At 53.3% G+C, this 66,969-nt stretch overlaps 7 protein-coding genes across 8 annotated transcripts; all 7 read left to right on the top strand.

Annotated features, from left to right (window-relative positions):
• The first annotated feature begins 680 nt into the window (after positions 1 to 680).
• On the top strand, positions 681 to 4,056 carry Hoxd13 (homeobox D13). The gene is made up of 2 exons (XM_021650448.2): positions 681 to 1,536; positions 2,341 to 4,056. Exons 1-2 carry the CDS (start codon positions 765 to 767, stop codon positions 2,589 to 2,591), a joined length of 1,023 nt encoding a protein of 340 aa, XP_021506123.1. The 5' UTR covers positions 681 to 764; the 3' UTR covers positions 2,592 to 4,056.
• Positions 4,057 to 7,339: 3,283 nt separating this feature from the next.
• Hoxd12 (homeobox D12) lies at positions 7,340 to 8,298 on the top strand. Its single transcript, XM_021650438.2, has 2 exons — positions 7,340 to 7,907; positions 8,060 to 8,298. The coding sequence occupies exons 1-2, from the start codon at positions 7,340 to 7,342 to the stop codon at positions 8,296 to 8,298; spliced, it is 807 nt and encodes a 268-aa protein (XP_021506113.1).
• A 6,206-nt stretch (positions 8,299 to 14,504) lies between these two features.
• On the top strand, positions 14,505 to 26,235 carry Hoxd11 (homeobox D11). The gene is made up of 3 exons (XM_021650443.2): positions 14,505 to 15,412; positions 16,220 to 16,673; positions 26,103 to 26,235. Exons 1-2 carry the CDS (start codon positions 14,608 to 14,610, stop codon positions 16,453 to 16,455), a joined length of 1,041 nt encoding a protein of 346 aa, XP_021506118.2. The 5' UTR covers positions 14,505 to 14,607; the 3' UTR covers positions 16,456 to 16,673; positions 26,103 to 26,235.
• Hoxd10 (homeobox D10) lies at positions 23,813 to 27,108 on the top strand. Its single transcript, XM_021650442.2, has 2 exons — positions 23,813 to 24,778; positions 26,103 to 27,108. The coding sequence occupies exons 1-2, from the start codon at positions 23,824 to 23,826 to the stop codon at positions 26,378 to 26,380; spliced, it is 1,233 nt and encodes a 410-aa protein (XP_021506117.2). The 5' UTR covers positions 23,813 to 23,823; the 3' UTR covers positions 26,381 to 27,108.
• Positions 27,109 to 29,467: 2,359 nt separating this feature from the next.
• Hoxd9 (homeobox D9) lies at positions 29,468 to 32,198 on the top strand. The gene is made up of 2 exons (XM_021650441.2): positions 29,468 to 30,826; positions 31,181 to 32,198. The coding sequence occupies exons 1-2, from the start codon at positions 30,040 to 30,042 to the stop codon at positions 31,420 to 31,422; spliced, it is 1,029 nt and encodes a 342-aa protein (XP_021506116.1). The 5' UTR covers positions 29,468 to 30,039; the 3' UTR covers positions 31,423 to 32,198.
• Positions 32,199 to 37,200: 5,002 nt separating this feature from the next.
• On the top strand, positions 37,201 to 39,587 carry Hoxd8 (homeobox D8). Of its 2 annotated transcripts, none has more exons than XM_060390433.1 (2): positions 37,201 to 37,772; positions 38,160 to 39,587. In XM_060390433.1, exons 1-2 carry the CDS (start codon positions 37,208 to 37,210, stop codon positions 38,462 to 38,464), a joined length of 870 nt encoding a protein of 289 aa, XP_060246416.1. In that variant the 5' UTR covers positions 37,201 to 37,207; the 3' UTR covers positions 38,465 to 39,587. The 2 variants fall into 2 exon arrangements, with proteins under 2 accessions (XP_060246416.1, XP_021506120.2); XM_021650445.2 differs by having other exon boundaries at positions 38,157 to 39,587.
• A 16,717-nt stretch (positions 39,588 to 56,304) lies between these two features.
• Positions 56,305 to 59,543, top strand: Hoxd4 (homeobox D4). The gene is made up of 2 exons (XM_021650444.2): positions 56,305 to 58,656; positions 59,212 to 59,543. Exons 1-2 carry the CDS (start codon positions 58,230 to 58,232, stop codon positions 59,541 to 59,543), a joined length of 759 nt encoding a protein of 252 aa, XP_021506119.2. The 5' UTR covers positions 56,305 to 58,229.
• The last annotated feature ends 7,426 nt before the right edge of the window (positions 59,544 to 66,969 follow it).

Genomic DNA, 66,969 nt, shown 5'->3' with positions numbered 1-66,969 from the left:
CTGCTCTCCTGCTGCTTTTGGACCCGTTAGGTATGTTCAAGGTAGGAAAAGGGAGCTGTCTCGAGCTTGGGGTGGAGAGGCAGGCTGAGGAATGATTAAGCAACAGGTTTTAAAAAGAAAACAGGATCGCTCTGCCCCCCTGCCACTCTGACCATCTCTGCCCTTCGTCCTCGTCTGGGTGTGCAGCCGGCGGAGCCGAGGAGAGGTGGCAAAAACAGCAGTCAGGGAGAGGAGGCGCAGGCCTCGGCGCCCGCCTCGCAGACAGGGCCGAGACGGGCCCGTCGCGCACTCAACACGAAGGGGGTGGCTGCCGAGCGAGCGAGCGGACTCCGGGGTCTGGGGGAGGGCGGGCACGGGGGGTGGGCCTCCCGAAGGGCCGAGGAGGGGTGGGGGCCGGGTGGGTGGGTCCAGCCGGACTCGGGCCGGCAGCCAGGCTCTCCCGCGCCCCCACCCCCACGTGTCCCGGCGCAGCCAATGGCACGGTCCCCAGCCGGCGCCCTCGGGGCGGGAGGCGGCCCCCCGGCCGTCCCAGGCCCCCTCCCAACCTGCACTTCGTTTTTATAAACGTCCCGCGATGAGCTAACCTGTTGGAGGGCGGGCGGGCGGGCGGGCAGGAGGCGGGAGGCTCGCGGAGGGAGAGAGGACGGGAGGGAGAGGGCGGGAGCGAGCGCGGCGCGGAGCACAGCGAGGAGGGAGGAGGCGCGGCGCGCCATGGTGTCGTGCGCGGGGCCGGGGCCGGGGCCCGGGCCGGGCCGGGCCGGGCCATGAGCCGCCCGGGGAGCTGGGACATGGACGGGCTGCGGGCGGACGGCGCGGCCGCCGGGGCGGCGCCGGCCTCGTCCTCGTCCTCCGCGGCGGCGGCGGCCGGCCAGTGCCGCGGCTTCCTGTCGGCGCCGGTGTTCGCGGGGCCACATTCCGGGCGCGCGGCGGCGGCGGCGGCCGCGGCGGCCGCGGCGGCGGCGGCAGCCTCGGGCTTCGCCTACCCGGGGACCTCCGAGCGCACGGGCTCGTCGTCATCGTCGCCCTCCTCGGCGGTGATCGCCGCTCGCCCCGAGGCCCCGGGGGCCAAGGAGTGTCCCGCGCCGGCCGCCGCGGCCACCGCCGCCGCCCCGCCGGGCGCCCCCGCGCTGGGCTACGGCTACCACTTCGGCAACGGCTACTACAGCTGCCGCATGTCGCACGGCGTGGGCCTGCAGCAGAACGCCCTCAAGTCGTCGCCGCACGCCTCCCTCGGAGGCTTCCCGGTGGAGAAGTACATGGACGTATCCGGCCTGGCGAGCGGCAGCGTCCCGGCCAACGAGGTCCCCGCGCGGGCCAAGGAAGTGTCCTTCTACCAGGGCTACACGAGCCCCTACCAGCACGTGCCTGGCTACATCGACATGGTGTCCACCTTTGGGTCGGGGGAACCTCGGCACGAGGCGTACATCTCCATGGAGGGCTACCAGTCCTGGACGCTAGCCAACGGGTGGAACGGCCAGGTGTACTGTGCCAAGGACCAGCCGCAGGGCTCCCATTTTTGGAAATCATCCTTTCCAGGTAGGAGTCCAGCTAGAAAGAGGGAGAAGGCGCGGGAGGGGGAGAAGAGACGAGAAGCCCCTGCTTGGGAGTGGAACTCACGCTCCAGGCCTGGCCGAGTCTAACCACTAGAAAAATCTGTCCAGTTCCTGCAATCTGTAATTTTCCCAACAAGAATCTCCTCCGTGATCTTTTCCTTCCCCGTGCAGCACAGGTGCTTTTCTCCACTAAAGTTCAAGATCTTTAGCTTCCTGCGTCTCTCTCTCTCTCTCCTTCCCTCTCACTCCCTCTCCCCTGGCCCTCTCTGCTTCTCATTCTTCTGACTACAGAGGCTCCTTTCCTGAGAGGTGTCAGAGTTAGCCCTTCATTTTCAAATGGGATTCCAATGACCACTAAAGCTTCTTAGACCCATAAACTCCCAAACACAGTAAACAGAAGTTAAAGCTTAAGTAAAAGACCTGTGTGTGTGTGTGTGTGTGTGTGTGTGTTTGAGTGTATGCAACTGGCAATTGCAGAAACTATTGGAGCTTCCCCCAATAACCAGACCATAAAATCACAGGCTTGTTAAAATGCCGGTTTGAAAAACCGTGATGATCCATCAAATTAGCCTTTGTCTCCAAGTGCAAATAGTCTTTCTTTAATAATGTGTAAATAATATGTTTGAGCAAATAATAATAAAGTATAAACAATCTCATTTTCTTTATTCTCTACCCTTCACCCACTACGAATGCATGCACAGACGCATTCACACAGATGCATTCACAGTTTAAAGCTTAGATGTTCCCAGTGCCTGGTCTAACTTTCCCGTGCTGTTGTCCTTGCTAGGGGATGTGGCTTTAAACCAACCGGACATGTGTGTCTACCGACGGGGAAGGAAGAAAAGGGTGCCTTACACCAAACTGCAGCTCAAAGAACTGGAGAACGAGTACGCCATTAACAAGTTCATTAACAAGGACAAGAGGCGGCGGATCTCGGCTGCCACGAACCTCTCGGAGAGACAAGTAACCATTTGGTTTCAGAATCGAAGAGTGAAGGACAAGAAAATCGTCTCCAAGCTCAAAGATACTGTCTCCTGATGTGGGCCAGCTTGGCCACAGACAGTTTAAATGCTTTCAGTTGTCTCCAAAAATACCTTTGGAAAGACTTGAAAATGTATTTAATTTCCCCCCTTCCCTGCCTAGGATGGCAAGCATTGTGAATCGGTTTCTCCCTCTCTTTCTCTCTCTCTCTCTCTTGACCTTTATCTGGCTCTAAAACTTTTTGCTGCCCAATCTGACCTTGTAATTCTGTTTCTTACTTGCTTATTATTGTTTTGTTCTTGTCTAGATTTGTTTTTTTATATATATAATTTTTAAACATTGTTTCTCCCTCCAGGCCAGTATAAAAAAAACAAAAAAACAAAAACAAAAACTTGAAGTATTTTTTTCAATAATCCCCCAAACTGTATTTCAGAAGTGCCCGTTGGATTTAGAGGTTTATTTTTTAGCAGGATTTTATATGTGTTCCCAGCACTGATTATGCTTATAATCCATTAGGCCAGAATCACTTCAGCCATTTTGTACCCTATGATTGTGTAATTAAATCATTAACTCTCAGAAGTTTCCCCAAGGCAAGTGGAAACAGCTCTGGGCACTCAGTGACTTAGAATCATTGGGAAAGTCTGAAACTTGGAGGTTGAGGGCACTGTAAAATGGCTTTAAAAGCAGCTACCTTACTAAGAGTGAAGTGAAGACAATCTCCCCTATCTTTGGCAAGCTCCTTTGCTGTTTGTGTGGTTTTAGCATGCCTCGTAGCTGTAATCTTTTAATCTGAAAACAGTTTTCCTCATGAATGCCTTCATTTCTCCAACTCTAGATGAAGCTATTTAAATACCTACACTTGGCAGAGTGACGCCTACATGGCATAAACTTTCCTTGGATCTGTGGGAATGGAGCTGAGGCCATCTCCACAGTCCTTGGAAAGAGACTGAGCCAGTGTGGCCGTGGGTGGGAACTTCTCTCCAGAACCCAGTGAAAAAGTTAATTGTCTGAACGCATGGGCCTCTCAGAGCTTTAAAACATCCAACACGTTTTTAAAATATGGAGCTCTAAGGAGCAAGAGGGAAAAAGACACTTCTGAAAGTGATGCTGAACTACTTTCAAAAAAAATGTTGCATATTTATGCGACGGAGAGGTTATTTTTGTAGATGTTGTGAGCATTTAAAACTCACTCTTTACTCCTAGGGAGATATAAATAAACAGAACTCTCTTGTTCCACTGACTCTTCAGAGATCTGTGTTTCTCAAGCTTGTGCTGCCCGTAGAGACAGTTCTTATTTATTATAAAGTTTTGCTCTCCTCGGCATCTGTACATGAAGGGAAGCAGTTCTGGTCTCTGAAACCTCCATTTTTTGTTCTCCATTTCTGTCCACCCCCCCACACACAAACAGTGATGCTTTCCAATGAAGAGATCAACTGTGATGTCTAAAATGATCGGGTTTTTTTTTTCTTAACCAGAGCAATTCATTAAAAGTCAATAAATTTATTTCTTTCAATAGTATCAATTTATTTAACAATTTTCTTTATTTTTAAAGTTAATGCAAATGTAGGTGCCTGGGCAGAGGAAAACTCATTGGGACATTTGGGGCCTAGAGGGGATCCATTATAAATGTCTTCGCTATGAAGTTCTTGAAATTGGAGAAAGCCATATCCATATTTGGCAATCAATAAACGCTCCAGACATCCCATATCGCATACAGCTATATTGACTATTGAAACTACTGTCATACATCTTAGCAGCTAGACATAAGTTTGGGGGACCGGGAAGTTTTCTTTCTTTTTCTTTTTCTCTTTCTTTCTTTCTTTCTTTCTTTCCTGGGAAATGGCGGTCAGGAAAAAAAAAAACGGGGCTCCTTGTAGCTCCTGCTACAATCTAGCGTGAGCTGACGTTCTGACGTGCAAGTTAGTTAAACAGATTTCTAAAAGCTCACGCAGTACGTGAACTACTCCTTCAGGGCTGTGGGAGAGAACACAGGGGCGTAAAGTTGGGGGTTGCTTTCGTTTTCTCCGGTCCAGCTTGACTTGCTTCCCATCTAACTGCCAGCTGCAGAGGAGGAGGCACGGGCAGAGATAGAGAAATGCAGATACAGACGGAGGTTCGAGCTAAGAAGGATAACCCCCTGAAAAGGTGGGCCACGTCATCCTGGACGTCACTCTTGGGGAAGGATCGCTTAATGCTTTGCTATTTTGTTCACGAGATGTGTTTCATCAAAACAAAACAAAAAAGGGCCTTAGTGTTCTTTCAACCACCATTCTCCCTGTCCCCTCATTTCTTTCTTGGAGGTTCTAGTCTTCCAGGCCTCACTTCATCTCCCAGGTCCATTTCTCAAGTTTCCTGTATTGGGTAGAAGGAATGGCCTGGAGCGTTTCCTTTCATCTGCGGGCCGCACGTCAGTTTCGCTGAGCCTAAGAGAAACGGGGTTTGCCGAAGATTAAAATTGCGCTCAAATGCTCTCTGGTGGTATTTGGATTGATGGCTAAATGAGGACCAGATGAAGGCTTTGTTATTTATATGTGTGCCTTTTATATTCGGGGTTGCGGGAGGAGGAGAGCTGAGGCCCTGGAAGCTAGGCCCGCGGGGAGCCCGGAAGGCCAAGGGAGTTTGGAGAAAGGCTTTTCTTTCAGTTGGAGGCTGAGAGCTGCTCAGAAACTTGGCACCTTATTAGCGATCGGGGTAGGGAGTAAGATGGGCAGATCCGATTCGTGATTCGGAGAGGTGAAAAGGGTGTTGGGAGAGAGGCGCAGGGTCAAACCAAAACGCCGCCACAGGCCTCCTCGCGTCAGGTTCCTTGGCTCCGCTGTCTGGGTCAGCTGCCACAACCCCGGGCTCTCGGAGACCGTCCGCGCAGCGCCTTGGCAGCGGGCCGTGACCGCAAGCGCCGGCGACCCCGAGCCCGCCCCACCGCCCTTCACTGTTGATCTTGACCGTGCGGCGGCGCCGCGCCAGGCGTGGAGCACGCTCGCCATCTCCTGGGCGTTCGGCGACATTGGCAGAGCTTGCCACTCTCCGCCAGATGCTCTCCTCTCCCTGCATTCCCAGTCAAGCCTCCTTCCCCCACCCCCACCCCCGCCCCCTCCCCTCACGGTCTCCAGCCTTCAGCCTCAGCCTCCAGCATCTCGAAAACGACTTTGCCTACCAGATCTTGAAAGTTTTAAACTCGGGGAAATGAAGTGGCTCGATTAGGCCAAAACAACAAAACAAAACCAAACCCCAACGGGAGAACACTCTAAACGGTTCCCGTCTTTTCCGGTTCACCTTTGGTCCCTGTACGCATTTAGTCTCGAGGAGCAAACAGAACTGTGTGGCACCCGCACCCCCACCCCCACCCCCAGGCCCGTACCGACCTAGGAATAGCTCTGCATGAAGCAGGGCCGCTGAGAGTGCTGGCACCCCTAAAACGGAAAACCCAGGCCAGGGGCCGCTCCAGCAGAGAAGGGACAGCTCTCCGAAACGAACGCTCTGGGGCACCTAAGGCCCGGGTTCCCCTAGGCCTCTAAACACGGAGGTGATACTTGGGCCTTCTCCCACCTCTCGGGAGGGAACAGAGGGTTCGGAGGCCTGAGCTGGAGGAAACTCCAGCAATGCCCCCAGGAGCCCTAGGCTCCCCCCGCCCCCACCCTCCTCCCGCCCCAGAACAGGAGGAAGAGGCTGATCGCGTCCTGAGAGAGCCGCCCAATTGGTCGCCATAACTCACACAATAAAGTCCCAGCGAGGTGGTCAGCCTTGCCCTCCGGCGGCGCCTGTGTGGTCTCCCTTGCCAGAGCTGGGGGCCTAACCAATTCCAGCTTGGCTCGGGGGCTGCAGGTCCTGCTGCAGGCTAGGGCGGGCGCCCGTAACAAGGTCTCTGGCGGAGAGGAGCCTTATTCCCTCTGGACTGCCCAGAAGGGCCCACCAAGGAACAGCTCCGCGCCAGGGACAGCTACTTCTCCTGCCTCCCTGTTGGCCCAGCCAGTGAACCCGCAGCCGCCCCCCGTGCCCGCCCGGAGGCACGACCCAAGGAATGCAGCTAGCTGGTTGTCTCCGCGTCCTGCTCTTCCCCCGGCCAGGTGGCTCTGGTTTTTCTGGCTCCTCCACGCTCAGGGGGACACCTAGGGGTTCTGGCTCACAGGGACTAGTCACCGAGTTGACTCCGGAGGAGATAAATGGCTTCTCTTGCTTTTGCACGAGACTGGTTCCGCGACTGCGGAATCACCTGAGGGGTCAGGAAAACAACGCCACAGAGAGCGGTTCCTGGGGACAGACTCCTGACGGGTGTGAAGAGTCCTTAGGTGCCACGCTAGAGAGCGCTTTGCGACGCCTTTCCTCTTGCATCGGCTGTGGTAGGGATGGGTCGCGGGAGCGGCGTTGCTCAGACCCAAGGGCACGGTCAAGCCCAGAGGTACCCTTACTGGAAAATGTGTGAACTGCAGCTTAAAGCCGGGCGAGGTCAGCCAGGCCCAGGCAGCCTGGGGGCGGGCGAAACCAACCCAGACCAGGGAAACTCCCAAGAGACACCCTCATCTCAGTGTCACCGGCTCCTGAGACAGGCCTGGAAGCCCTCCAAGGCCTTCTCCGCCTTCCCTCCACATGCTCTGGCTCTGCTGGCAGCCTCGTCCGTCGAACATCGCCGGTGTTATCATAATACCCTGAGGGGGGGGGGGGGACGGGTCGGGGGATGTAGGCGGTGCTGAAATGGCCGGCTTTGAAGAACCTGCAGGCAAAGTTTCGTCCAATCCTCTGAGCCGGTCCTCTTATTCCGGGTTGTAACTAAATACTGTTGCAGGCACGGCCGAGGCCCTTTGTTGGCGATGGGTGAGCGCAGTCTCTACAGGGCTGGCTACGTGGGCTCGCTTCTGAACCTGCAGTCACCGGACTCCTTCTACTTTTCCAACCTGCGGCCCAATGGCAGCCAGCTGGCCGCGCTTCCCCCCATCTCCTACCCTCGCAGCGCGCTGCCCTGGGCCGCGCCTCCCGCTTCCTGCACCCCCGCGCAGCCTGCCACCGCCTCTGCCTTTGGGGGCTTCTCTCAGCCTTACTTGACCGGCTCTGGGCCTCTCGGCCTGCAGTCTCCGGGCGCCAAGGACGGACCCGAAGAACAGGTCAAGTTTTACACGCCTGATGCGGCCACCGCGTCTGAGGAGAGGAGCCGGACTAGGCCGCCCTTCGCCCCCGAGTCTAGCCTGGCTCCCTCGGCTCTCAAAGGTACCAAGTACGACTACGCAGGCGTGGGCCGGGTCGCTCCAGGCTCTGCGACCCTGCTCCAGGGGCCGCCTTGCGCCTCCAGCTTCAAGGAAGACACCAAAGGCCCGCTCAACTTGAACGTGACTGTGCAAGTGGCCGGGGTGGCCTCTTGCCTGAGATCTTCGCTGCCCGACGGTAAACGGTGCCCGTGCTCCCCAAGCCTGTTCGGGCAGGGACGGGAGGCGGGGTGCCAGGGACAGCTGTACAGAGTCGCCAGCAATGGTGACCCTCTGTGGGGCGGGCAGGTGACGTGAGGGGGGCTGACGCGGGTCGGGGCTCTGTTTCAGGCCTGGCGTGGGGAGCGACCCCGGGGAGGGCCCGCAAGAAGAGGAAACCGTACACAAAGCAGCAGATTGCGGAGCTGGAGAACGAATTCCTGCTCAGCGAATTCATCAACCGGCAGAAGCGTAAGGAATTGTCCAACAGGCTGAACCTCAGCGACCAGCAGGTCAAAATCTGGTTCCAGAACCGGCGCATGAAGAAAAAGCGCGTGGTGCAGCGCGAGCAGGCACCGGCTCTCTATTAGCTGCCCACGGGGGCGGGCGGGCCTTGCCAAGCCTGCCCTTTTGGACCTTGGCCTGGCTGTGGAGGAGGTGCCGGGGCTGGGTTTTTTTTCCCTCCTCCTCCTCCTCCTCCTCTTCCTCCTCCTCCGGTCCTGGGCGTCCCCGGCTCAGTCTGCAGCCCAGGAGCCAGGAGGAGGTTTGGAGAGGAGGGCACTGGCGCCCCTCCGCTTTCAGCTCTCTCAGAGCCTCTTCTAAGAGGTGTTTGCGAATTGCAATCTAACCCTGGCTTTAAGCTGGGGTCACCTGCCCTTGTTGCCTGTGGTGTTTACGTCCAGGGCTTCACTGTTGGATCATTGTTTCTGGGTTGTGCCGTTTCCAGCCTGTTCGTTTTCTTTTTTCTTTCTCTATCCGGCTCCTTCTGCCTTTAACAGCAGCCTAGCTAGAGCTCCGAGTCCAAGCGCGTGTAGAAAGGCCTTGAGAGCCCGCTGCAGGAGAAAGGGCCGAGGGTAACACTGGCCTCTTTGCAGCAGAAGCCTTTTATGACAAAGCCAGACTCTCCCTTCTGGAGAAAAGAAAGAATCTGATTCCATCACAACCCCATTTGTCCTAAGTGACTGGGAGGACAAAAACGACCCTAGACCTTCAGACCTAGGGGGAAAGGAAGGATACCTTGGGATCTCAGCTCTATAAACTCCTGCTGGAAGGTTCCCTTCTCAGAGGTGGCAAGAAACTAAGACCACAGAACAAATTATAGTCTCCAGCCTGGCAGAATTCCTCCATTCCAACCTCACCTACCCTAGGAGCCAAGGCCATGCACTCTGTAACTGGATCCTTAGAGCTGAGCTGTGGTGAGGAAGCTGCTGGCCTGGGTCGAGGCTTAGCTGCTCAGGGAAGAAAGAGGAGTAAGCAAGGGAGGAGGCTCTACACTCTCGCTGTAGCCATGACTTCTCCCTCGGGTGGATGACGGTGCCCACGCGCCTCTCTTTCTTGAATTACCTTAATGGGTCTCCACAAGGGGGGAAAAAGCTGCCTGAGGAGCCCGGGGTGGGAAGAGACCTCTCAGATTCTCAGCCTGGAGTCACTGCTCTCAGAGGGCAGACGGATTCAGAGCCTCTCCCCCCACTGCTCCACTAATGCTTAGCCATTGTGCCCTTTCCTGGAGACAGACCCTGTGGAAAGCCTATAATGCCCTGAGCCCTGCCAGGTTTACCTTGAGGAGCCTGGGTTTTCTGAATGGTGGGTGGAGTTGTTCTGTTGCAGAATCCAACCAGCCTGATTCTCAGTGAATACAAGCCATGACACACACACACACACACACACACACACACATCTTTGCCTCATCTTTTGAGCTTTAAGCCCCACCCCCAATCCCTAGCAACATCCCGAAGGCTCATGACTCCTTCCCCAAACCCAATGGCTTTTCTTTAGTGAAGGTCTCCAGGAGCTGGACCCTAAATGCCATCTCACACGGGCCCTTGAGCTTCACCCCAACTGACCTTGGTTGGTGTTTTAAAAATGTAAGTTTCTGTGCTGACAGCTGCCATGCATATTTTGTTTTGATTTTGTAAAATAACATTTCTTTGTATATATTAGTTGCATAGTGAAAATAAATATCCAGGTCCCAGCCAAGTTGTTAGAGGGCTGATGTTCATTCTTAAAGATGCTTTAAATTCTTTTGTAATCTTTTTCAGGCCATCAGCTTCGTCTTTTTTGTTTTTCTCTGCTTGTGTCTTTGCCTCTGGTCTTTGCTGTTCATTAAATGAGAAAATGGCTTCTGAGGCAGTCAGGAAGCAGTTACAAAAAACACCATGGAGAGAATATCTGTGAAATATCCAAAGGGAAACTATTCAAAGTCTTTAGAGTGATGTGAGTGTATCTCAGACGCAAAGCTAACACTGAGTTTGTAGATTGAGAAATCTCCATTTTTTCTAAATCCTCAAACTTTAAATCTCGCTATTGTTGGCTGGGGAAGGGAGAGACAAGAGTTGAGAGTCCTCAGATTTCAAAACAAAACATCTCTCTGCCAAGTTCTGGTCAGCCTTCTCAGGACAAAGTCCTAGGAAGATTTTCTAGGCACTAGGAGTTCAGCAGGCTCCATTGGGAATTCCACCCTATTGCCTTTAGAGCCTATAGCTCAGTCAAATAAAGCCAGGGCCTGCTTGATATTAAACTCCTTTGAAAATCCTGACTCCTAACTCATGGAGGTGGAAAGTAGCTCCTCACTAGAGAAAGAAGAAGCAAGACCAACGCATTTCTAATAAAGAATATTCAATGTTCCAATTCCCTTCCTGGGAAACAAATTTGATTTATACATAACATTGTTTTGTCAATTAAAAAAATGGCCTACAACAATTGGATGGTAAGAAGGAAGAATTCGCGAAGGTCCTGTGGTTAGAATGTCCCCATCTGACTGGGCGGGGAGGAAGTGGTGCTGAGCCAGGTTTCTGGAGTCGGGGTCTGTATTGAGATGTTTTTCTCCTCAAAAACAACTGAACAAAGGCTTATCAAAGGCAGAAGCCATACCGAGACCTTGGGTTCAGAGGACTGAGAAAGGAAGAAGAAACCAGACTTCCTCAGACCCCAGACCCGAAAACAAAAAACATGCAGGCCAGTTTCCTAGACAGATATGATACTAAACCATCATGTTTCTTTTCTTTAGTCTGGGATGGGGGTGGGGGGAACAGTCCTAGAGGCCAGTCCCAGAAGAAAATTAACCTAAGTATAAAATCTTATCTGTCAGTCCGGCGGCGTTTTCCAAATGCATCCTTTTTACTGATCCACACAAATTCAGAGACCACGGTGTCCCCTTCCCTAACAGAAGTCCTGGCAGAAATTTGGAACCAGGATGAGAAATAAACGCCAAAGAGAAATGATACTGCAATCTGATTGCTCAACCTTCCCTCGTAGAAAGAGAAACGCTTCTTCTGAAACGCTGCAGTCCACGCGGCCTCTTGACTAAGAAAGAGGAATTAAAATGAAAAAATGAACTGTTTACCCCGCTGTTCAATCCGTTGATAGCTCTGGAGGCCGAAGGAGGAAAGCTTTAAAGGCCCGGGGGTTCTCCCCTTGGGAGGGCAGGCTAGGGGAGGCTTCCTGGATGCTAGCTAGTGGAGGAGAAATCCAGAATCGTTGTAAATATTCATGTCTGGTGGTGGGGGAGGGAGGTGTGCCCCCTTCACTGGCCTCTCTCAGCTGCATCCACTCCCCTCAGAGGTGGTGGGGGGCACAGCGCCTGTCCGTCCAGCAGTCCTTGGACAAAGGTGATCTCCCCACATTTTGTTCTGTTTTGTTTTGGTTTGTTTTTCAGTCTCCGCTTAAGGAGTCTTTTCCGTAAGGCTCTGCAGGGAAGAGACTGGTTCTGGGAGTTTCCTCCCCCCCACCTCCCCCCACCGCCCTGCTTTTCTCTTCTTTCGTTTCCTAAAAGAGCATAAATAATTAAAGTTTGGCAGGGAGGAAAAGCTTTCTCGCTGAACTGTAGTGGTAATAAATGAAATGACTCAGAATCCCTTCCCCAGTCGGCTTTTACGAGAGCTGCCAGACAGTGTCTGTTCACGTTCTCCAGATACCAGGGGCGCGCTGACAAAGTTAAGGTCAAGTTAGTGTCTTATCTTGGGTGGCTCAAAATTACCGCATCGCGTCTACGCGCTGCTGCGCAGAGAGCGGCTGGCCGAGCCCCGGAAGGCCGGGTGTGTTCCCGGTGTTTCCAGTAGGACCGAGGAAGCCAGGACAAGGACACAACGCCCGGGTCTTCACGGTAGGTTCCTCCAGCAGAACTCGCTGGTGCAGAGGCTAGTTTTTCGGGGTGAGGACCAAAGCAGAGAGCTGGGGCTACAGAGCAGAGGCGGGCTGGGCGGGGAATGAATGCTCTGGGTGCTGTGCGGGGGCGGCCGTGCTGGAGGAGGAGTGGGGGGGGGGGCATCGCCCCTTCCCCTGGGCGCGAGCGGGCTGCTGCGGCCGGCGCACCCTCCCCCGCAGAAGCGCGGCTCCCGCCACAGCTGCCGTCGCCATGTCGTTGAACTTGAATGATTCCTCCTTTCCATTTCCCTTTTCGGCAGCCAGCAGACCTCACTTTAGGGGCGACGGTCTGTCTTACCACCCATTCGGTGGGGTGAGCAGGGGGAAGGTGCATAAATGTTTTGCGTCTCAAGATGTGCAAGGATTGGAGGGTGGGGGGCCTCCGCCGCCTTAGGTTCTGAGCGACCCCGGGAATGCTGTGCAGTGTCTGGGGAGCCATTTTAGGAGACAGATCCAGGGGCGTCGACCAGGATTCGGAAAGAGATACGCTTGTGGACTGGGATGGAGATGGGGAAGCGGATGAAAATACGGTGTCGGGGCTCTGGGCTAGGAGAGCGGCGCCAGCAGGGATCTGGGTGGGGGTGGGAGTTTCAAGGAGGGGTCGCAGAGGATGGACAGCTAGGAGAGAGAGAGAGAGAGAGAGAGAGAGAGAGAGAGAGAGAGAACGCCTGGTGAGCTCTGGTCACCACTGCTACAGACCTATGTGCGCAGTGTTGTGGGGGAGGGAAGCGGACGTGGGAGGGGGCGGAGGAAAGAGAGGAATGGAGAAAGAAGAGGGTAGGAAAAGTGGAAGGGGCGACATCAGCTAGAAAAGAGATATTAACCCGGACCACGCGCCTTTTCTCTGTTAAGCGGCTCGGTGGGCAAAGGGCTCAGGACCCAAACTGCAGCGGCCTGGAGAGAGGGAGGGAGCCAGCGCACAGCCAGAGCTGCCTACCCAGGCCTCAAGGCTGAAGCCCAGGCCTCTGGGCTGGCTTTTCTGGGCAGGGAAATACTGCAGAGGGAGGCAGGCTGCCGCCTTTGGCTCTGGGGTTTGGATCCGGGGAGAGACTAAGGGTTTGCTATGCTGGAGGTGGGAGCCCAGGCCTGGGAGGATTGGTGCAGCCAGAAGAAAGTAAGGCCTTGGCGCGAGCTGTGGGGGGGAGCCTGAAAGTCTACCTCGGCAGAGCCAGGTGACGCAGACAGACCCCAGCGGTCAGGCGGATGTTACCGAGAATCCTTGGAGAACCAAAGGATCTCCTTGGCAGTTGTTATGACCATCAAACCCAAGGGCTCCAGAGGAGTCTTGGGGATGCGGCTGAGGGGATTGCTGAGGCCTCGATGGGGCTCCAATACACCGAAAGCTCTGAGGGACCTGAACACAGAGGAGGATGAGGAGGGCCAGAACACCAGGGGTTTGTCTGTGGGTGGTGAGTAGGGCCCTTGTGTGGTGAGGGTTAGGACTTCAGGTCCTTTTGTTCATCAGACCCCCGAGCTTTGAGGTAATCCAGGAAACCAGGACCTCTGAGACACACAGAGAGAGAGACAGAGAGAGAAAGAGAGAGAGAGAGAGAGAGAGAGAGAGAGAGAGGAGAAAATGCTGAAGGTACTTAGAAAGACGGGAAGGGAGCGAAAGCCAGACGAAGGAGAAGAGGAAGGCAGGAGAGAGAAAGGAGAGGAGTGAAGAGCAAGCAAAGGAAGGAGGGATGGGAACAGAGCGAAAAAACCCTGGAAGGGAAAGGGCCGAGTGGGCGCCGAGGCCCACGCCGAGCCTCGCGCCCGGGAGTCGTTTTTCCAGGGTCTGCGCTCTCGTCTCTGGTGTCAGAACCCGAGAGAGCCAAATCGCTCCCAGCCGGAACGCGCTCCGCAGAGAAATATGTAAATCAGGGCTCCCGGCGCCCCGGAGGGTGTCGCAATTCCGCCCCTTGAACAAGAAGCAACAAGCTCCCGAGCCGGTGAGCTGCGGAGGGCGGCGGGCGGCGGGGGAGGGAGCGGCTGCGGGCAAGGTGGGGGTGGGAAGCTCACACCCTCACACCTAGTCCCCCCGCGCCGGGGCCGGGGCTCCCCCCGCCGCCCTCCGCGCCTCTCCCTTCCCCCTTCCTCCCCCTCCTCCCGCCCGCCTCCTCCCCTCCGGCCTAGGTCCGGGTACTTAAAGCGGCGCGGGCGGGCTAGGGCGGGCGGGCGGCCCAGTCCGGTGGCGGCAGATGCGCCCAGCGGTGGCGGCCGCCGGCGGCGCGCAGGTGACCGGCCAGGGAGCGCCCCGGGAGGGCTGGCGGGGGCCCGAGGCCCAGGCGCCCCCGGCGCGCGCGCGTCCCGGCGCCGGGAGCCGTCCCGGGGCGTGTTGGAGGAGCGCCTGCTAGAGATATAAGGACATTTCTCCTCTTCATGGCGTCACGTGACACAATTACCACCCGAATCAATCAAGATGAATTGCACGTCAGCGCCCGGTGGGGATTTTTGCTTAGTTGATCCTGGCCCAAGCGTCTTGTGCAATCGATGGCTCAGGTCGGAGGCGCGGGGAGCGGCCCGGGGCTGGCGGGCGCGCACGGCGCGCAGCCATGAGCGACTTTGACGAGTGCGGCCCGAGCGCAGCCAGCATGTACCTGCCGGGCTGCGCCTACTACGTGGCCCCGTCGGACTTCGCGGGGAAGCCGTCGTTCCTGTCGCAGCCGCCCTCCTGCCAGATGGCTTTCCCCTACTCGTCCAACCTGGCACCGCACGTCCAGCCCGTGCGCGAGGTGGCCTTCCGCGACTACGGCCTGGAGCGCGCCAAGTGGCCGTACCGCGGCGGCGGCGGCGGCGGCGGGGGCGCGGGGGGCGGCGGCGGGGGCGGCCCGGGCGGGGGCGGCGGCGGCGGCGGCGGCGGCTCGGGGGGCTACGCTCCCTACTACGCGGCGGCGGCGGCTGCGGCGGCGGCGGCGGCGGCGGCGGCCGAGGAGGCGGCCATGCAGCGGGAGCTGCTCCCGCCCGCGGGCCGCCGGCCGGACGTGCTCTTCAAGGCCCCCGAGCCGGTGTGCGGCGCCCCGGGGCCTCCGCACGGCCCGGCGGCCGCCGCCTCCAACTTCTACAGCGCGGTGGGGCGCAACGGCATCCTGCCCCAGGGCTTCGACCAGTTCTACGAGGCGTCGCCCGGGCCCCCCTTCGCCGGCCCGCAGCCCGCGCCCCCGCCGCCGCCGCCGCCGCCGCCGCCGCCGCAGCCCGAGGGCGCCGCCGACAAGGGCGACCCCAAGGCCGGGGCCGCCGCCGGCGGGGCCAGCCCCTGCGCCAAGGCGACTCCCGGCGCGGAGCCCAAGGGGGCGGCCGGAGGCGAGGGCGAGGGCCCCCCGGGGGAGGCGGGGGCCGAGAAGAGCGGCGGCGGCGCAGGTAGGCGCGGGGCGCGGGCCCGGGGGCTGGCCCGGGGCGCTGGGGGAGGGGGGCGCGGCGGGGACCTCCCTCGGCTCGCGCCGTTTTATGTGCGACTTTATAAGCGTTCGAGGGGGTTTATACATCCTATAAGATTTCCCGGGTCGTTGTAAAGTGTGTTTATGATAGGAAACCAATTTAGGTGGGCTTAAGGTAGACCTCGAGGAGGGCGCTGAGCGCCGCGGAGGGCTGGCCCTCTGTTTGGGTGGGGGTGGGGGAGTTGAGGAGGGAAAGAGGTTGGGAGCCAGTTAGTGAGTGGGGACCGGGTGGGGCCCCCCTGCCTTTTAGGGGGGTGGGCGATCTTCGCACTGGACTTAAGCCGAGCCCCTGGCTGACCCTCCGCCCGGGAGCTGAGCAGAAGCCCCGGTGGGCGCGCTCTGGTCTCTCTGTCCCCTTCCAGTTCAGAGCCTGCCTTGCCCTCCTTGTTTCCTATCTCAGTGCCAGGCTGGAGGGTGTGTGTGTGTGTGTGTGTGTGTGTGTGTGTGCAGTGAGTATGTGTGCGAACTGTGTGTGTGTGTGGTGAGTATGTGTGTGGAGTGTGTGGAGTGTGTGTGTGTGTGTGGTGTGTGTGTCCGGGCGTGAACACATGTCCACGCCCGCACTCTCCTGTGCCCGCCCATATGTCATCCCCCACGACGCAGGCAGAGCCTTTCAACGGGCAGCAAGGGACGTCCCCAACCGGGCTAAGGCCTGGCCCTCGCTCGGCGGCCGGAGACGGTGGGGGCCAGCTCAGCCTCTCTCACCCCTGCTCTCCTCTTTGCCTTGCAGCGGCCCCCCAGAGGTCCCGGAAAAAGCGCTGTCCCTACACCAAGTACCAGATCCGCGAACTGGAACGCGAGTTTTTCTTTAATGTGTACATAAACAAAGAGAAAAGACTCCAGCTCTCTCGGATGCTCAACCTCACTGACCGGCAAGTCAAAATCTGGTTCCAGAATCGCAGGATGAAAGAAAAGAAACTGAACAGGGACCGTCTGCAGTATTTCACTGGAAACCCCTTATTCTGAGAGCTCCAGACGCGCCCCCTCCCCAGAGCCCCCCTCACCCGCCCTCCTCCCCACCAGCCTGCCCTCCGCAGGCCCAATGTCCTTGGCTTCAATGACGCCTCTTCTCTGTGGAACTTCACGATTCCTTCTCGCGGTCAACTCGGGACCTCCCAGCGACTTCTGCAGCCTGAGGAAGAGGCCGGGGACTTGGCCCAGCGGATCCTAATAAGGGGAAAATGGTAAATGCAAACGTCCCTTTACAATTTTACCGCCAATGTGCTGTTGTTCCTTCTCTCCCTCTCCCAGTCCTCGTGGACAAGGCGGGATCTGTAGGCAGTTAGGCCATGGGGCTAGAAGGAGCCGGTGTTTTGTTTCGAGTTTAAGAAATCCCTTTCTTCCCCCTCAGTGAACACAGATTATTTAAACTCTGGGAAATGTACCTTTGGGCATGAGTCACTGTCTTTTTGTGTGTGAATAAATGGTTTCTAGCAAAATGGAGATACAGCTTCAATACACTGCATGATTTCGCTGTTTGAAGAAGGTTAGTGGCTGATCAGGCTGTCTTAGTGGCCAGAACCCTGTCCCCACGCACCTGAAAGCCCCCTGGAGCACTTTTAACCTCTCTGTAATAGGAACTGGTCCTTCACACCCCCTCTAGGCTACACTGGTTTTTAAAATCACGTTAGCTTTACACTAACTGTGAATTGGCGATGTGATCCAGCAGAGCTGGCTGCCTTTTCCCCCCCTCCAGGCAACGAGGTTGAAGCAGTAGATTAAGGAGCAAATTCTTAGCCCAGCCCTAGTCTAATGAACTTGGAATTTTTGGAAAGACAAAACAAATTTTAAAAAGTAATTACAAGATTCAAATGATCTCTTAACAAGGGGACAAGGAGCCAGAGTTCCTTAAGAAGGAAAAGAAGAAAAAAGTCTTCCACGTGAGGCGGGGAAGTTTGTTAAAAGGAAGTTAATAGGTGCAGGGAGCTGGGGTCCTTGTGTCATAGAGAGCACGAGGCAGGGAATGTGCCCCCCCACTAGACTAAGGCCAGGGGCTGCAGAACTGCTTCTCGCCACGTTTATCCCTTTAAGTTAAAGAATGTGGTGAGGGGGTGCACTGTGCTTTATGCCACAGGACCAAGCCAGGCTGTTTACAAAACCTTGAACTGTCTAGACAACACCATAAAAGCCAAAGTTCTAAACAGCTTAATTGGGTTATATTATACACCTTCTGGTGGGCCCAAAAGAGATTTCCGCAGTGTGCAATAAACCAGGGGAGTGAGAAAGCTTCTCTTGATCTGAAAAGAGTGAAGTGGATCTTATGACTCTTAAGCTCTCAGGAGCCCAAAGTCAAAATATAAATCCATAAGCTGCACAGCACTTCAGGCCTCTTCTTAGGAAGTATGCTTTTTGAAATATAATTTTTTTAATTGTTGAAGCTTTTGGGGGGTAAAGAAAAAACATAAGTGCATAAGCGTATGCCTTTGAACTTCCAAAATGTCAAGGTCATCACCTTTAACCTCTCTGAATAATTAGGCGCCTTAAAGTTCTTCTGTGATTTCCAACCACCACCCACTCTCATAATACAGGCTCACACACCCCAACCCACACACACATTTATGACCATACAGAATCATTCTGGGGGTTCACCATAAATCTAAGAAAATTCCTAATTTCAGGATCAATAACCTTAATTTCCCTCCAAACATTTGAGTACCTTAATAGCAATTGACTTCTTAGAAAAATAAAATAAAATAAAAACACTTGTTAGATCAAAATGCCTATTAACTATTACTAGAGCCAGGGTGGGCTGAGAATTTGAGAGGGTCTTAGAAAGAGCTTCTCCCCGGTGTAATGGAGAACTGCAGTTTTATAAAAAGACATTTGAGAGAGAGTAAGTTCTGACCATGGTTACTGCTGCCCCTAGCATTTGAAAGCCGTTTGCCACCCGGCTAAATAGACTCTGACACTTTCTAAGATCTAGAACAAGATAAAATATATTTATTTTGTTTTCAAACCCTTTCCTCAATCTTGAGTAGAGGCTACAATAGGAGCAGAGCAGACAATCAAATTATTTCGCTCAGAAGGAGACTATTTTGTTTGGAACTCTGGGCATTGCCTTACATGTAAATGCCACAGTGGTATGATCTTTTGAGGAGATTAAAACCGGTTTGTTCTTTCTCTCTTTATCTTTCCTCTTTTCCTTCTAACTGCGTTTAAATATACAAGCTGTGTGCCAGCCAGCATACTCCAGGCGATAGCTGGACATAGCAGTTTCCGTTTGCAAGAACCTCTACAGCCACACGAGGGCGCGCTCACGTTCCAGAAGCCTCACTTGCCAAGAGGCTGCGGAACCTTATTTTTCCCAATCCTAGATTCTAGTAAGGGATCTTGGCCCGCCCGTTAGAAACAGGCAGCAGTTAAGGTGTTTGCTGTTGGCTTGTTCTAAGCAGCCGTGAATTGTGAGAGGTTGTGGGGAGGCAGAGAAAAAGAAGCAATCAGTATTCTGAAACAGGAGCGTCCCCAGTCGTTGTTTCCCTAAAGATAAAGCCGCTGCAGAGAATACCTTGGTATATGTACGACCTGGTGGTTTTGAGAAGATGTTTCTAAAAGACAAATATCTGTGGTTTGAAGCACGGCATAGCCACCGCGAGTTGGTTACCCTGGGGGGGAGGGAATCTATGTTCGTGTTGGAGTGTGAAGAGTGACGACAAAGATAAAGTCCTTCCCCAAAACCGCACGCGTCTTGGAGCTTTCGGAGGGCTGGGGTGATTACAGGGCTTTTGTTTAAGACAGATTGGGGCGTTGGCAACCTGGCCGAGCGCGTCCTTAGGAAAAGGAAAGAGAACGAGGGAAGAAGGGAGCTCCACGAGGAGCGTGGACGGCGTCCTGGGCCGGGGGCTCCGGCCCGCGCGTGGCTGGGCCACCCCAGGGGCAGGGAGGGCTGGGAGCCGGGGTGCCGGGGGCCCCCGGGCCGGCGCGGCTCCCGGGAGGAGCGGCCTCTTGGCGAGGACGGTGCTGTTTCGGAGTGTTGTGGACGGAAGGGCGTTCGAGGTAGCCGGGCCTTGTACTTGACGGGAGCCGGGCCGCCTTTCCTGGCCGCGCGCTGACCTTGAGGTGCGCCGTTTGCCTGCCTGGACACGGGCTCTCGGACAGCTGAAAGCCCCGGGATCCACCGCCTTGGCCGGGTCCGTGCCCCCTCAGCTGGCATCCTCGTCCGCGGTCCCCGAGTGTGAAGACAGGGTCCCCGGCGGGCGGCTCAAAGGAAGGCTGGCCTGTCCCTCCTCCTTTCACCCTAAGTTCCTCGCGCGGAGCCCGCGGCCCCTGGATGTCGCCCTGACCCCTGTCTCCCTCCCTCCGTTCGGTGGCCCCCGGGCTCCGGGACTGGCTCTGGCTTTGGCGGCTGGGGCGCCGGCCAGGGAGGCGTGGGGGGTCCCCGCGCGGGCACCCGGCTCGGCCCCCGTCTGGCCCCCCGTCCGGCTTAGCTCTCGTAAAGCGACCTTTCCCGGGGCCTGAGGCCGGCTTCGGTCCACGTGGGGTGAGACCTCCCTCCCCAAATGTGGTTGTGTCCCTTCGCAGGCGGCCCCGTCCACCGCGCGCCTGGTGGTGCGGGGCCCCGCGGCCCTGGCCGCAGCCGCCCGCAGCCCCCTTCCGTGGCTCCGCGCCGTCTGTCCTCCCCGCAGCGCCCGCCCAGCGTGGGCTCGAGGCGTGGGATCGGGACCTTCGGGGGACGGCAGTCCCCCCCTCTTGGGCGGGCCGGAGCGCCCGGGTTTCCTTGGCGGCGGCCGCCGATTCTGAGGCGCCAAGTTCTCGGGTTCTGAAGTAGAGAGAAAATGCGCCAAGTAGGAGTCTTTTGTGTCGGTGTCGAAAGGGGCTCGGCCCTCCTTGATCCCTTCCGCTCTTCTCTGCGGATCCCGTTCCCTTTTACCCCTTCTTTTCCACTTGCTGCCGTGGTGCCCAGTGCAACCCAGAGGGGCGCCCTGGGGAGGCAGCTTTTAATCTGTCCCTACCCACTCTGGGTCCAAAGGGTGACGGAATCCAGAGGCAGCTCACGGCTCTAATTCAGGGAGATTCTAAGAGCCCATAGGTCCTCCTAGGCCCAGAGCCTCTACCCCCCCCCAAAAAAAAAAACAAAAAACAGAGAGCAGTGCAGAAGCCACTTATTGTTATTGTTATTATCACAAACGCTGATTTCTTGCTAAGGCGACCTTTTAAATGCTTCTCTCGAAAGAGCTGTGCCAAGGAGACAGACGCCTTGGTACAAATACGGATATTCATCTCCTTTACGATGCAATATTGACTTATTATTAATATTAACTGCTGTAAATGATCTAAAGTTGACTTAAAAAAAAACACACAACACTAGCCACTGCATTAAACACTCTAAATAAAAGCTGGCCCTCAGCGCTACAGCCTTTTCCTTCCGTTTGCTTTGTGGCCGCTCTAAGGTTTTAAGGCACATTTTCTGTCCTTCCTTACAGTATTTTCATTTTGCTCGTTTTAAATTCTAGAAATCTAACATATTGACAGTTTTGGCCCCAGTGAATCAGTCTAAAGGTAGAAAAAAATAAAAATTTGTGAAAATAGATTCTATTTTTTTAAATTGACATACTCATTTCTTTTTCTGCCTGTGGGTGAAGATTTATTTAAACCCTAATCCAATGTGAGGTGACTTTGAGCTTGAAGCCATGGGACACTCAAATAGAAAGACCCACACACGGAGAAGGCAGGGCTCTGCCTCTCCTCCTTCACTGAAGACTTACCAGCTCAGCAAGGAATTGCCTGTTTTTAGACTGGGTGTTTTCTTCGTGTATAAATAAAGATTATGAAAGGGCATTTGATGGGCATAAAATTCCTGATTAGATTGACCGGCCCTGCCTCGCTCGGGATTAGGAAAAGCGGGCAGTCGGACTCTGGGCAGCTCTCCTGGCTGAGCCACAGGACGACACAAAGCTGAAGCGCCAGGCTGGCGTCAGGGCGGCTGCCGAGAGCGCAGCGGCAGCAGCGGGCACTTTGTCCAGCTCTGGGCACGTTTCGCTGTAGCTCGGAATCTGAGCTGCAATGTGAAAAGGATTTTTTTTTTTTTTTTGAGGTGCTAATCAGTGGCTTGTTAGGTTTGAGCGGGATCTTAGCAACCTGGGGGCAAACGCTTTTTCCCCCCCTGTGCCTTACTTAACACCCTGCACTCCCTCCCCAGCTTAAAAAGGGACACCCCTGTGGAAAGGTGATGTTTAAATCTCGGGCTTCAGCGCCGGCGTGCAGCGGCCAGAGCAGCCAGAGGCGCCAGGGCTTTAACCTGGCCATGATGTTGTATTTGAACAGCTGCGTAAAGGTTTAAAAGGGCTGTCTCATTGCCACCGTGGAGTTTTTTAAAAGGGGTTATTGTTTGGGCGAGGGCACCGAGAGGGCTAGCCCATTGGTCCCAAGGCCGAAAATAGCGTCCAGCGCCTGTTTTCACCAGGCCAGGAGAAATTCCTTTATGGCAGGGAGGGGGGGGACAAAGGACTTTGGGGAGGGGATGAAGTGTTTTTGTGAAGGAGCCCTTGGTCCCCCAGAATGCTCAGGCGCCATAAGGAGCATTGGACCCCACAGAAATGTTATTGAGGTGGAAAACAGATCCCCACAAGTTCAGTCTCTGGGCCTGAAATCCAAGGCCAGCCTATCCCTGGGTGAGTGTGAGAGAAAAGAACGCCAATGTCTCCTCGGACTGAGAACTGGTTCACGGTCACCGTTTCCGGGTCCTTTTTACTTTCTGGACTGCGGGGAAAGGGACCCGGAAGGCGGAAGGACGGCTCCCACACACAGGCAGGGCCCTTAGTCCAGGGCAAGTCTTTGGAAATCAAGGTTAAAGCTCCCTGCTGCTGTCCTAAGGCTCCTGCTTCCGCAGAGGGGCTCGGCCGCCAGCGAGCAGAGAAGGAGGGAGGGAGTTGTTCAAGTTTCTCATAAAACTCCGAGTTTCCACGGTGGTGGCGGCAGCGGTTGCTCTTTAATGAGCTGGACCACAACCCCAGACCACGTCCTCTTTATAAAACTTTCCCTCACCAGAGGAAGCGGAAGACTAAGACTCTCCCATCTCATTCCCCCTCTTGCCTAAACAAAACCTTGCCAAAAAAATTTTAGGGATTGTCCAAAACTATAAAATTCAACTTGTGACAAAAGTGTAGCTTTTAATATTTGACAATTTGTGTTAAAACAAAAATTGACCTTCTTGGTTAGTAGTGAAGGGGAAAAATCAATAGTATAATTTTCAATAATTCATAAAGCAAACGCCATTATGCTAAATCTTAACTATTAATCTTATCCTTTACAAAGTCTCGATTGATTTGTTAATAAAATATCTTCCCGTTTGTGGCAACAGCGGGTATAACTCTTTAAAAACCTTCAGAAGCAAGAAAATTACCAAGTAGCCCAAGAATGTAGATGAGAATTTTATTGATCGCCCTGATTCTTCTTAATATGTATTAATAAATTCCACAACCTTTTGTACCTTGCACTTGTCAGAAACCAATGCTTTTACAAAATCCATAAAGGCAAAACATATTTTTCTTTGCAGAAAATCCAAATGACACCTTTGCTTTGCGTCTCTCGTTTTTTTTCTGGCCCGGTTTTCCAAAACTTGTGGAGTCCAGGGCTCAGAGTTCCCCCTTTCTTTTGAAAAGATACTTTCTTTTTCCTTTCCTTCCTCTCTGCCCTGTGTTAGCAGGGAAAGGAAATCTCGCTTTTCTCTGGGAGCCCGAGGGACGCTTCGAGGATAGGGAATGGCTGGCGAAGGATTATCTCCCTCCTGCTGGCCCCTCAAAGGTCAGGGTGTGGTTACTCTGAGAGTCCAGGCTCCGGGGGCTCATGGGTGCCGGGGACCCCTCGCCCCTAGTCCGAACCGAAGGCTCTAAGGGGAGGGTAGCGCGGGCTGGAACCATCCTCCGGGCTCAGGGTCTGCCCGGCTGCGTGGCCTCTCGACCTTCGCCGCCGACCCAGCAGCCAAGACACCTTGGCCCTATCTTTGCACGGAAGATCCCTCCCCCCCCCCTTGGAGCCCCAGAAGGGACGTTTCGGAACCAGGGGAATCGGACTCACCTTCCCGGTTGCCCAATGCTAAGTTAACCAGCCCGCGCCCCTACCCCTTGCTCGGAACCGGCCCTGGTGGGCGCGTTCTGCCTGGGTGTGTGCGGGGAAGCCGCTGTGGGAGCGGGCGCCAGGCGCTCTGACCTCCCTGAGCGCGCGTGTCCTCCCGGAGGCCCCTCGGGTCGAGGCTTTCCTTCCGCCGGCTGGGCCCGGTGGCCGGCTGGGGGACTCGAGTGGGGCAGGCCGGCCAGGCAAGCCCCGGGAGGCCGGCTGGCCGGCCGCAGAGCTCCGGGCCGGCGTCTCCGGCGCGCACTAGCACGGGCCCTTAGTTAGATGTCGCTGTTGTCCGCGCTTACGCGGCCGGCCGGCCGGGCTGGAGAACACGTGACCAGCAAGGAGGCTGCGGCTCAAGGCCATTTTCAAATCTCATTGGCTTGGTTGTCATGTGGTCGGCAGAGGCATCCACAATTACACCGGGAATGTTTTCCTAGAGATGTCAGCCTACAAAGGACACAATCTCTCTTCTTCAAATTCCTCCCCAAAATGTCCTTTCCCAACAGCTCTCCTGCTGCTAATACGTTTTTAGTAGACTCCTTGATCAGTGCCTGCAGGAGTGACAGTTTCTATTCGAGCAGCGCCAGCATGTACATGCCACCACCTAGCGCAGACATGGGGACCTATGGAATGCAAACCTGTGGACTGCTCCCGTCTCTGGCCAAAAGAGAAGTGAACCACCAAAATATGGGTATGAACGTGCACCCTTATATACCTCAAGTAGACAGTTGGACAGACCCGAACAGATCCTGTCGAATAGAGCAACCTGTTACACAGCAGGTCCCTGCCTGCCCGTTCACCGCCAACATTAAAGAAGAATCCAGTTGCTGCATGTATTCTGATAAGCGCAACAAACTCATTTCTGCCGAGGTCCCTTCGTACCAGAGGCTGGTACCCGAGTCCTGCCCCGTTGAGAACCCAGAGGTTCCTGTCCCTGGATATTTTAGACTGAGTCAGACCTACGCCACCGGGAAAACCCAAGAGTACAATAACAGCCCCGAAAGCGGCTCCGCTGTCATGCTCCAGCTCAACCCTCGTGGCGCGGCCAAGCCGCAGCTCTCGGCTGCCCAGCTGCAGATGGAGAAGAAGATGAACGAAACGGCGAGCGGCCAGGAGCCCAGCAAAGTATCCCAAGTGGAGAGCCCCGAGGCCAAGGGCGGCCTTCCAGAAGACAGGAGCTGCCTGGCCGAGGTCTCCGTGTCCAGCCCAGAAGTGCAGGAGAAGGAAAGCAAAGGTCGGTATGAACAGAGTTGCCACCCAGCCCGGGCGCGCAGTCCGGCAAAGCCTCGGAAAGGGAGTGCTCGGGTGCCCAGAGCCTGGGCAGCGGAGCCCAGAGCCCAACTCGGCAGGTGCCGCTCCACCCGGCTTTTAGAGGGGGAGATTTCAGCCTTGAGACTGTCCCAGCTTCTCTCCCGCTGCTCTGGCCCTCCAGGCCAGACCTGGCCTCACGCTGATGGCGCCCGAGCACAGGAAAGGCTTGCCGGGTTTATCTGTCCTGAGTCAGATTCGAAATGCAACAAAAGAGCTAAAAGGAGACCAGCCGCTTGTAAACAGGGCTCCAGGGCCCCCTTTTCTTTGGCTCAGATTTGCAGCCCCAGGTTTGCCTTACACCCAGGGATCCTTTTATGGTGGCCCAAGACCCCGTGTTTGTGTTCAAGGGTTTGCACCCCGCATCCTGCGATCTGAGAGGGGAAGGAAATGTTTTGGCCGGCTGGTGCTTGGTGGGGAAGCTGAAGCCGCCTTGCCTTTGCTAGGCTAGGTAACCTTGGCTTTGTCTGGGGAGAGTGCCGCAGGCTTTGCAATCTTCTACAAAGACAGGCGGAGGAGGAGAGTGGCTCTGTCTTGCCCATTTAGGGCTGGGGAAAGGCAGAGAACCAGGGATGTGGGTTTCTAAGAAGGAACCTTGAGGCCCCCACCCACTGTGTCTGCAGTCTGTCCCTCAGTGTCTACCGGTGGGCCACAGAGGAGGGCTTTTCTGTGAGAGCAAAGAAACATTTGGAAATTGAGCGAATTCTGGGGAGGACGGCAGCCATGCTCAGGCAGGGTGGAAAAGATATCCTTCGCTTCCTCGTTTATCTCTTGAAAGAGACGGGGTTCCTGTAAACCTGGTTCTGGGGCTCCCTGTCTGCCTAGGAGAGGTGGGTGAGAGGCGGTACAGCAGGGTATAGGCTGACCAAGCTATGGCCTCTCGTAGTCTGTCCTGCCATGGGCTGATCGCTTAGAATGTTGCTGGGGAAATTCTGTAAAGTTTGCTATTATAATCATGTTTTGTGCAAAAACAGAAAGTTGTGTGGCAGAGAGAGAAGGAGAGAGAGTGAGAGAGAGAGAGAGCACCAACCCCTGATACAGAACATCCTTCCATTGTAGTAAGCGTTTAGCTCTAAATTGGTATCAGTTTAAAATCCCCTTCATGCCCCACCTTTGTGAGTAATGTTTCATACCAGCATTGTCAAAAGAAGCTTGTCTGCCAGCAGGGTCATGGCCAAGGGTGTATTTGAATGGACTGAGAGAAAAAAAAAATTCTTGATTTTTTTTTCTTCTCCCTTTAATTTTGTTAGAGGAAATCAAGTCTGATACTCCAACCAGCAATTGGCTCACTGCAAAGAGTGGCAGAAAGAAGAGGTGCCCCTACACTAAGCACCAAACGCTGGAATTAGAGAAGGAGTTCTTGTTCAATATGTACCTCACCCGCGAGCGCCGCCTAGAGATCAGTAAGAGCGTTAACCTCACCGACAGGCAGGTCAAGATTTGGTTTCAAAACCGCCGAATGAAACTCAAGAAGATGAGCCGAGAGAATCGAATCCGAGAACTGACCGCCAACCTCACCTTTTCTTAGGTCTGAGGCCCACGTGAGGCCGGGATCCGAGAGGGGGCACCGTGTTCCAGGCCTGAGCGCTGGAGGACTGGGAAGGCGGAAACAAAACCTTCATTGCTCTTTGTTTTTTTGTTTTGTTTTGTTTTGTTTTGTTGTGTTCTGGTTTTCCTGCTAGAATGTGACTTTGGGGTCATTCTGTTCGTGCTGCAAGTGAGCTGTAATCCCTATGAGTACATATATATATATTAAAAAAACTTAGCACGCGTAATTTATTTTTTCATCGTAATGCAGGGTAACTGTTACTGCGCATTTTCATTTGGGTCTTAACTTATTAGAACTGTAGAACGTCCATCTGACCATCCACTCATCCATCCAGCTAGCCAACCAGCAACGTGGCTCTCCCATGCTTCTCCTCAACGTGAGAGTTCTCCTCTGTGCGGTTTAACCCATGAACTCATGACATTTTGAAAACACCCAGTACTTCAAAATTTATATATATATATATTTCAGAAGACTGAGCAAACCCACAAGCTTTGGGGGGGGAGGGGGACTTTAAAAAGCACATCACAATGTATCTTTTCACAAATGAACTTAGCAGTTGTCCTTGGTGAAATGGAGTATTGCTAACCTATGCCTTGTAGCCTTTCTCCTTGTGGTGCATCTGTGGTTTGGTAGAAGAGTCCAAGAGCAGCCTGTGCTTTCTGTGCATGTTCTGGTCGCATGTATAATGCAATAAACTCTGGAAATGAGTTCGCTCCCTCTGCTTTCTGAAATGGAAATACGTCATGGTGGAGACCAAAGCCTTTGGGGAGGGTCTCTTTTGACTAAACTGCTTGTTTGGGGCAGTCGGGTAGGGGAGCTGGGGGTGGAGGGGCAGGAGAAAGGAGCTGGGGCTGGAAAGCTGGAGAGGATCTAGGGTGTTGGGATATGGCGAGGATAGGGTAAGGGGGATGGTTCAGTCTGGGAGTGCAATCTTCATGAAGTGTTTGCTCCTCTCCCACCCCCTAATCCTGTCACCCTAAATGCATTCTCAGTGGGGTGAATTTCCCTCCAGCTGGACCCTGGTAAGTAAGCCTGTGTGCCCTGTGCCCGCTTTTGCTTTCAGTTCCCCACTTGTGTGTTTTCTTCTCTTTGGTTTTGGCTGTGTTATTTTTAGTGCTTTCAGTGAGCTCTTGATGACTTCTGGCTGGGAATCCGTCTTCAGGGCCAGGTGGGAACTAATATTGCCTACCTGGAACCTGCCTGGCCTCCATTGCAGGAACAAGCAGCAGCTTAGAATGGCACCGGATCCAATTGTGTCCCCCCTTTCTCATTCCCATCCACCCCAAGCTCAAGACAACCAGGCCCAGCGAAGCCAAGGTTGGGTGAGTTTTCCCATCTTATTTTACCTTGGTTCCTCCTGAAAGGGATTAATATTCAGCCATTACCTTTCAGTGGCCCACATGGATTTTTTTAAAGGAAAAAAAAATGGGAATATTCTCCCCAGTCAAATCTCTCACTATTTAATCACAAAATGCTCATCGCAGCCACTGTATCTAAACACTCAGGTGACTGTGACTGCAAGTATTTGCAAGTGAACATGGCTTGCTTCCCAACAAGTCCGTCCAGTGGACTTTACACACATAGAGTGGAAAATCCAAACCAGCTTCTGCCGAATCCGTACCAGTGAGCCCAGATCTCTCTAGTCCTGCCAGGAAGGAGGGAAGAGGTTCTTGTGGGAATAGGTAACTGAATTCCTTGCCCCAGGTCCAGCCTGTGGTTTTAACCCATCTTCAAAGAATCTCACGGAACACATTTATTTTTTCTTTTTAAGTACAGGCCTTTTCCTCCAAAAGAAGGGTCCATTTAGCCCCTCTGAGCTTCAGATCCTCCATCCAGAGAATCTTCGGGATGCTCAGTGTTTATTGTTTTAAACTTCCTTCCCCAAACCTCAAATCCTCCCCAATTTCCAAGACAGATTCCTGTAGGGGCATATTTCCTGGGGCTGGTAGAGAGAGGTGTCTGATTCAATACTAGCTTGAGAGAGGACTGGACCAAATTTGCCCTGACTTACCTTGGATGGGCAAAAGCAGTGGAGTAATTTCAACCTCTGCGTTTCTCCCAGCGATGTGGGGAGCGCCATTAGTTGCTGATGGGGGAACCTGTGCTACAGGGAAAGGGCAGGCCCCCTGAAACAAAATCAGAAAGCCATTCGCAAAGGCGATCAATCAGGCCCTAAGTAGCCATTTACCCCCTTTCTTTCCGGGGCTGCAGTTGGGCTGTGAGCCCTGCAAGGGTGCACTGGGCAACTTGTAGACCGAGGAACATGATGCCCTCTCAGCCGCCGCCCTGCGGCTTTTGTCTCGGCTCCCAGCCGGGCTTTGTACCATGGATTTGGGAGTGACAATGGGCATTTCTCTCAGATTCAAGGCTGCCCGGCCTCACCTCTGAAGGCAAGGGGGCAAACTGGAAAGGGAGTGGCTCTGAGGACCTGTCCTTTAGTCTGGATTTTGAAGAGTTCTTCAGAATCCGTTTGCAGGCCTCTCAGTGTGAAAGGCACGCAGCGGCCCTGCCCTTGGAGATGCGGGTTCCACAGGCCTCCCCGAGACAGGGCTTTATTCGGCTAGTGAGAACTGGCCTCGCTGGAGGCTGAGTTTTTCCCTCTGTGGCATGTTTTCTTCCAGGGCCATTCCAGAAGAAGGCTGGGAAAAGATGAGGCGCCTATCGGCTTCCTTGGGACTCCAGCGCTCACCACCCATCCCGGGGCAAAGAGAAGCCCCTCGGAGGCAGCCCCTGCAGAGGCCGCCCTGGGCTGGACCAGGCCCGGGAGTCCCCTTGGCCCAGCTCACCCCTTGGGCCTCGGGCGTGTGCCTAGCCTCACGTCGAGGGTGTGTGTGTATGTGTGTGAGTGCGGTAGAGGGAGGGGGTCCTCCGAGCTGCTCCATCCGTCCGTTTTATTAGGGACACATTAATCTATAATCAAATACACCTCATAAAATTTTTATTGAAAGGCATAATATCATTACAGAGGTCTTCCACCTGTTTTCAACAACACGACAAGCTGTGAGGGAGCGTGTGTGGCTGTGGGTGGGGAGGGGTGGGTTTAGGTGAGAAAAGAGGCGAGGGGAAAACAGCTCCCCCCGGGCGCCAGGGGGCCGCCCTAAAAGGCCCGCCCGCCTCGGGCAGCGCCGGGGCCGGCCAGCCTGCCAGGGCTCCCCGCTTTGGATGGATGGGCTCCTAGGTGTGTGCCCGGGAAGCCCGGCCCACGGCCCGGAGCCCGGGAGTCGGAGCACCAGAGCCCGGGTGGAGACCGCTGGAACCAGAGCGCCCAGGAGAGACGAACAAATAGTCCCCGGCGCCTCCCGCGGCCGCACTCAGGCCCGCGGCAGCCGCCGCCAGCCGGGCGGGCCGAGCCGAGCCGGGCCGGGCCAGCGCCCGCTCTAATTGCGACGCTCCCCGTTGATGATGATTTTTTTTTCTTTCTCTCTCTCTCTCTCTCTTTTTTTTTTTTTTAAATCACAGCGGCCCCCAGTTTAGCGGACTGATTTACTCCGGGTATTGGTAAATATGATCACGTGGGCCGCGCGACCAATGGTGGCGGCTGCCGCCCGCGAACTAGTCGGCGGCCCGGGCGCCGGCGGGCAGCGGCGGGGCGGCGGGCAGTGCAGGCTCGGGCGGGAGCGCGCGGCGGCCGCCTCGGCATGTCGTCCAGCGGCGCCCTCAGCAACTACTACGTGGACTCGCTCATAGGCCATGAGGGCGACGAGGTGCTGCTCGGCGCGCGCTTCGGGCCGCCGGGGCCGGGGGCGCAGGGCCGGCCCGCAGGTGTGGCCGACGGCCCGGCCGCCGCCGCCGCCGCCGCCGCCGAGTTCGCCTCCTGTAGTTTTGCCCCCAAATCGTCCGTGTTCTCCGCCTCGTGGTCCGCGGTGGCCGCCCAGCCCCCGGCGGCGGCGGCGATGAGCGGCCTGTACCACCCGTACGTGTCCCCGCCGCCCCTGGCCGCCGCCGCCGAGCCGGGCCGCTACGCGCGCTCCTGGCTGGAGCCGCTGCCCGGCTTCCCCGGCGGCGGCGGCGGCGGGGGGGGAGGAGGAGGCCCGGCTCCCGTCCCCAGCCCGGGCGGCCCGGCCAACGGGCGCCACTACGGGATTAAGCCTGAAACCGGAGCGGCCCCGGCCCCCGCCTCCGCCGCCACCTCCTCCTCCTCCGCCTCCTCGTCCTCCTCCTCCTCCTCCAAACGGACTGAGTGCCCCGCGGCCCGCGAGTCCCAGGGGAGCGGCGGCCCGGAGTTCCCGTGCAACTCGTTCCTGCGGGACAAGGCGGCGGCGGCGGGAGGGAACGGGCCCGGGGTGGGCCTCGGGGCCGGGCCCGGGGCGGGAGGCTCGTCCGAGCCCTCGGCTTGCGCCGCCGCCGACCACCCGAGCCCGGGCTGCCCGCTGAAGGAGGAGGAGAAGCAGCCGCCGCAGCCGCCGCAGCAGCAACTTGACCCAAGTAAGTGCAAAAGAAATTGCCCCCTGATTTATTGCTGGAACCTGTAAGGCTCGAATGTGCAAAACTGATAGTTTTACTAACCTATAAAAATGTCTAGACGCCTACCGAAGCCTAGGCGAGCAACACGCATCCATAAAAAAAAAAAAAGCTTCCCATAACCACCTACCTTGGGCGCGCGGTTTGTACGGTAAACAGAGCGCGGGCATTAAGGCTTTTTATGATAATTCCCCCAAGTTGTGAAAAGCGGCCATCCTTGGTGAAGTTAATTTAACGACCTCTCTTCCCCACCCTGTGGCCTCGCGCTGCCTCCCCTCCGCCCCTCGCTCCCGGTCTGCAAACCCCCTCTCCCCCTAGACAACCCGGCAGCGAACTGGATCCACGCTCGCTCCACCCGGAAAAAGCGCTGTCCCTACACCAAATACCAGACGCTGGAGCTGGAGAAGGAGTTCCTTTTCAACATGTACCTCACCCGGGACCGGCGCTACGAGGTGGCCAGGATTCTGAACCTCACAGAGAGACAAGTCAAAATCTGGTTCCAGAACCGCAGGATGAAAATGAAAAAGATGACCAAGGAGAAATGCCCCAAAGGAGACTGACCCAATGGTCCTGGCCTGCGGGGCGCAAAGGCAGCGGGCTTTGCTTTGTTTTGTTTTGTTTTGTTTTGTTTCTTGGTGGGTGCTTGATTCAGAAACTCTGCGGCAGGCGACTCGGACTTGTTTCTTCCTTTAGGTAGAGGTGACTGTGCGGTTGGTGTCTGTGAGTTATTTGGGGTGGGGACGCTGTATTTGCTCGCATACGTATTGGAGAAACCAAGTGGCTTTGGAGTTTTGTCTCTTCCCGTCCCCTTTCCTGCTCCGTTGGTTCCTTAGGAAATGCTATATTTTGTGAGTGCACGCGGGCCTACTGAAGCCCTCTCCTGTGTAAACGACCCTCCTGTTTCTGAAAAGTGCTGTAGTCTAGTGTCTCCCCCGCGCAGCCTCCCAGACGGGGCCAGCTCTCCAGTTCCGAGGATCTGAAGGCCGTGGGAGACTGGACGACACTCCCCACCCTCAGGCTCTCCCAGCCCGAACCCAACCCAGCCGCTCCCCGCAGGAAAGCCCCTGTCCTCGGGGAGCCCGCGGGCTGACTTCCAGCGAGGCCTAGCGAGGAGCCCCGGGCCCTGGGGCGCGGCGGGAGGGCGGGGAAGGCCTCGGTCCTCGGAGCCCAGGGGGAGCTGCCCTCCCCCCCCCAACCCCGGGAGGGATGGGCTCTCCGTTGGGCGGCCTCGGGTGGTGACCCTCCGTATTCCTGCCTGAGGACCATTTGTAAACGTTACCGCTTCCAACAAATAAATGCTGATCTGAACAAATGGAGCCCAGCCGCTGGCCCTGAACGTGGTGTGACCCGCTCTCTGTGTCTTTGCAAAATAACACCGTCTCGTCAGACTGTCCCGTCCCTTTGAGGGGACACCTTGCTAAAGGTCGGAGGTCCTAGGACCAGGAGGGCCTCTGGGGCGCCTTGGAACTTCCCATTGCGTGTGCACACCTGGCCGAAGAGCACAATTTTGGAATATATCTTGGTGCTTCCCCTATCCTGCTGCCAGGGCCACAAAACTCCAGTGCCTTAGGCCCTGGGTGAGCTTCTGTGCAGAGCCCTGGCGCCAGGAACCAGGCCCCCTTTCGCCCAGGTTTTGACACACCTCACCGCTGGCCCACTTAGATCTTGGAGACCCAGATTCCAACCCTCATCCCCAAACAAGGAAAGAGCAACCAAGCACCCTGACTCCACTTAGCCGCTCAGGCAGGGAGCTTCCCTCTTCACCAAAGCCCCCAAAGTGACCTTAGCGCCTCAAAACGGTCAAGACACCCCTCCCCTTCCCCTCATCCTGCTGCCCCCTTCCCTCCAACCAGCTTCTAAGTGTGTGTAGGCCCCAGCTCGGCCCTTTGAGGCCGCATTGAGAGGCTAAAATGAAGGTCATTGTGAGGGTTCAGGCGATCACTGGCGTTGCAGGCCCTGGAGGAGGCCTCGGCGCCGGGCAGCCTGGGTTGGGCGGAAGGCGGGGGCGACGGTAGAGATCTTGGGGATCCTGGTGAAAGAGGGGGGCTCCAAGAAAAAGCAGATGGGGGCTGGGAGGGAAAGCCAAGGCCCAGATCCGGCCGAAGGTGCTGCGTCCCCCGCCCCTCCGGCCAGTGGACACCTACAGCCCTTTGAAAACAGGAAGAGCCAAGGTGTCATAAAGCCATCGAGCCGGCCAGACGTCTGGAGGTAATGAGTTTACGACAGCCCGGGCGCTTCGCTTTGAAACCATCTCATTTTGATGTTTGTGGGAGGAAAGGAAAAATGCAGACAAAACTAGGTCTTAAAATCTGGACAATAAAATATAAACAAGACTTGGACCAAGAAGGAAGGGGCTTGGAAGCCCCCCCAGTGAGATGTGAGAATCCAGAGAAAGAAAAATGGAAGGTTATATATTTCTGAATTTTTTTTTAATGGGGCGAAAGTTAGGGGCAGTCTGCGGCCGGTGGCTCTTTAATATTTTGACTGTGGCCATGATCTATCTGGTTCTTTTAAAAGAAAAAAATAAGACAATAATGATGCTACCCGTTCCTTGGAGTGGGGCGTGGGGAGGCTGGTGATCTTGGGCCATTTACTCAAGCAGGCACCTCCTAGAACGCTGTCTTGTCAGGGAAAGGGAGGTTTGCACGCCTCTTCACTGGACCTTCACTCCAAATTCCTGGCAAAAACATGGACATTTGTTCACTCATTACAGATTCAGTCATTACAGCTAAATTGACAGAAAACATTTCTGAGAAGGAGCAACAGAGACAGAAATTATTTTAGCAAGAAACACACTGATTTGGTAACATTTGTTTTTGTTTTTGTTTTTTTAAAGACAAACCGCGTATCCAATTCGGTTCAGTCTGTCACTTACACAATTTAAAAATTCTCACTCATTGTCTGGAGACATTTAAATAAACATGAGCCCAACAGGGACTTTCCAGACAGGCACTTGAGATGCAGAAAAAAAAAAATAATTTGGCTTTAATCTGCCTCAAATTATCCAGTTTAATGGGTCCAAAACATTAAAATTATAAAGTCGAATTAGCAAATACTCATGATGTAATGTTGAGAGTAATAGATTTTTAAGAAAAAAACCAATAATATTTGAATTCGAAAAAAAAATTAGTTGTCAAAGCGCCTGGTTTCTTTGAAAAAAAAAAAAGTCTCATCCATCAATATTTTTTAAAGTTTTGAGTGTTGTTAAACCTAGCCTGTCCTATAATTGTGCCTAAAAAACACAGCTGGGAGGTTACAGAACGGGGGACTTGTGGTGCCTGGCAAAACCCGGCTGGAGCTGCTGGCGAAGACTCTGCTTGCAAGCTCTTGTGGGTACAAATGAGAGTTTCCTCTGCATTCAGGAGGTCCCGTTTGCCCCATTTGACTTGTTGACAGTCAAGAAGATGAAGCAATATTAGTGTCAGCGGTCTAAACCCAAATCAAGCTAAAGAATTAAGATTAGAATTGGTTTGAGGCAAATGAAAGGGCAATCGAACTGGTGCGGCTTGCGACGACATTTGGCCACTAGAGAGCGCTGTTGCTCCACTCTCTGCTCTTGCAACGCTAGCGTTGCGGGGAGGAGGTGGAGGAAGGTTGAGGAAGGTTTCGATTAAAAATATTTACAATCTTACTTTTAATCTTAAATTAGGATACATTTAACAAAAATAAACAAGGTGAACTATTAAATTCTCAAGCCGTGCTTGCCAGGCATAAAGTTTTGGCTCAGTCAGCATTTCAGAAAATCTGGACCGACGTGCAGAAACTATCAAGGTTAGGTTGGTGCATTCCATCAAGACAGAAGCGTGTAAACGCAGGATACCTTCGAAGTTAGCCGCTCCCTTCTTTTAGGATAGCAAACGTAATGCTTAAATGAAATTGAAAAACACACATTATGTTTTCATCGGAGGAAATGCGCTGCAGTGTTTTTAAAATTAGGCCCGAACGTGTGGAAAAGAGTGCTATGTTCGTGGACAACCTCTCGAGTATGCGGAGTTTCAAAATGTGGCCCGCGTTACTGCGATCTGGATTCTTGATTCTCTGACACACCCCGCTCCCAAACCCGTTCATTTCTGTAGTGTCCAGACACAGCCAAGTCCCCATGCACACCCATCCCAAACAGTGGAACGAAAAACGCACAATTATCGAGCTTAACTTCAAGGCTTTATTTTTTTTTTTAATCCTTTAATTGCATATTTGCAGGACTGAAGTTCAAATCCGTAATACACTAATCTGTTACACTTCACATTTGAAGGATACTTGGGAGAAAAAGAAAGACAAAATAGTGAGACAGCCTTGCCCTTGACCATACCCCACAGCGAGTCTCCAGAGCCTCTACCACGCATCTGCAGAACGCGAGCCTTCGTCTGCAGATTCGCCAGTGTCCTTCACTACTCTCGGCCAGGCTTGGGAAGAATAATTGGGTCGGACATTGCTGGCAAATATGCCTTTCTATGGCGACGTTATTTATATATATATATAAAACGAGATTTAGTGCGCTCGGACCGACCGCGTGGTTCCGCCCACGTGGGCCGAGGAATCCCACCAGGAATGGTGGTCAGAGCCTCTGGCCTGCGGCACCCCGGAGTCCAGCTGGGGTTCTGGGCATTGGTATTTGGCCGTGGGGAGTCGGCACGGCGTGATTTGCTGGAAGCGGAGTCTTTGGTGAACTGGGGTGAATCGGCAAGGTCTGGCCCTGGTGTCCTCCAGACGGACCATCCGGAAGGAAAAGGGGTTCAGCGCCTAAAGGGGCAGGGAGGGAGAGGCAGGGAGAGAGGAATAAACAAGTATCTTTATTGGGCAGTCACACCAGGAAAGATGGAGAGACGCGTTGCTGGTGCCAAGCCCGCAGCCCTGCCCAGCTGTCACAGTCGGGGCCTCGCCCGCCCCCCGAAAGCCAGGCGAACCCCGGCCTTCCGCGGACCTCGCTCGCCCCCTCCCTAACGCGCGCCAAGGGTTGGGTGAACTTGTCCATTTTCTCCCGGGAAAACAAGTGTGAGCGCAGGCAGGCCCGCCTCGGCCGCTGCCCCGCGGCTTCCGAGCGAGCGTGAGCCGGACTCGTCCGGTGGGGGCCCGGGAGGCCCGGCCCGCGGCTGCCTGGAACCGGTTCGGGCCGAGCGCCGTCGGGGGACGCGGGCCCCCCGGAACCCTGGGCCACGCCACCCGGCCCGGCCCGGGTCGCCGTCTCCGGGGTCCCCTGTCCGCGCCCGCGGCCACGCGGCCTCCCCCGCCTGCGCCCAAACGCTGACGTCTGTCCGGGGTGAAATGATGGAAACTCTATTCACGGGCATGATTTCCATTAAATATCAATTAACCTGGGAGCCCCAGCCAGGCGTGCAGTGCGTCAGGGGTAGAGCGCTCAGCTCGTTTCCACGAGGCCTGCTCGGCTGGGGGGGAAAAAAGGAAAAAAAAAGGAAAAAGAAAAAGAAATTTAAAAAAAAAAAAAAAAAAGCGGGGCTTTGATTCGCCCTGATAAGGCCAGGGTCGGGGGAGGGGGAGGCTGGGCTGACGCTTTTTTTAACCGAAACCGCCGAGCTAGGCCCCACACGGAGCAGAGGACCAACCAACCCGTCCACCTCGCTGGTCCACGGTCAGGAACGAGGAAAAAAAAAAAAAAAAGGCCTGGCCGGTCTGCGCCGGGCGGGTCCGGAGCGGGGAGCGCGCAGCCCCCGGGGGTGCCCTCCCCGCCGGCCCCAAGGCCGAGGTCCGGCCGCGCCCCCTCCGCCGGGGCGGGGGCCGGGAGGGAGCGGGCCCTCGGCGGCGCCGGGCCCCCTTTAAGGCCGGCGGAGGCATCCCGGGTCCCGGAGCTGGGGCCGCTTCGCCGCCGCCCGGATCCCTCCGCGCGGTTCTCCCCCACCCAGGGCCCGTCCCCACCCTCCCCCGCCCCTCGCTCCCTCTCCCCGCCGCGGCGGGGTGCGAAAATGCCTCGCCGGCGCGCACCGGGGCGGCAGCGGCGGCGGCGGGGCCGGCGGCGGCGGGAGGGGGCGGCGGGGGGAGGGCGGCGGTGAGAGGTGGCCCCGGGCGAGGGGGTGTGTTTTCTCCTGGCTGGTTTTGTTTTTTTTTTTTTTTTTTTCCGTTTCCCTGCAGAGCGGGGGGACCCGCGGCCCCAAAGCCCGAGCTTCTCCCCCGCGGGGCGTCGGCGAGCGGAGCGGGGCGCGCGAGGAGGCCGGGAGAAGCCCGCAGGGCGGCGGCCGAGCAGGCGGCGCGGAGGCCCGCATGAGCGCGCCGAGGCCGGGCGGCCGGGCCTGAGCGCGCCGAGCGCGGCCCCCGCGGTCCGCCGCCGCCCCAGAGGCCCCCGCGGCAGCCCGGCCGGGCCCAGGCGCGCCCGCCCGCCCTCCCGCCCGCCCGATGAGCTCGTACTTCGTGAACCCGCTGTACTCCAAGTACAAGGCGGCGGCGGCGGCGGCGGCGGCGGCGGCGGCCGAGGCCGTCCACCCCACCTACTACGACTGTCCCTTCGCGCCCGAGCTCGGCGGCCGCCACCACGCCGCCGCCCTGCAGCTCTATGGCAACGGCGCCGCCGGCTTCCCGCACGCGCCCCCGCAGGCGCACGCGCGCCCGCACCCGGCCTGCGGCGGCGGAGGGGGCGGCCCGGGCCCCGGCCAGGACTACTTCCACGCCGGCGCGGGCAGCCCGGCCGCTGCCTACCAGGCCGCCCCACCTCCTCCTCCGCACCCTCCGCCTCCGCCGCCGCCGCCGCCTCCCCCCTGCGGCGGGATTGCCTGTCACGGGGAGCCCGCGAAGTTTTACGGATACGATAACTTACAGAGACAGCCGATTTTTACGACCCAGCAAGAGGCCGAGCTGGTACAATATCCTGACTGTAAATCGTCCAGTGGTAATATTGGCGAGGACCCAGACCACTTAAATCAGAGCTCGTCTTCTCAAATGTTTCCCTGGATGAGACCACAAGGTTGGGATGCGCCTTTTTTTTTTTTTAAAGGAGGGGAGAAAGGGAGAAATCTGCTTTCATCTCACGTTCTAGCCTTAAAACTCCCCTGTCCTTTCCCTCTCCCCCTCCTTTTCCTTCTTGTGTAGCCACCGTGGCTGTCGTACATAAACTAACACAGACTTTTAAAAAGTATGTGAAACGATGGGGACAGAATAATTGTGAAGCCCTGTGTCTGCTTCTCTTGTCCGCACGCCCCATGTCTGTATCAGAATTAGAGGCCACTGTTCATTTCCCCTCTTCAGCCCGGTCCAGAAATCTCCAGCAGTATTCAGACACAGCAACCTTTTTTTTTTTTTTAAACGTTGATTTTCCTCCCCTTTTTGTTGTTGTTGTTGTTTTAATCAGCAGCTCCTGGTAGACGGAGAGGAAGACAAACCTACAGTCGCTTCCAAACCCTAGAGTTGGAAAAGGAATTCCTTTTTAACCCTTATCTGACCAGGAAGAGAAGAATCGAGGTCTCCCACACCCTGGCCCTCACGGAGAGACAGGTAAAAATCTGGTTCCAGAACAGGAGAATGAAGTGGAAGAAGGAGAACAACAAAGACAAGTTTCCCGTGTCCAGGCCGGAGGCAAAGGACGGAGAACCCAGACAGGAGGCCCAGCAGCTGGAGGAAGACAGAGCCGAAGGCCCCGCAAATTCACTTCCACCCTGAAATTCTGACCGGAGACTATTGAGAGGAAGGATCAGTGTGTATCTGTGACCAGCACCTTTTCTCACCCCTCCCCCGTCTTTTCTGGAAAGAACTTTACCTGGGTTTCAAGCTACCTACCTTAATGTCACTGCTCTTGAGGTTTTCTGCGCTTTGAAAGGGATTTGGGTGTTTTTAAAAATAAGTTTGTAGTATCGCATAGTGCCAGTCCTTGAGCTGTCGTATAGAAGGGTAATTTGATACCGACCATGTCTCTATTTTTATAATGGTAGTTTTTAACGTCTGAGCTGGTGATTTGCCTCAAACAACGTAAACTTCCTAATGATCAGCACTCGATGATTGAATATAAAATGCTTTATTAATCAAACAAGTGCACTTGAACATTTTAAATCTTTATGGTGAGTAAATTAAAAGAGGTCTATTAATAATTTTTTTAAAATTATGCCTGCAGAATATTTACTTTATTATTTGATTAAATGTATTATTTATATTTTTCTCTCTGCTTCTGTAACGATGGTTCAGGTGTCTTTTGGTTTACTTCCAGAAGGCTTCTTTGAGCATTTTGTAACTGTCTGTCAGGGAAGAGTCTGGGCCAAATGTTGGAAAGCACAGTAGCAGAAGAGTGCAATGTATTCTCCGGGCTCTTGGCTTCCTTAAACTTGGGAGAGTGCTGTGCCAGGGGCAGGAGTTTAAGGGTAATGTCAAAATCGACAGTTAGTCGTGTTTCTGTAGTCCATACAAATTATGGCAATTGGATAATCTGGAGAAGTAATACTTGAAAACTAATTGCAACATTTCCACTAACTGTTCACTCTGGAAGTGGCCTTGCTTTCATTTTGAACCCAGTTGCCTGGGATTTCTAGGTCGCTATGCTCTGTGTTTCTGCCTTTTCTAGTAGGTGCCATATTTATTGTATTCTCTTGCACTGCTTGCATGCGCCTTTTAAGCCAGCTTGCTGTGTTCATCTCAGATGTCGGTTGGTACGTCCATCCTCTGCTGTTCTTCAGGAAAGCCTTGGCCTCACCTCTTTGAAAGGAGTCCTGAGTGTAAATGCGGAAACTCCTCTGAGTGTAAACAACAGCCCCAGAGCATAGCTCCTTAATAAAGAAATGTACCTCCTTAAAGAGCAGAGCTGATGTTTTTGAGCGCGGAAAATGCCGTTCTTCCCAGTCACAAACAATGACCAGAGCTCACGTGAGGGGGGTGACTTGCTGTTTGAGAAGCGGGTGTGGGTCGGAAACATCCTAAGCTGTTTCATGATAGTAATGCTAGTAATAAGAGGCGGTCTGGGGCCCCTTCTAGAGCGAGCTGACCGCCCACGCCTCTTTCATTAAAGAATTCTGGCATGATACTGTGACAACTTTGAACTTCAAAAGGATTCAAGTCAAGCCGTAGGCCTGACGGCCCAGAGTCCAGCTTAAACGACAGCTTAATTCCATACAGTCCGAGTTGAAGCTGCGACTTTGCATCTGTTATTAACAGAATATCCATTTCCACTGGGGGCTGCTCATGCAGCTGCCTCTTTTTCAGGAGTGGAGGGAGGGGAGGAAAAGGAGGGCAGAGGAGGAGGAATTCACGTCAAGTATAATTTCTCATGGAACAAAAATGGAAACACCTTAAAGTAGACATTAAAAGTTGGCTGCTTTTTCTAGCCACCTTCACTTTTACAGATGTGCTTCTTGCTTTATTGTTAAATTCCAGAGTGCTCTCTATTACATCCGTAAGAAAAGAAGATTCTTTAGCTTTGCGCCAGGTTCACTGCCAGCTGGTGGCCAGTTTGTCTGCTGTCTTGTGGCTAGCAGGAGGATTGGTACTAGCTGGGTTAGAGGCCAGTCACCACCTGGCTCTCCACACAGGCAAGAGGCCGTGGCTGTGACATTTGTAAACCGAAGCCCAGAAAGACAACTTAAGTCAGGAGTGGCCAAGGCTTAAGCATTTGTACGGAGGAGACAGCTGCAATGGGCAGTGCTGGATTTGAGGACTTTTGCTCAACCAGCCGCTTCCCATGTTGGCTGGATGGAACGGGGCAAGGGCAGAGAAGCCCCAGGCTGAGAGCCTAGCAGGGGAACCGCCTTAGGCATAAGCTACCTGAAGACCAGTGCTGGCTAAACTCCAACTGCTTGTGATTTAAGGAACTCTCTAAAATTTGACATCTCTGGGGGTGGGGTGGGGGTGGGGGCTGGAAAGCTGGCTCAGCGGTTAGGAGCACTTGTTGCTCTTGCAGAAGACCAGGGTTCGAGTCTCAGTGTTCATGTGGTGGCTCACAGCCCTAATTCCAGCTCCAGGGAATCCAACATGGGGCGCTCATATACATGTTAACAAAACACCCATACTCATTAAATAGAAATAAATTTGAAGATTGCTAGCTCCCACTCGAGAATGCTCCCTCCAAATTCCGTTCTTCAAGCTATAGAATCTGGCAAGATTTGATTAGAAAAAGGACCTACTAAGCGCAAGAGTGGGCATAGAAATCAAGGATTGAAAATAGGTGAAAATGCCATGTCTTGACATTCTGGCCTCCTGTATTGGAAGTGTCCCTGTGGGCCACACTGGCCCCTAAACCATGGTTAAAATCTCAGCTCCTATGCAGAATGTGGCAATAATGTTTTGAGAGTATAAATTTGTACATACACACGAAGTGCTGGCAACAGATGTAGGAATGGATCTTTCCTTCTGCAGCTAGAGTCTGCAAATAAAGACCCCGAGGAATTGCCCTCCCCCATCTCTCCTCCCCCCATGACGGTGTCTAGCTGTGGGTACACCTCCCCCCTTTAATGTTGGGGTCTTGGTGAGAGGGAGAAGCTTGCAAGGTGCTTTTCTGATTGGCTCAGGCCTGTAAGCAGTAAGGCACTGTAGCAAGAAACGAACTTTCCTTTTTGCTGCATAAATTTACATAAATCTTCAGAGAACCCTTTGCAAATCCAGGTGGAGTTTTTTGTTGTTTTTGTTTTTCCTGAAAAATCAAGACCTCCCCCCATCAATGTTAACATGTTAACACTGACTAAAAAAGAAAGGCCATCTGAGTGACTGGACAATTCAAGAGCCAGAAACACAAAAAGAGGGTGTGGTTCTTACTCCTTTTCAGAGGAAAGTCGTTCGAGGACACCACAGCACACTGGTTGCAAGTGCACAGCAGACACAGTGCAGCATGGCTGCCTCTTCTAGGAAGCCTCTTCCCATCCCTCATTCCCCAAGCTGAAAACCCAGGTGGTGAACTCTGCTTTTATTTGGGTAGGGGAGATGATACAGAGGCATTTTGAGATTCGCTTTTAGAATGTTTTAGAATTGAACCTCTTTACCCAGTGCCATGTGTACGGAGCAGTGTAAAATGCTCTGAAGCAGGGAATGAACACCAGCTTGCCCATTTACTTGTGTCATAACATATTGTTTAATTCGCTGCATAAGAATTCACATCCAGCGTCTGCCCTCCTTATCTTTGGTTCTGCTGAATCCTTGGATGTCTAGAGGTGCGAAAGAGGAAGAGAGAAAACATTTTAATGGACTAGCAAAAATTAGGGCCCAGTGGCCTTTTCAAGAAATAAGAATTTTGCTGACAGATGGTGGCAGAAGCCCTTTAATTAAAACTATCCAAGGTCATCAGAACTTTCTCTTGGGATACAAATGGCCTACACAAAGGCACGCTCTGCACTTCCTACTCAGAGAAGCTCACTTCCGCTAGTCGCTGATGGGATGTAAAGATGTTTCTGGCAGGGAGCTTGAGCATCCAATGCCGATACCGAGAAGCATCTTGCTAGAACGCTCTGAAAAGGCTGAGCAGGGTAGCGACCCCTTTCAGGGAGGCACTTAAAACAGGCTGGCAGTGCCCATGAGGGAACCTGGAGGCCAGCCAGAACACTGGCTCTCAGGGGCTCACCAGAGAGGTCCACTGACAATGCAAAGGAAACATGACTCCAGCCTTTGAGAAAAAAGAATTTTTCCCCTATATTGTTCTTTTCCAGAATAGATAACGCTCCTTTCCTTTCCAGAGCTGCACTCAACATTTTTCAATGGTCCTACATCGGGGCGGGAGCGGGGATGGTCCAAAGAAAGGCACAGAGGACTGGAGTTAAATTCTACAAGAAGCAATAATTGATCTTAGGACCTTAAGGGAGGGATTGGAGGTGGTGTCCGTCCCTGTGGCGATAGATTAAAAACCAACCGTGGTTCCTCGAAATGATATTCCTGCGAGGCAGACCATTTACACCAGCCTTTGGGGTGGGAGGTTGCTCGCTCTCTCGCCACAGAAAACCGCAGGAGACGGAGGGGGGCACACCCGGTCAGAGCCAAGTGGGAGATGGGAGTGTGCTCTCTTGGCTCCTCTCCCGTAGCTCAGTTTTCTGGGCAAGATGTTTGGATACGGGCTTTCCTGAAAGGAGCGGGTGAGAACCGAGAGTGCTAGGCTCTCCTTCCGTTCAAGCGTTTTTACGAGGGAGAGGAGGAGAGAGAAGCAGGGATGAACGTAGCCGGAGACGTGGGGCTGGGGGAGGGCTCGGGGGATGACACCGCCCGCACGCCTTTTCCTCCCACGCGGCGGCTAATTACACAGAGGTCTCGAGCCAAACAAAACAAAAAATACCCAGTAATTCCTAGAAAAGGTGTGTGTGTGTGTGTGAGAGAGAGAGAGAGAGAGAGAGAGAGAGAGAGAGAAAGGGAGGGAGAGAGAGAGGAGAAAGAACAGAATAGATAGAGGGAAGAGATTTCGAAGGGAAAGGAAAGAAGGGAAAAAAAGAGGAGGAGGAGTAAGAAAAGAGGAGAGGGATGAGAGAAAGGAGAAGAAAAACATGGCGCTCGCGAGCTGTATGTGCAAAATCCGCAAGGAATTGCAGTAAATTCCTTTTTGTTTGAAGAAAATTTACAACTTGGTAATAGACCTTTTTATGACCTATTTGCGGTCGTCATTGGCTGCGGCTGGTCATGTGCAGGCGCCGCTCGCCTTCACGGCCCTTTTCCTGATTTCCCAGGCGAATTTGCCCCCGCATTCTGCCTTCCCGGAGCCTCACCCCCTCTTTTCCTAACCTTTGTCTCCGCAGAGGTGGGCTCCAGTCGTCGGCTGCGGGATGGCGGGCTCGGCCGCGGCCCGGGCTCCCGCCGCAGGCCGCCCGCCCCGGGTGGCGCCGGCGGGGAGCCGGGAGGGAGCCCCGGGGCTGGGCCCCCGCTCGGCCGGCCGCGCGAGCCCCGACCCGCCGGAGGACCCCAGCCGCCGCCCGGTAAGAGCCGCCCCCGGCGCCCCGTCCCCCACGCAGGCCCCTCGGGGCTCAAGGTGGGGTCCCGTTGGGCTCAGGGGAGCGGAGGGGACGCCTCCGTCCCCCCCCCCCCCGCCCTGCGACTCGGGAACCCGCGGGTCCGGGGCCCCCTCCCCCCACCCCTGCAGCAGCCCCGGGAGGGAGACCCTGCGGGCGGTTTCGGGGCGCCTCAGCTTGGTGGGGGGTGGGGGTGGAGGGTCAGCGATGCTGCCGGTGCTTGGGGGTCAGGCGGTGGTGCCCAGGACTCCCTTAGGCTAACAGGTGTTTTTTCCGGGGTTGGGGCGTGGGTGGGGGTGGGGCGCATTCCGTGTACTCGGGACGTGTTTCGTGGGTGAGGCCACTTTTCAGGCTTATGGTTTATCGGGCCTTGTGTATGAGGTGAGCTATTTTTCTTTTTAGCTATTTTAAAACGATTCTCTAATTGTTAGTGGGGGGAAAAATGGCAATCGCCCAAGCCAGGTTCCCCCTACATCCGTTGTGTCAGGTGGATCTGAACTGTTTGATGTTACAAAATGGATGCTTGTCATGGGAAGTCACGTCAGAAAATCTGGAGCAGGTTTGAGGAGAAAGCCAATAGATATTTGAGAAATGTGAGGCATTTCTGAGTTCAAACATTGTGTGTGTTTCTCATTTGTCAGAGCAGTGAAAGAGTGGATCCTTTTGCTTTCTAAATGCGCTGTGGTTCCCCCCCCCACTCACCAATAAATGGCACACAGCAATATTTCCCCCACTTTGAAACCACTGAACCAAAACACACGGGGGGAGGGAGAAAAGAAAGCCTTTCCATAAAATAATGCTGTCCCCCCCCCCCAGCACTTTTGGATGGTGTTTAACGGTGCATTTTGCAGTCCCCCATTCCTGTTCCTTCATGCACGCGCAGGGGAACGTTGAGACCTTTAGACAATCTGCCGCATTGCGCACGGAGAGCTTCACGTGGTGGTGGGCTGCCGTCCCCAGAGCGCCTGTCGACAAATCCTTATTGTTTGCCCAAATATTCCAACCGAACAGTGCTCGGCACTCGGGCAGTTGTGAACAATGGGCGGTGTATTTGTAGAAAGCTGGTTTTGGTGATGAAGGATGATGGACTCACTTTCAAAATGGAGGGCTGGTGCGTGTCTGCAGAATGGTTCTGGGTCAGTAACTCTGAGCGCTCACACACTCTGGACTGGGATTTTTTTCTTTCTGTTTTTGGTTTGGGGCGTCTCTATCTTGGACTTGGTTCCCCTTTGCACAATTAGGGCGCTGAGATCACTCGCTGACAGTGAGAGGAGGCACTATTTTGGAAAGCAAACCCCTGGACTGGAGGATGCCCAGGCCCTGCTGCTAGCTTGTGGCGTGGGGCTGAAGGGCTTGAAGTCTGAGGCTGGGTGGGGCTGGGGTGGACTTGATGTTCTGGTGGCTGTAGCTTTGGGGTTTCAGATGCCTCTTCCTTGGGGTTGGTGGCCCCGGCCTGCTACAGTGAGTAAGAGGGTTCTCATCACACTGAGGAAGGCGATGCCATGTGCAGATGTGGAAGATGAGGGAATCTTTGTGAGCTTCATGGTAGTGTTAAAAGCTTATTGGAAAGAAAGGGTTGGTTGCATCTTGGGAAATAGCTATTTGGCAAGTCGCACGTTTTCTCTGCAAGGGAAGACTAAGAGGTTGGCCCTGCCTTACTGCCCTCATTGTCCCTATGAACCTAACAACAACAAGAAAACAGAACGGAAAAGAAACAAATATTTAAAAAAATATTCGGGGCCTAAGAGCTCAGCTGTTTGTGGGCAGGACTCGCAGCGTCCTGGGACCAAACCTCTCTATTTATAGACCTGGGAGCCGGCGTCCTGGCCTTGGTGTCTTCTGGTGTGGACATGAGCTGGGAAAGCCAGGGGAAAGGAGCAAAGCTCGCTGTTACAAACGTAGTCAAGAGAAGGCTTAAAAACGAAGCGTGTTTTTTTCCTATCCTATTTTTCTACAAATACGTATATTTTGCCGGAATTCTGTTCTCTGCGCCCGAGAGGCAGGGGAAACCGGAACAAAGACAGTATTTCACCCTGGGCTGGCAGGCAGCTGTTAGGGGTATTTACGGCAGCGCGGCTGGCCAGCGAGGGTATGCCGGGGTACAGGAAGCCGTGGAGAAGCAACCGAGAACTCGGAATTCCGATTTAAATCCAATTTAGGTGAACTTTTTTTTTTTTCGGAAATGATAAAAATAGGCACCATTGTTTCAAAGGAAAGTATCCCCTAGACTTCATGGTTTTGCAAAACTGAAAAAGAAATTCCTCGCTCTGAACGCGGGGTGGTGTCCCCCTGCCCCACTAGTAGAGGACTCTAGGGAAGCTGTGGCTCAGATGTGAAAATGCTGATCCGAAAGACAGGAGTGTTCCTGAGCGACGCGGAGGTTTTGTTGCTTTGACGGAACCAGACGAGCAAACTAGAAAGACAGGTTGAGGCCTTGATGCCGACTTTCCCCGAAAAAGAAAGCGACATTTCCTGCCTCTCTTAGATAGGATTTCCAAGCCCCTCTGCAGCCAGGCTCTGGAGCAGCGCGTGGCGGAGCCCGGGCCGCTGGGCTTGAGGCTCAGAACCTCCGCAATGCGGGCCTCGCGCGCCCAGCGCATGTGCAGTGAAATAGCCCAGCCCAGACCCTGAACCGGCCCTGCACGGGTGGGGGAGGGGCGAGAGGAAGAGGTAAGCAGATCTATTACCCCACCTTGGGGTCTGCCGCTGTCTTTTCCTCCAGCCTGGCATCCGAAGAGCGCCAGCAGCTAGCTCTACCCTTCACCGCAATTATTGCCATCCAGACCTGCCACTCCACCCTAATTTGTTTGTACCTTAGAAACACGTCGCAAATATGAGCTAGAAGAATTTTTTTTTTTCTTTTCCAGGGGTACACACATACATACGTAGAAACACACACAGAGACAGAGAGACCGAGACAGAGACCCTCCTCGGGAAATACATAGATTCTTTTTTCCAGGCTGGTGCCGCCTGCTCTGGGAAAGGCCTTTCTTCCTGGTGCCGGTTCAAACTGCCAAACTTCGGGCCAGTCATTCCCGGATCTTGTTACTCCAGCACAGCACGTCCTAATGCTCGGGCTCAGCAGAGAGCAATCGAGTAAATAAGTAAGTAAATAAATAAATAAATGGACAAACCGGAGGCTTTTCCTCCCGCCTCGCCTAGTCAATGAGAGATGCACCCTTCCGGGTCACAAGCTTGTCCGAGCTGGGGGTGGGGCGGTGAGAGATAGTCTCAAGGACGTTTGGACTCCTTTTTTTGCCACTCCAGTGGGCTTGGCAACTACCAACTTCTGATGCCCCAGGCCCCGAAAAGGAAGTGCCTGGTCTTGGGTTTCCAGGGCTGGTGATGTCCCTGTTCGGGTGTCTGGAGCTCTGTCCAGCAGGAGGCGCTGTAGGACAAGCGTGTCGCCGGCTGCGCTGGTGCCGCGGATGCCCTGGGTGAGAGGGGGAGGGGAGGACGCAAGAGCCACCTTCCTCTGCCCCGCCCTCCCCCTCAGGGCGCACAACGTGCGTGGCACCAGTCAAGGGCGGACGGTGTGGTCACTTATCTGCCAGCTGCCCGCAGCAGTGGCAGCTCTGAGGTCCTCGGAGCCTGAAGATTGATTTTGGGGTGAAGGGCCACCTCGTTTCCCTCGCCTACCTAGAGGGGGCGTGATTTGCACACTCTGCTCTTCGGGAGCAGGCAACCGGGATCTTGTGGTGGAACAAGCTGTTCTTAGGCCACAGGACCCCAGTGAGAAGCCGAATCCTCTCCACGGCCTTGGTTCCTGCCTTTCACTTGCCCCAAATTCCTAGTACCCCAAATAGGCAGCTTGGGACGGGACAGAATGGATGGAACCTTTGTCTAGCAAGTCACTGACTTCCTCCTGCTTATTTAGAACAGGGCCTGGGCCCTGTGACACCTTTTGGCTTTCTGCGTGAAGGTCTGGGGAAATCCCACAGCTGGAGAATCAGGCTGAGGTGCAGCACACCTGGATATTTCTCAACACCACTGCCCCGCCATGCTGCTCATTGCAGGGCTGCTGTGTGCTTCCTGGCTGGTCCCGCTGCAAAGGTGACCTGACTTCAGGACCCAGCCTCACCGATCCTCTGTTGTCTGCTAGCAATGTCCCCCTGTTCACTGCTCAAGAGCAGTGGTTCTCAGGAGAGGCCTGAGCCCAGATGTCTGGGTAAATGAGGTTTCTAGGTTTCTCCCCAAAGACGCTGAGTTAGATTGTCAAGGTGCAGTATGCAGGCCTTGGAAGCACTTCCCCCGAGGCAAGAAGGATGCGCACTTAGGTTTGTGGGCCACAGGTCAAGGGTCTCTCCACCTTAGCTGGTCTCCTAACGCTGAGTTCCTTCTCTGTGTCTACAGTGGGCATGAGCAGAGCCCCTGGAACTATAGGCAGGACTGTTTTTGTTTTTAAGTTCCTACACCAAAGGTGAGTAATTTCTTCCATTTTATGGATGAAATTACAGGTTCTGTGCATTCCTCACGTCGGATTTGGAGAGCTGAAAGAGAGCAGATTCTAAGCTACGTTCAGGCTTTTTGTTTGTTTGTATTTTGATTTTTTTTTTTGAGAGAGTTTCTCTGTGTAGCCTTGGTTGTCCTAAACTGGCTTTGTAGACCAGGCTGGCCAAGTTCAGGCTTAATTAGGGTCAAATCCATACTCTTACTTGCTGTGTGACCTTAGGCAAGCAGGACAAAAATCTCTAAGCTTGTTTCCTTTGTTGAAGGTAGGAATAATAAGAGTATCATCAAGGGTTCTTATGAGGATTTTTCTGGTTTTTTATTTTATTTTATTTTTAAGGACGGGATGTCATTATGTTACCAGATAGGCCTTGGACTTAAGGGCAATCCTTCTGCTCCAGTCTCCTTGGTGCCATTACAGATGTGAGCCTACCACACCTGTCTTTTTTTTTTTCTTTCATATATGTTACTGTTGTGTTGGGCATGATACATTGTTGGCTATACTTACTAGCTAAGTACTTAAAACAGTGTTTTGGCCCCTAAAAATGTAACACTTGATCCTTAATATTATTGGCCCTGCTTTCTCATAAGGAAGACCTTGGCTCTTACAGGCAAAAGGGACTAAAGTGGTTTGCTCAGTAAGTCCTTGAATTATATAGAGGAGAAAAGAGATCCGAACTGGACATGATGAAGCATGCCTGTAGTCCCAGGGCTAAGGAAGCTGAGGCAGAAGGATCAGTATTTGAGTTTGAGGTCAGTTTGGGTTTCATATGGAGTTCAAACCCAGCCTAGACAACTTAGCAAGTCCCTGCCTCAACACAACACAACAAACAGTACAATAAAATAAATCTTGGTCATCTCTCCTCGGCAGTGGCCTCTTGGGTCTCAGTGTCTAGTGCCCACACATCAGGGTGCCACCCAGGAAGAAAGAGTTCTTGGCTCCTTGGTAGGTGGCCTCACACTCCCAGAGGCACTTTGACCTGCTCAGGAGGCTTGCAGTCTCTCCCGAGCTCAGTTTCAGCTCCTCCAAGCCCTTCCAGCACTACCTTGTTCTCCTTTCTGTTATCCTTCCCCAGATGGTCCTTCTTCTACACAACTAGTCTCCTGGAACCTGAGTGGAGAGAAAGGAGCAGGAAAGGAGAGAATCCTCTTCCTGGCTAAATCTACCTGCACCCTGTGATTTAGCCATTAGGTCTCTGGCTAAACCCAAGAGCCAACTTGGGCCCAAGTATTGACGAGGTATGTTTTAGGAAGACTTTACCCTTCCATTTCTTTGAAACAAACAACAAAAATTAGGAGAAGGGATCCTGTTATGAAGCTCAGACTTGTCATAAACTCTCTGGCATTGTGCCTCAGGCTCCCAGATGCTACGATTGGTTGATTTTAGGTGTGTGCCAGTGCCTGGCTAAAATTCCTCTCTTTTATGGCTTCAGGCTATACTCCACGTCAACATAATATGAGCAGTCCCTAAGACGGGGCTCCTGCCTCTTTAGCCCTGGCTGCCATGACTCTTACAGACTCTTCCCACCACCCTTTTCCAAGCTACTTCTCTTGATGACACCAAGAGCCTGAGTCAGGTTATCTCTGACAACACACAGGTTCTTTTACCTCCAGGTGTGCCATGTCACTTTCTGTCCATAAGAGAGCAATGCTACCAGCCACCCAATTCCCACACCAGCCAGCTCGGTTCTCTCTAACACTTAAATCCCCTCCTCAGAACCACTGAAGCCTCTTCTAGCCTGTGACCACAAGTCTGACATCCCGCCTCCAGGCCCTGTTCCAGGATGAAAGGTTCTGATCTTCCACTGAAAGCCCTTTCCTTTAGGATCTTCTTTTTCTCACAGAGCACTCTACACTAGTGAGTAGCTCATTGTGGAGGAGGAGAGGACTGCAGTAGCCCAGTGGCCGGGGACAAAAATCACATTCCTCACTTGCTTGGGAACCTCTGCTCAGTTCTTCTCTGAGTCTAAGCCTAGCCTGTGTCCTTAAGCACAAGTCCTGGGCAGACATTTTTTTTTTTTTTTTTTTTTTTTACTGTGTGTCTCTGAGCAGAGATTCACCCTAAGACAGCCCCCTCCCCATCTACCTCTCTTGCTGGACAAACATTTGCTTGAGAACATAACATCTTCTCTAGGCACCAGGACCTTTATTGAACCAATATTAGCATGAATTTCTTTAGGGTGGGCTGAAGCCTGACCTGCATTGTACTTGAGATATCTGATGCTGTCTTCTGGGACCCCTTTTCTTGCTCTTTCTTGGGAGCAGCTCTGGCATCTGGGTTGGGGAAGTCTTACAGGGGACCCTATATCATGGAAGCCCACAGGGTAGAAATCCCAAAGACTGGCTCTTTCTAGCTACCAGGGTCCTAGTTCACTAGGAAACTAATTTCTTACAATTTTAGGTGTTTTTGTTTTTATTATTTTTTGGTTGTTGTTCTTGCTAGATTATTTTTTGTTTGCTTGTATTTGTTTTGGGTTTTAGTTGTTGTTGTTTGAGACAGGGTTTATCTGTGTAGCCCTGGCTGTCCTAGAACTCACTCTGTAGACCAGACTGGTCCTCTGACTACAGAGATCCAACTGCTTCTGCCTTCCAAGTGTTGGGATTAAAGGTGTGTGCCACCACTGCCTGGCTTTCTTACAGATTTTAAAGGAGGGCAGCCCTCTCTTCCCTCTTCCTTGTTCTATTGAAACTACTACCATTATAGAAAGTCCTTGGGGGACAGGATGTTGGCTGAGGCTCAAAGTTTGGGCACTTTCCTGGCATTCCCAACTTCTCCTAGGGCTTCCAATTACAGGGAGTAAGGGGGAAAAGCCCTGGGAGCCTGAAACACACAGACCTCTGCTTTCTCCATTGATGCTCAAATTCTCTCTGCCAGATCCCAATTCTCTCTTTCATTCACAAAACCTGTGTCTCTGGAGGTGGGGTAGAATAGCAAGGGACAGTTGGAGGAGGAGACACACTTGCTCCTTAATCCTTTAATCCTTTAGCCTGTGAGCTCTAAGATCAGAGAACAAAGATGTCTGCCTCAATATATTTCTTCCTTCCCTCCATTTTCTTATACCAGCCCCATTTCCTGTTCCTCTGTTACATATTCAGAGTGGACCTGATCTTCCTGTATAACCTACAGTGAAGCTTGCAAGCATGTCTCAGACATGCCATCCTTCATCACTTTTCATCCAAAAAAGTATCTACTGACCCCCAACTAGATACCAGGCGCTGTTTGTCCATCCACCATTTCTCAAGGCTTGTTTTCACTGTCTCGCACCTCCTTACAAAAGGCCCAGCACAATGGCCTGGAAAGCCAAGTACTCTGATTCATCTCAGGCTAAAAATTCGAGCTTTCTCAAATGCCCCAGTGTTAGTTATCTCTTCCAGGTGATTAACACAGACGCCTTCAAAAGCTGCCGCCCATCTACTGCCAAAACTGCCAGAAACCAGTTTCTGAAGGGTGATCTCTACCCACTACTGGTTGTAAAAGAAAACAGAACAAACAAACAAAACCCGCAAATGTCTCCTTACATGGATGGTGGGAATTTTTTTTTTTTAATAAAGGGGGTGAGGGGCAGAAACGGTTGTCCTAGTGTCGGGGCTAACAACCTCCTGTTTTCTGGCTAAAGAGAGTCAAATCAGGAAGTGGGTTTGCAAATGCACATCTAATAGCTGGAAATTAGCATGCAAAGAGATCTTCATACAAAGAATCTCTCTCTGGGCTGTGTGGCTTTCTGATAAGAACTGTTGTAACTGCATTTGATTTATAAATCACACGTGTGTGCTCTACAAATCTATGCAGTACATTCATTATTTTCTCAGAGCAGTAAAAAAAAAAAAGCACATTTTCACACAGTTTGTGACACCTCTGTAGGGCCACTGAAGGGTGCTAGGGGCCAATTTTCTTCTTATTTGTGCCTATCCTTGAGAGCTGTGTAGGGATTTCATCCTTTCCCACTTCTGTCTCTCTTCTCTGCCACGATCACAGATGGCCCCATTCTTGAGTGGAATGCCCAGTCTTTTTCCTAGATTGCTCATCAGGGTAGACAGAGATAGTCCTACACTTCTTTCTTGGCCTCTCCCCATGATGGAGGCAGCAGTGGGGAGGAGCTACTTGAAGCCTACACAGATGTGGGCCTTCTGGGACTCTTGAGCCCTTTGCTAAGTGGTTTGAGCACGCAGTGGGATTGTGCATGTCTGACTTCCTGGGTTTCGGTTCTTTAAGAGCCTCATGTGCTTCCTCACACCCTGGCCCCTTCACACCAGGGCTGTTTTATTGTTTTATAACCTTCTTTAGAGCCTTACTTGCCAGAGTCCGATGGGGGCTATTCTCCACTTTCTCACTTTACCAAACCCCACGTCTTGCTATTTTAAGCAGTTTGGTCACTTGCAAAGGCTTCCCTTTCAGATCTAAGCAAATTATAAAAACCTCTAGGCATGTGGCTATCTCCAGATTTCACCAAGCACCATCCACAACAATACAGAGGAAACTAAGTGTTAATTCCAGCTGCCTCCCCCACCCTAAGGCCACCCAGCCCCTTCTTCCCTAACCACTCTTTCTCTGTTGAAACTCCAGCAAAATCTCAGATAATTTTCAACTTTTGTGATAAGCAAGTAAGAAGTGGCCTTTGACTTTCCTATTTAGCACATCGAATGCGAGAAAATGATTGAAATAAAGGAGTGGATGGTACTCACATCGAATGCAGCCAGAGTCATGAGACAAGCCCACCAACCAGCCTTTTCCAAATAGCACTATCCCCAAATTTAAACAGCCTTCTCTGAAAAGATGCAAGTTGAAAAGCCTGGGGTATTGATATGAATATGACCTCTCTCGCATTCTGGATATTTGGAACTATTTAAATCCAAGGGAGCAGTCGCAGTGAACCTTTATTTAGTGAATAAAAGTTTAAAGCCCAAGGTTATTTATGGTTTTGCAGAGGAGGGACCTGAGTGGCCGTTTACAAGCACGTGATTCCAATAAACTTTGTTTTATGGCTTGAGAGTTGACAAGCCAAAATATAATTCCCACCATAAATTAGGTTAAGAGCATACAAGTGCAGATGCCTGGTTCCTGGAGCAGCGATAGGAAAGTGAGAGGCTCCAGCCAGCACCGGGCTCGGAAGGAGACAGACAGATACCCTACCCACTAGAAAAGAAAAACAGTAAGTCACTTATTACTTTTTTCCACAATAACTCTAGAGGTTTTTTTGGAGGTGGGGGTCGTTTCCAAGCCCAGCCTTCTCTACTTGGGGGAAGCCTGTCGAAGTTAATTCTAATTTTATCCTAAACCTAAGTTAATAAATATAACGGGGGGGAGGGGAGGGCGGAGGAATCTTGGAATTTCTCCTTCTTTGTATACACGGAAAGTTGGGAATTGAGGGGCTCCTACCCCTCAAAGCGGGACCTACACTCTCTTCCCGAGAGCAAGAGCGGAGCGAGCAATAGTAGTTGGGGGTGGGGAGAGAGCGGGATGGGAGTGGAGATCCTCTGAGACACCTCAGAGCGGATTATCTTTTGCTGTTCCTAGAGGTCTAAAAACTTGAAGATGGACGTCAAATCCTGGATGGCCACTGTTCTGCACGACCGTTTGTAGGTGCCCCTGCAGGAGGGTTAAAAGATCAGTGTCAGCCACAGAATTAGGTCATATTCTAGACCATTTCTTTAAGACCTAGTCATTTTCCTTTAAACACATCGATTTTCCTCTCTAGTTATCCTTTGGGCTCCCATTTCCCCTCGGAAGGATATGACCCTGGTCTGAACTGGAGATGTGGAAATCCATGTCCCAGCCATGCCTGCTCCTTCTTCGACAAGAAGGCAGGTTTGGAGGCTGGAACTGGAAACCACCCTGCAACTGGAAAGGAAAAGGAGGACTGCATTATTCCCGGAGGGAGCAGACAGGGAATTGGGGTCGGGACCTGCACCTCTCCGCCTCAGCAGAAGGAAGTGCACAAAGGCCTATTTTCCTGACTTCCCGTTTCCCAACTGGGGAAAGCCTGCCTCAGGCAGTCTTAGGCCATATAACTCTCAAGGGTTTGCCCAAGGGTGTGTGAAGTGGGGGAGGTGACCAGGACAGACTCTACTACTCCTTGCTCTGCCTTTGAGGACTGAGAACTTCTCCCGGTTCCCTAAGGCCATGTCTCCGAAGCAAGGAGTTCTAGGTATTGCTGGAGAGTCTGGGCCTTGGCACTTTTCTGCATGTCATTTATTTCTGCGTTATTATCCTGTGGGACTTGAGTGACCCCGTTTTGTCTGCAACAGGTTTCGGAGCACGAGAGAGAACTAGGAAGAACCTCTGTGAGTACCTTCCCTACCAAGTAAGGGGTAGTGCAGACGCTGGGAGGTGGTGGGCGAAGGTCCGCTCCAGCGGGGATGGGAGGATATCGGAGTGGCGCTGTCTCCCTGTCTCCCCAGCTTGAGCCTTTGGGAAGCATTTCTGGGGCCTAGTTCACAGTCACCTGCACAAGTAACCACCCCTTGGGGGCTCGCCCTTGTCTTCCGGGATTTCCCCGGACCTTACAGGCCTTTCCCAAGCTCCCCAGCTCACACAGGTGCAGCGTACTCACAGCTAACTAGCAGCCCATCCTATCAATGAACTGTGGCAGGCATCAACGACAGAGAGAATGGACACAGTAAACACTAAGGCAACAAGGTTCCTCTCTGCAGGCCAGCCTAAATTAACTCTGCCCAGTCTCACTCAGCCTTCTCTCGCTGTATTATGTTTGAACTTAAAATTTGATTTCTTACAGGCAGAACCCTTGATGGGCCTTGGGTGTGTTGAATTGGCCTGCTTCCAGGAAGGGCTACAAGTTCTGCGCTGGTATGGACTTTCCTCTCCTGTCCCTCTCTGGGTCCCAGCTCCACCGATGTGAGTCCTAGATTTGGGATAGTCTTCTGAACAAGAAGAGTACTTTCTTTCTCTTCCACCTCTGCTTCTCCTTAGCTGCAGTTGAATTGGTGGGGTCACGGACAGGGACTCCAGTTCTTTGGCTCTGAAGTTTGAATCTGAGAATGCTGGTGACGTCTTCAGGAGGACCTTCCTCATTAGAATGGTAGTTATAGTGGGAGAGGCAAGGAAATAGCAGGGGCTTGTCACTCACTGTAAACCCCAGGTGGTTTAATTTTAATGGAAGAGTAGATTGCCATGGACCACAGGGACCAGGCATCCTCCCTCTCTTGTGAGATGTCTTTCCTTCATGGTCAGAGATGCTGGCGCTGGGCTCCTGGCCAGAGGCCTTTTCTGGGGCCCTGGTGAGGCTGAGCTCACAGGAGAAGTGGGGTTCTAGGAATCAGGCCTGCACATGCAAACCTGGCTCTAGGCTCCATGATGAAAAAATCGGAATCTTCAGACTTTCTCTGGTCTTGCTCTCCTTTCCTGACACCCTTGGCTGTGGGTGCTTATCTCTGCGGAGGCTGCCTGCTTGCAAACGCAAACCCGAATCTGGCGCCTTGTAGCTGCACAGAGCACAAAAAGCCGGGGAGATCAAAAGCATTTGTAAGGGCAGTTGAGCGGGAGGTGAATATTTAACGCTTTGTTCATCAATAACTTGTTGGCTTTGACCTGTCTGAACAAGTCGAGCAATAAGGTGAAATTCAGGTCACAATGTCTAACAAATATGAAAATGTGTGTGCTCATCTCGGTCCCCACTCAACTCATTGGATCTCTCCAATTTGTCTGGATAAATCCTAGGCCTAGTGTCCTCAGGAAGGCCTGTCCGTGGGTCCGTGGGTGAGAGGGCTTGGCATTAGGGGAAACTAGGGAGAGCCTTTAAACAAATAGATCCTAATCCTTTTTGAAATTGGCACCTAGGAAATCCCTTCCAAATAGTCAAAATAGTGGCAGTGAAAGATGGGAGGAGGGAGTGAAAGGGCAAAATGCAGAGAAAAAGTGGGCACCCAATTTTGCCAGATTTGGTGAGGGGGCTCTCCCGGCCTCACCCCATCCAAACCAAGGTGTGGGGCTTGAAAGTGATTTTTTTTAGTTATTGGGGAAGGAATCCAGACAATACTTAGAAACGTGGTCATCTTCAGTCTGTTATCAGGCATCCAAAATCTCTGCTCAGGCCAGGGCATCCTTCTGTCCCTGAAGTCAGCCAAGCCCCAGAGTGCATCTGGGCTCTTGGTGCCCTGGATTGAGGGGCCAGCCCAGGACAGCAGAGGCGCTGGGGCGGCGAAATTCGTGAACTTTTGTACTCCTCTGTGCTGCTGTCGGCAAAGCAAAAATAATGAAACTTTGTGATATGTTTGTAAATGATTTCGAATGACCCTTCGCCCTGCCCTTCACCATCAGCTCGACAGTCTCAGTCCAGGGCGGCTCGGTGGCCGCAAACAGCGACAGCCTCAGGGTCTGCGGCGGCGGCGGCGGCGGCAGCAGCAGCAGCAGCAGCAGCAGCAGCAGCGGCGGGATCGGAAAGCCCAGCGTGGCTGAGGGCCCAGGAAGGTAAACGCTCGAATTTTGGGAGGACTAGCTGTGGCCACTAACCTGGCTCAGCAATTGGCGAAGAATATCCCTTTTGCCTTTTTCAAAACTCCCTTCCTACCGCTGAGGGCCTTTCCTTCTTTTTGGGAAATACCACTTGCTAAGGGGGCGGGAGATTTGGGTTCTAAGAGGGGGCAGGCAATAAAGCCGCCACCTCTGGGGTGAAAAAAAAAATTCCCTTCTTTTCTTTTCTTTTTAAAGAAGGTCCTGGTTGCTTGGCTGCTTGGGAGCCCTGATCCTGGCAGGAGAATGAGGGGACACATTGCTGCAAATTGTCACCGAGCCTACCTGAACCTTGTCTGAAAGCCAGGCTTGGGGAGGTCCTGGTGGCTGTGCTGGAGAGGTCTGGCAGCTGTCTGAGGGTCTGCTCTGGGTAGGACCTGAGTTTGTAACGTTGTCTATATATACCCTGTAGAACCGAATTTGTGTGGTACCCACATAGTCACAGATTCGATTCTAGGGGAATATATGGTCGATGCAAAAACTTCACATGTCTCCGACATAGCCAGAGACTGAGGCGGAGAGCGGTTGGAGCCGAGCGGGCCAGCCAGCCACCTCTCTCTTTTTCATTGCCTTGGACTCCAGGATGCTCTACTTTGCCTGGTGACATTGTCCAGCCTTTTCCTGGAGAAACCCCTACCTTTATCGAGCGGGAGCTTAAGAGGTTGCCTGAGTGGGTAAGGCCAAAGGCCCCGGTTTTAGGTTGCTGGGGAGTGAGGCAAGGACCAGCAAGCGCCAGCAGCAACAGCAGGAACTGCAGAGGTACCCAAATGGGGCTCACCTAGTTTTAAAGGCCCTTGTGTGGGGAGAAGACACACTGGAAAGAAGGCCACTGGCCACTGAGGGGGGAACGTTTAGGCAAGGTTAAGGTCTCCTCACCACCATCCCAACCTGACCCAGCCCTCAGCGCCCAGACTCAGAACTGCGAGGGCCTCCTGCCATATCAGCGAGCTCCAACTTCAACTAGAAACACCCCAGCACGGACACTGGCAGAAAAGCACAGTGGTTACTCATTGCCTAACTCAATTCAGGTCCGCCACATTCTGGTAACTTTTGGGTGACCCTGATGAAGACAAAGCCATGACAGGTCTTTGTATGTCAGAGTCCAGGACTCCCGCCAGTTGGCCCGGGCAGGCTGCCCGCCTAGGACACACTCCCCAATTCAGAGGCCACATTGCCCACACTCGTTCTCCCTTAATTTGCACCCCAAATAGGAGACTTCACTCTTCCTTAAACTGTGCCCACTTTGGGGGCTGCTTCAGGCGGTGATGAGTGAGGAGGGCATGGGAGGTTAGCAAAGTCAATGGAAGACAAAAGCCGCGATTACCTGCCGCAAATAGGGGTGGTGTGGACAGACTCAGAACTGTGTTAACATCTGTCAGGGACTCTCAAACGTGGCACGGCAAGTCACTTGATTACACATATGTTATTTAGTTAAATTTGTGAAAATTATGAGATGCTCACCAACCCGGTGATAAACTCACTCCCTTCCTATTGGCTGGCCTGGTCACGTGGCCGCCCAACTTTATTCAGTTGACAGCAAGTAGGAGGGCCCAATGGAAGGAGAAAAAAAGACAACACGAGAAAAATTAGTATTTTCTACCTTCTGAAATTAATGGCCATGAGTTCGTATATGGTGAACTCTAAGTACGTGGACCCCAAGTTTCCTCCGTGCGAGGAATATTTGCAGGGTGGCTACCTAGGCGAGCAGGGAGCCGATTACTACGGCAGCGGCGCGCAGGGCTCCGACTTCCAGCCCTCGGGGCTCTACCCACGGCCCGACTTCGGCGAGCAACCCTTCGGAGGCGGTGGGCCCGGGCCTGGCTCCGCGCTGCCCGCGCGGGGTCACGGACAGGAGCCGAGCGGCCCGGGAAGTCACTACGGGGCCCCGGGAGAGCCTTGCCCAGCGCCCCCGCCTGCGCCCCTGCCGGGAGCTCGGGCCTGCAGCCAGCCCACCGGCCCCAAGCAGCCGCCCCCCGGGACAGCGCTCAAGCAGCCTGCTGTGGTCTACCCCTGGATGAAGAAGGTGCACGTGAATTCGGGTAAGGAGCGGGGTGCGGCGACCTCTCGGCCCTTCCCCCCACCCCTATTCGCATCTTTTGGCCTGCCCCCCCCCCCCCCCGAGCGGCTGTGGGTAGGTGGGGGCTTTTGAAGCTTCCTTGGGCGCCGCAATTACTCTCTCCATAAATTTTTATAGCTGAGGGAGCAGGCCGGGACCATGTGGCTGGCTGCTTGGCTGTGGGCGCAAAAGGGGGTGGGGATGGGGGTGGGGTGGGGGAGGACTCCATTTCCACAGCAGAGGGAACACAGAGCGGGGAGAAGGGCATTTCCAAAATGTTGGAGATCCCAAGCTCTCGGTGGGCCAGGGAGAAGGGAGCGCCTTTGAGGACCTGTGAGCACGGGGAGTGGGTGCGTGGAAGGGCTTGGGTGGGAGTGAGTGTCTGAGGGAGAGGGCGGGAGGGAGGAAGCAGGCGAGCTTGGAGCACGGGGAGGGCCGAGGGCTGAGGGACAGGCCAGGAAGTGAGGGCAGAGGCAAGCCAGGGGCCTAACTAGTGGCCGGGCTCTGACCTAACTGTCCTGTCTGTTTTGTCTCACAGTGAACCCCAACTACACCGGCGGGGAGCCCAAGCGTTCCCGGACGGCCTACACCAGACAGCAAGTCCTAGAACTGGAAAAGGAATTTCATTTTAACAGGTATCTGACCAGACGCCGACGGATTGAAATCGCTCACACCCTGTGTCTGTCAGAGCGTCAGATCAAGATCTGGTTCCAGAACCGGAGGATGAAGTGGAAAAAGGACCACAAACTGCCCAACACCAAGAGCAGGTCCTCTTCGTCTTCCTCGTCTTCTTGCTCCTCTTCAGCTGCTCCCGGCCAGCATTTGCAGCCAGTGGCCAAGGACCACCACACGGACCTGACGACCCTATAGAAGTGGGGACCCTGGGCCTGTCCCTCCCTGCACTCCAGGCTGAGGCGAAGCTGCGGGTGCAGGCGGGGCCGTCACCTCACTGGGCTCTAAGGTACTGTGGGGGTGGACCTGGGAGTAGGCCGACCTCGGACTAGGTTAGCATCCTGCGCGAGGGCAGCCCCCTCCCTAAAGTGGGGATGGGGTGGGAGGGTGGGCGGGCTTCTTTTAAGTATATTATCATATGGCAGGAGCTACTGAGAACATAAAACCTTGGCGAGTCATTAAACTCATGAAAATCTCTGCTGTTGGATTTTGAATTCGCAAATGAAGGTTGGAGGCTTTATCCCTGAGTGGGCCTGGACATTCTCCTCCACACCACCCACCGCTTTCCGGGAGCTGTGTGGCTTAGTAACTGAGGGGGAGTTGAGGCAGAGCACCCAATGCTAGGTGCTCTCAGAGAAGGAGCAGGAGGGCTGAACCAGAATCTCAGAACTTTCTGGATCATCTATAGAATTTCTGCTGTGATAAAAAAGAAATGTTTTGCTCCCAGTGGCCCAAAGAAATAAATCCAAGAAGAAAAGTGGAAACGGGTTATTTTATGCTTAGATTATATTTGCTTAAATATTTATTTGCTGGGGGAATGGACTGCAGAAAATAATGACAACTGCATGTCAAAAACCTTAGGAGAGTGAAAAGGACCAACTTCAGGGGACTGAATTAGAAATCTGTGGGCTCATTTGTGGCCCTATTCTGGATTTTGAACTCCTCCCTTCCACTCCCCCACCCTGGAAATATGTGTAGGAGGCCCTTAACCCTTCAAGAGGGAAGCCAAGGGTCCAGGAAAACCGAGTTTTTGAAAATGTGTGTGCTTGTTTCAGCGCTGTGTTTGCCAGTAGTTCCGGGTGGTTGAAAGAAAGAGGGCTGAGGGGAAGAAACAAATGGTCCAATATTTTTCTCTGGGGGAAAGAAAACAAAACCTATACGTCCTGGGTCATCAGATTTTTCTGTTCCAACTGGATTCCAAATGCTCCAAGTACCTCACTTAACAGTATTTTATAGGACTCGGTGTATGGCCTGTATTGGGATGATGTTGTGCAGGAGGGAGAGAGTAGGTAAGGAAGTCTTATTTTTAAAAATAAACTCGTAGACCCTAGAAATCCGTAAGAGTTGATCTTAAGGGGATTTCCCTTGAAGTGTGTGTTTTTAAAAGTGTTTCTCAAGACATTAATTAGAAGCAGAAATTGTGAAAGTCTAAGTTTTCAGGCCCTCTTCTTTACCTTGAAGATAGTGACTTAAAAACAACCTCAAACAACAAGAATGATGTTTTATTTATTTATTATTTATTTATTTTTATTTCACATCTGGGAAGAGTTCAAACCTCATTTTCTAAAAATTCTAATCCTTAAAGATAAGGAGGATAAGGGCCAAGGTAATGATAGAGTTTATATAGTCAAATGAAACAAGTCTTTGAAAGCTTGATCCCCAAAGCTTGGACTCCAAACAGAAATCCCTGATTGCAGTTGCCTCCCACCCCCACCCCAAAGTAAGAAATGGGGGAGGGGTAAACTTAAATTTTAATTGTAAGATCCATAATGGTGTTATTTCTTTCAGTGTTTCAGAACACTTTAGGAAAGTTTCAGTGGTTTTTAAAGTAGGCTTAGGTGGAAGAGGGAAAGGCCTGTTCTTTGGTTCTGTGTCTCCTGAGAGCTGAGGGCAGGGACTCACTGGGGTCCTTAGGCTGAGAGTTAGCTTCTCTGAAGTGTCTTCCAAGCCTTAGTCTTTTGTATTAGACCCTGGGGAAAGCTCTTTGTTCCTCCTTGGGGTGAGCCTGGCTCTCAGACTTGCACATGGCAAGACTTGATTATCACCACGTCGAGATATTAAAGATGGATATTCCCGCGTTATTTGCATCATTGTTTCTATGACAAAAAGCACAGAGTTCATACATAGTCAAGACGTCTTTTTCTCTGACGCCCTCACGTTGAGAAGCTGAAAAGGTATTTTACTGAAGTTCGGCTAAATTACAGAATCAGGTTCATCCAGAGGACAAATTTTCTGTTCGATTAGCTGTATTTCAGCCTGGAGGACTGACCTCTAAACCCTTAACCTTTTGGACTCTAACTACCCTTCTCTCTCTCTCTCTCTCTCTCTCTCTCTCTCTCTCTCCCCTCCTTGTAACATGGAGACAGTCTTTGGCTATAGCATTTGAAAAGAGGCACTATCCTTAGGCCAACTGGAAAGTTGTTAAGAATCTTTCCTAAAAGCCAAATCTGAGCATACGTTGAACCATGCGAGGGAGTACATACTTTCACGACACTCAACTATAGAGCCACTGTGGACATTATGCAGCTTTCTCCTCTCCTCAGAAGTTCTGGTTGTTCATCCAGCTTCACACCAAAAAAACTGCCCCTTCTTCCTCCTGCCCCAAAGGAAAACCAAAAGCCAAGAGTAGGCTTTCCTTCCCCAATCTAGACCCACTACTTTGGAAACTAAGTGGGGAAACAACTTCTTTGTTTACACTTTCCAGCTCTTCCTCTCAGCTGGGAGGGGGTGTCTTTTGAAATGCTAATGATGCTTGCCTGACCCAGAGAGCAGTTACCAGTCCTGAAGTCCCATTCGGATCCTGGTACCCATTTGGGCCCAAAGGAGTGGACAGGGAAAGGGATGACCCCTGCCCCCACCCTAGACACCCAGGGCAGGGAAGGAAATGAGTGTCCATCTGGAACCCTGCTCCAGAGAAGGCAAGATGTGGAAAGGCTCTAGTGCCCATTTGCTGTTATTTATTTCCAGTTTGTTGTCCCCAAATCTGAGCCAGAAGCATTTGTTTGGCTGTTTTAGAACCCGTGTTGGGGTCGTGACTGGGTCTGAGGAGTGGAATGTTTGCTGAGGACACTGAGCCCCTGGCCCCCGCCTCACTTTGTCCATGACTGCCTTTTGTTGTGCAATGACGTTGTCAGTCAGCCCCTTGGAGTCTGCTCGGAAAAGATGCTTTTTAAACCAGGGCTGACCGTGCCCTGCTGCCACTGATTAAAGTATTATTTATACTAATTGCTGCCTGTAGTTTTGATGTAATTCATTGATCTATATTTGCAATAATAAAAGGTGTAGTAAAATCCTCCCTCCTGCTTGGTGCCTTGTTAGAGACTCTTCGTTAAGTTTCCCAAAAGCTAACATTCATGATAAACAACCTATCTTGGTTTTTTGTTTGTTTGTTTGTTTGTTTGTTTGTTTTCTGCAGTGAACTAGACACCAATTTCTTTGGTGCCTATAGCGTGAAAGTCACCCAAGATTTAGCAATTCCACACACCCTTCCTACCCCCAATTTGGCTACTATATTTTGTGAGCATTGGAAAGCCGGGTGTGGGATCCAGGCTGCAGGGTGGAGGCTGCATTATTTGTTGAAAGAATGAGAAGAAACTGTTTGGGTTACTAGGGAGCTCCAAATTGACTTTCTGTCCTGGCCAGTCCTTAGACCCCCTTCAGAGGAAGCCGTCCTGATAAATGTACGAAAAACCTTCCCACTCTCCAGAGGCCGGGTGAGAGCACTTTTTCTGGGCCCAACTGAGGCTGGCTGGTGGTCCTTCCTCCAATCTGACCTGGCTGGCTTCCCATCTTGGGCTCCTACTTTTCTGGGTCTACTAACCCCCTCTGGAGTTTCTAACCCCCCCTTCCCTGCATCCCCTCTTGCCCCCAGACAACAATAAACACTCTCTACTATAAAAGTACCATGCACTATTTTTATCACGAGGGCTTTCCCACAACTTGGCCTCCGCTTTGAAGAGGGGGCCAAGACAGGAGTTCCAAAATAGATAGGGGGTGTCTTGCTGGAGACAGGAAATGAGCAGAATGCATAAAATAGGACATATGTCCTTAATATATGGAAGGGCTCGCCCCAGATGCGTGGACATGTGTATTTATAAGTGCGCAGACAGAAGTTTAAATATTCAGACACATTTTATGATTGTCCTCTGCCCGTCTTCTGGTTAATGGCTCCTCCTGTGCCCACCAATACATCAATACCGCTGTGTGTATTGAATCACCGGCAGGGAAGAGGAGGTAGCGGCTCCATAGAGAAGCCCTCTGAGTACAGTACAGTAAATCGGACCCTCGGCAGACGGCGCCATGTTGGGGAGCCCTCCCTGCCCCCCACGCAGGGCTGGGCGGCTGGGGGCTCGGCGGCAGCCAGGGGAGGGCCGCTCATAACCCAGAGAATTTTCAAAGTGCGAGGAAGATGATAAGAATAGATTTCTACAAGTCGCGACCACGTGATTGGCGAAATAATTAATTCAGCACGTCCCTTAAGAAACACGGAGTCGTCATTAATCTGCCACGCAAAGGGCTCTCTCCGACTTGGAAAGTGCAGGGATCCCGAGAACACGGCCCGCCGAGGGGGGCCCCCCGCGCCCGCAGACCCGGCCCCGCGGCGGGCGCCGAGCGCGGCCCGCAGGTAAATATTTGGGCGACTTTTATTTCATCAGATTTCAATCCTTAATGAACTTAGCTGTCAGAGCCGCTGACAAATAGTTGCCTTTGCCTCCCTGGTTTGGAACCGCGCGCCGGCCAGAAGTTGTTAGTGGCTTGGATGGTGACCTTTGGTTCAGCGAAGCTTTGCACTTATGAAAAATTACTACGGGTGGCCGAGTGGTGTGTGTGTGTGTGTGTGTGTGTGTGTGAGAGAGAGAGAGAGAGAGAGAGGGAAAGAGAGAGAGAGAGAGAGAATAGAGGGCGGGATGAGGATGTGAGGGTGTGCGAGGGGCGAGGGTGCGCGCAGGCTGCTCCCCAGACAACAGGAGTTTGAAAAAAAAAAAAAAATCTCGCCGGGCTGGGGACGCTCCTGGCGCACGCGGGCCGAGGTTGCCCGGTCGCCTGTGTCTACCAGGAACAATGGTCGCTGTCACCGCATCTGCTGCCTATTCTTAAACCGGCGAGAAAAGGCCCTGGCCCTCTTTTCAAGCGAGGCTCGTAAATTTTTCTTTGCGTCATAATAGAAGGCTATAAAACCGAGTTGAAATTTTACCCCAGGCAGATTTTAACCAACAGATAATGATTCCAAGCTACTTCTAGCTCGCTGCCTCCCCACCCCGAGCTCGGCGGCTCCCCAGCAAGCAGCCTCTACTTGCTACCTCTTTGGTTTTTGTATTTGTAATTTTCCCTTCTTTCTTTCTCTTTTGAATATCTAACAAAAGGAAAGGAAATCTTCCACCTCCCAAGACGGAGTTCCCCGGGCATAGAGAACCCTCTGAAAAAGGGGAGGCTGAGTTGCAAAAGCGAGTGTCTCTGGCTTCCATCCCCAGCCTCTTTCACCCTCGCTGCGGAGATCTGAGGTCCTAAGCGCCGCTCTGCTGCCGTCCTCCGCCGCCCCAGCCAGCGGTGGAGACAAGCAGCAAACCTCCTCTTCCTTTCGCTCTGGCCTGGGTGTCCGGTGGACAGTCTTTTCCTCCGCCTCCTTCCCCGTCCTAACATCTGTGTTGTTGCCTCCGTGGACTCTGAGGAGGATTTCGGCGAACGGGGATGGGCTGTGTATGGTGCCCGTTAAGGGGTGTGTGAGTGTGTGTGTGTGTGTGTGTGTTTTAATTTTTGGTGTGTGTATATTTCTCCTCCGTCAGGACAGCAACAAAGTTTTCCCCGTTATGAATTATACATTCAAACAATAACACATTAATTCAATTATTCAAAGATGACAAATGTTTATGTGCTCAGCGAGTGACTCCTGCACGCAGATTCTGGGTGCTTTCTCGGCTTGCTTTTTTCTCAATGAGAATGGTCTCCCCCTCTCACCCCACCCACTTCAATCCGCTCAGACATCCCCCTGTAGGCTCAGAAAGGGACCCACAAAAAGGCTCCCCGGCTTCACTAGAGGCCGGCCGCCAACAGCCTCCCAAGGCCCGGCTTGGCGGGCATAGGCCCGGGCTATTTTATCAGTGTGACAATTGCCCGGGTTGGTGTGATAAATCATCCTAAGTAATTCCTGAAAGGGTGTGAGGCTGTTGGGGGCCGGGCGAGGACTGTAAATCTTTCCGGTTTATTGCTCTATGAACATATGCTCCGATTGAAGAAGGCTTAGATCCTTTCCTGGAGACAAATTCCCGCAAAGCAGCCCCCCTCTTTGGCTGGGATTAACACTTGCCTCAAGCTCAGGCCCTGGCTAAGGCTTGCGGGGAGGGTCCTCTGAATGGGAGTGGAGCGGGGGCAGCCTGCGGTCTGTGGAGACAGGCCCCCTGAGTGGGCTTGAGCCCTGGCTGGGACAGGTGAACAAAAGCAAGGGATTTCTGTCAAGTTTGGGAGCCGGGTCCCTTGACCCTTCCTTTGGGACCCGCGAGCTTCTCTAGATTGGGGATTCAGAACCCTTCTTCCTTTTCCTGGGTGCTCGCGTATGGCTTTGGGGCACTTTCTCTCGTAGGAGGCCATACAAGCCATGGCAGGGCATCATTTGTGTGGCAGAGCCGCTAAGAAATGCAGGAAGCCAAATTCGGAGTTCCCGGTAGCATGAGATCCCAGGGTGAGGGCGGGAGGGCGGCCTGGCGGATGTAGATCGGAGCTCGCTGCCATCTAGGAGTGAGCGAGCCCTGGCCTAGATTCGCCTCACTCTTCTCCCGTGCAGAACGTCTACCGCAAATCTCATGAAGCCACTTGCAGGGTGGCGAGGAGGCCGTGTTCTGATACGGTAATTCTAAAATAGAAACCTTATCCCAGGTAAGCCGGGTTCAGTAAATCCCCCTTGCCCTCTTGGAGGCGCCGCAGGAAGCGGGCAGCTGCGGCCACCCCGGTGCTTGGGCCTGCGAGATCGCGGTGGCCCCGGAGCAGATCTGGATTCACACAGGTCAAGGTGGGCAGGGATTCCTCGCTTAGAGAGCTCCGGACCCAGGAGGAGTGCTCAAGGCTCCACGAAAGGATTATTATTATTATTATTATTATTCTTTATTATTATTATTCTGGCTCAGGAGCGGTAACTTGCCTGCTGAGTCTGCGAACCCCAGCCAGCGCCCCCCAGGAGTGGCGGTGGTGGCAGGGTGACAGGCCAGAGTTGAGAACCAGCGGGTCCCACCTTAAGGCAGGAGCGCGTGCTATGACAAAAACAGTCTGGTCCGGTGTGGGGAATGCAGGGTGTCAACCTAGGCAGAGGAGCAGGGCAGCTGCTCCAGGTGCCAGGAGCTGTGGGGCACAGGAGCTAGGGAGGCGCGGGGCTTGTGTTCCACAGCCCCTTCCGGAAAGGCTCTTAAGAGGCAACCTTTCAAAGACCTACCCATCCACGGGTAGGTCTGGCAGCAGGCCCGGGCCGGGGTCAGAGGTCTTTGCCCGGAGAGACTCTGGAGCCTCCATCCCACTGCAGTGGGCCGGGCTGTGGCTGCGCCGACCCTGAGCTGCACGGATGGAGCCCCGCGTCTCCTCGCCCGCCAGTGTCTGCTCCGGGGGAAGGCGCCTGGGTCCCAGGCTCTCTGCGCCCCTC

Source organism: Meriones unguiculatus, chromosome 8 (assembly GCF_030254825.1).
Source record: "Meriones unguiculatus strain TT.TT164.6M chromosome 8, Bangor_MerUng_6.1, whole genome shotgun sequence".
Lineage (NCBI taxonomy): Eukaryota > Metazoa > Chordata > Mammalia > Rodentia > Muridae > Meriones > Meriones unguiculatus.
Note: the sequence above shows the minus strand (reverse complement) of the source record. Positions and strands in the feature narration are given on the sequence as shown.

Bases quoted from the DNA above. Each gene is read 5' to 3' on its own strand.
- Hoxd9 (XM_021650441.2), top strand. From the start codon at position 30,040: ATGTCGTCCAGCGGCGCCCTCAGCAACTACTACGTGGACTCGCTCATA. The intron at 30,827-31,180 runs GTAAGTGCAAAA...CTCTCCCCCTAG, and splicing joins GCAGCAGCAACTTGACCCAA to ACAACCCGGCAGCGAACTGG.
- Hoxd11 (XM_021650443.2), top strand. From the start codon at position 14,608: ATGAGCGACTTTGACGAGTGCGGCCCGAGCGCAGCCAGCATGTACCTG. The intron at 15,413-16,219 runs GTAGGCGCGGGG...TTTGCCTTGCAG, and splicing joins GAAGAGCGGCGGCGGCGCAG to CGGCCCCCCAGAGGTCCCGG.
- Hoxd12 (XM_021650438.2), top strand. From the start codon at position 7,340: ATGGGTGAGCGCAGTCTCTACAGGGCTGGCTACGTGGGCTCGCTTCTG. The intron at 7,908-8,059 runs GTAAACGGTGCC...GCTCTGTTTCAG, and splicing joins GAGATCTTCGCTGCCCGACG to GCCTGGCGTGGGGAGCGACC.
- Hoxd4 (XM_021650444.2), top strand. From the start codon at position 58,230: ATGGCCATGAGTTCGTATATGGTGAACTCTAAGTACGTGGACCCCAAG. The intron at 58,657-59,211 runs GTAAGGAGCGGG...TTTGTCTCACAG, and splicing joins GAAGGTGCACGTGAATTCGG to TGAACCCCAACTACACCGGC.
- Hoxd8 (XM_021650445.2), top strand. From the start codon at position 37,208: ATGAGCTCGTACTTCGTGAACCCGCTGTACTCCAAGTACAAGGCGGCG. The intron at 37,773-38,156 runs GTTGGGATGCGC...TGTTTTAATCAG, and splicing joins TCCCTGGATGAGACCACAAG to CAGCTCCTGGTAGACGGAGA.
- Hoxd13 (XM_021650448.2), top strand. From the start codon at position 765: ATGAGCCGCCCGGGGAGCTGGGACATGGACGGGCTGCGGGCGGACGGC. The intron at 1,537-2,340 runs GTAGGAGTCCAG...TGTCCTTGCTAG, and splicing joins TTGGAAATCATCCTTTCCAG to GGGATGTGGCTTTAAACCAA.
- Hoxd10 (XM_021650442.2), top strand. From the start codon at position 23,824: ATGTCGCTGTTGTCCGCGCTTACGCGGCCGGCCGGCCGGGCTGGAGAA. The intron at 24,779-26,102 runs GTCGGTATGAAC...TAATTTTGTTAG, and splicing joins GCAGGAGAAGGAAAGCAAAG to AGGAAATCAAGTCTGATACT.